The sequence below is a fragment of the Zonotrichia leucophrys genome, chromosome 4, assembly GCF_028769735.1.
Source record: "Zonotrichia leucophrys gambelii isolate GWCS_2022_RI chromosome 4, RI_Zleu_2.0, whole genome shotgun sequence".
NCBI lineage: Eukaryota > Metazoa > Chordata > Aves > Passeriformes > Passerellidae > Zonotrichia > Zonotrichia leucophrys.
The window spans coordinates 11,176,885-11,227,643 of NC_088173.1; the positions used below are offsets into that span (position 1 = coordinate 11,176,885).

The 50,759-nt window shown below is 39.0% G+C and overlaps 2 protein-coding genes across 4 annotated transcripts; both read left to right on the forward strand.

Moving 5' to 3' along the window:
• The first annotated feature begins 284 nt into the window (after window positions 1–284).
• Window positions 285–22,644, forward strand: SLC7A2 (solute carrier family 7 member 2). Its single transcript, XM_064712223.1, has 12 exons — window positions 285–421; window positions 6,431–6,821; window positions 8,055–8,210; window positions 11,155–11,320; window positions 11,676–11,812; window positions 12,469–12,691; window positions 15,683–15,819; window positions 18,986–19,088; window positions 20,266–20,465; window positions 20,754–20,920; window positions 21,553–21,661; window positions 22,216–22,644. Exons 2-12 carry the CDS (start codon window positions 6,446–6,448, stop codon window positions 22,392–22,394), a joined length of 1,953 nt encoding a protein of 650 aa, XP_064568293.1. The 5' UTR covers window positions 285–421; window positions 6,431–6,445; the 3' UTR covers window positions 22,395–22,644.
• Window positions 22,645–29,339: 6,695 nt separating this feature from the next.
• On the forward strand, window positions 29,340–49,636 carry PDGFRL (platelet derived growth factor receptor like). Of its 3 annotated transcripts, none has more exons than XM_064712224.1 (6): window positions 29,340–29,442; window positions 36,321–36,615; window positions 43,837–43,988; window positions 45,249–45,542; window positions 45,834–45,973; window positions 48,998–49,636. In XM_064712224.1, exons 1-6 carry the CDS (start codon window positions 29,385–29,387, stop codon window positions 49,184–49,186), a joined length of 1,128 nt encoding a protein of 375 aa, XP_064568294.1. In that variant the 5' UTR covers window positions 29,340–29,384; the 3' UTR covers window positions 49,187–49,636. The 3 variants fall into 3 exon arrangements, with proteins under 3 accessions (XP_064568294.1, XP_064568296.1, XP_064568295.1); XM_064712226.1 differs by lacking the exon at window positions 29,340–29,442 and adding an exon at window positions 31,556–31,662 and having other exon boundaries at window positions 48,998–49,635; XM_064712225.1 differs by lacking the exon at window positions 29,340–29,442 and adding an exon at window positions 33,292–33,341 and having other exon boundaries at window positions 48,998–49,635.
• The last annotated feature ends 1,123 nt before the right edge of the window (window positions 49,637–50,759 follow it).

Genomic DNA, 50,759 nt, shown 5'->3' on the forward strand with positions numbered 1-50,759 from the left:
GTTTTTCACAAGGGCAATGGAAGGGTGTCATAGTGGGATTTCCCCATGCATTTCTTTCAGGATGTGTGACTGGTTTCCCTGACATAGGCATTTTAAATGCAGGGAATGGCATTCTAGTTGGGTTTTGTGCACTGAAAACATGACGAGTGGATAGGATTTATCTGAACACCAGTGACATTCCCTCCTTCCCTGCCTGCCTCTTGACTGGGCAAATAGCCTGCTTGCAGCCCTCCAATCACCTGGGCAGCCCAAGCCTCCCCACCCACCCCTCGGGGCTCAGGGCTCCCACACTGTCCGCAGCCGGCTTTCAAAGCAAGTCTTTTAATAAAATCACTTTAAGTCATTACTCTTCTGTTTTTGACAGCAGGAGTTCGGGACTAAGAGGAGCAGAAGTTTGCCCAGCAGAAGTTCTCTGAATCAGGTTAGTAATGACGTTTACTGCTGAAAGAAGTAACCTGAAAGCAGCCTAGGTTATCTTAGGAAACCTTGCCTTTAACATATGTGCTGTTTGAGTAGCAAGAGCTGTGGTATGCAGTTTGTTTACATTACAGCATTATTCTGTTTTTGGTAAAAATTCTGTGTTAATATATATAAGATGCAGTTATATTTTCCTTCCCAGTCTGCCAGAAGGTGTTTCTGCTTTTTGAATGATAAAACTTGCTTTGCTTTTACCTTTTATGCATCTTATACTTCTGTTACAGGTGCTGCTTTCCAATTTTATGGTTTATTATTGAAATATGATACTTTAAATATTTCAAGCTGTTAGGAGTTTTATCAAAGTCTTGAACACCACATGAATTTTCAGGACACTTGCAGTAACATAATGTATTGCCTGTGCATGTGTGTACACACACAAATCATAGATTATACCTAGTTTTGCTTCATCTCTGTGTTCTTTTACTTGCTTTATTTCACAAGACCTTGCTTTCATCTATTATTGCACAAGACCTAATAAATGTAGTACTGCAATTTTGAATAATGCTGCATGTACTTAATAGGAAAAAATGCATAAACTTTTACAGGTTTTTAAGGAAAAATGAGGCTGAAAAAATATGCTAAATTAATCTGTATTAACCAGTATATATTTATACTTTCACATTTTCTGTATGTTACAAACTCACTGGAGTATTTAATCCTCAATTAGTATGCTGTTTAACATGTTTAACTACTGCATCTAAAATTAATAGTATATTATATAATACTAGCTCAACAGAATAGTTTTGAGTAAAATATCTTTATTTTATTTTGGCTTCAAAAATCATTAAACATAAGTCTCAACAGTACTAAAACTTTCAGAGGTTTCATATTGCTTTATAACATTTGCTTTCCATATGTGATTTTTATGTTTTTTTATTAAAAATTTTAATGGAAAAATTTATGGGAAAAGTTGAATGGCAACTGCAGCAAAACTTTGGATTTTCCCATGTGTAGCTGGGGTTTAATGTGTACTAACTTAAACCATGTATGAGACAATCAAATTAAAATTTTATTTTAATGGAAATAAAATTATTGGCACATGATGGAAGTTACCTTTTTTTTGCTCCAATATCCACATATTTTTTAATTTTTGTGTGGAATAGGAGGTTAGATTGGATTTTTTTTTTTTACATGAAAAATACTTTGCAAAAATGTTAAATTTTGTATGACTTTGGAGCAGTCAAAGCAGGTTTAAATATTAATGTAATCTTTTCAGGTAGAGACTTTGTCCCTTGTGTTTTTAGTTACACATTTTTTGACACCAAACATTTCCTGACAGAAGAGGGCTGACAACAGATGATGATTAAATGTTCCTGATCATCCACCTGAACAAAGAGCTGATATGAATTGTAAGGCTGAATTCATCTTCTTGCACTGGCATTCAGATGTGTAGCAGACAAGCATTAAAATTACCTGGTTTACAATTGACCGGGAGAGGCTGAAATTAAGATGATTTTATCAGCAGATGCTATAGAGAAAAAAATAACCAAGACAATAAAGAACAAAAGGGTTTGGAGAAATACCTGCTTATTCAGGTACTCTAACAAATACTGTGGAAGTCCACTAGACATAAGGTTTTGTTTTGTTTTATCCTCTCCCTGTTAGATAAATCTGTCAAGTTCCTTTCCTGTCTAAATTATGTCTGACTCTCCTCCTTGCTGTATCTTTGCTGAGGGTGGTTGAAGGGGTCAAACTAATCTGTAGTGTGGATAGCTTAGCAGTTCTCTCTAGGAATTCCTTCAAGGAAGGAGGAGTTTCCATAAAGGCTGGTCATTGGTGCTCAAGGCTAAGGCACTTGAACTGAGCCTTGCCTTTTTTGAAGGGCTGTTGGAGGTGTATTCGGTGTTTACAGCGTAACCTGTAGCTAAATTAAAACTTGGTCCAAAGAGCCTTCAGGAGCTGGTGAGCCAGCAGATGGGAGCCAGAGAGCTGCCACCTCGGCTGTGTGCAGCAGCAGGAGCGTGCCAGCGTCAGGAACCAACAGACTTCACAGCTTTGTGAAGTGAAACAAAGCGAAACTTGCTGTGCTTGTGGTGCAGCGCTCTCTGTAAAGCAGACTTCAAAGAGGAGCCTAGCACAGTCTGGATTGCATGAGACACTAATCAGGCTGTCTCCACACTTTAATTAGAAGTAACTGCATACTGTTGGTGAGTTCAAGGGATTTTCCTTTGTGGTTTCTTATCACTCATTGCCTATTTTTAACCTTTTTATAAGGTAAGGATTCAATATTTTTTCTGTTTAAACTGCATGAACAGCCCAGCCCACCCTGACTGGTGGTCCTTGCAGCCTACATGCCTAACATTGCTGTTCAAAGGCAGGCAGGTATCCAACTCTGCTCCAAGAAATGTAGGACAGGTGCACCAGAGATGCCTCGGAAGCACTCACTTCCTCCTTGATTGATTATCCAGTGTAGTTATCAAAACCCCCTTTCCCAAGCTGTCAAATATGCCTTCCCAGGAAGGCTCAGAGCAGAGCCAGTGCTCTGAATGTGCAGCACATTTAGCAGGGGCCCAGGCCAGCGCTGGCAGAGCTCACAGCAGTGGAGGCCAAGATGAAGCAGAGCCCACAGTTGTGTGCTAGGATGAGGCACAGTGGGGCTGCAGCAGGGAAAGCAGGAAGAATAAAGGAGCAGATAGGAAAATACGGAAACCTGCTAGTCAAAAAGTAGGAGAAATAATTTTTAATATGCTCATTTACCCTACTTCATTTTTCTCTCTGCCATAAAGATCAGCAGAGAAGAAAAGTGCTATTTGTCCAACTCAGAAAGATCTGTAGGTCTGCAGGAATAAGACCCCATATAAGAAGAGTGTGTGGTGGCAGTCAGTATAACCTTGTCTAGGACAATGCTGCCACCAAAAGGCACATCCAGCTGTTACCTTCGTTGCTCCTGTAGGTTTATATTTTAGCATGAGGTGTCTCTGCCTCAGTGTTCTGATAAACTGCTTGTGAGTGAGCACACATCAGCAGTGAGCCATTGCCCAGGCTGTTCTCTTGCAGGGGTAATGCATTAAAGGATCTGCTTTACAAGAGACACCTCAGAAAAACATTATACTTGTCAGTTATTTCTAAGGACACTTGTCACCTTGTAGCTATGTCATTTGGTCCTGTGTGAAGCCAAATATCTTTGTAACATATTCATCAGTTCTTCCTGCTGCACTGTCTTATCAAGTATGAAGTCTTGGAATGTCTCAGCCAAACCTGAAAGGGGGCCATGCCTGAGGTACAGTGCTGGACTTGGCACACAGCAACAGAAGTTGTGAAGCAGGATTCAGGCATTTTTTGCTATGAATTTAGGCATACTAAATGTAGGAAGCTGTGGAAGATGTGCTGGATTCCACTGGTTGTTGTAAAAGGACATGTGTTTGTCAAGTCCGTGTTAGGATGGATATACTTAGAAAGAGAAGTTTGCCATGCACAAGGTGTTATTTTTTCCTTTACTGACACAAAGTTTGTATACTGAACTTTGTCTTTGTTTGTGCTCCAGTTTCTAAAGGCTGAAGAAGAAAGGCTGGGTTTCTGTCAGAAAAGGTGTCTTTACTGGCTTGTGACTAGCAAGAACTAGCCTCCTTCCTCTCCCCAAGAAGCAGAAAAACTCCTCCTATTTTGCCATAGAGATTCCTTCTCAGCAGAGAAAAGCATAATATCCAGAGATATTAGCATATAATAGCAGAGATAACCATAATATAATATCACTTACTGGCCACTGCAATAAATGGCTGTACAATTTTTGGACTTCTCATCCCAAATGGCAGAGAAGCAAAACAAGCTGAAATGCCATTTGAACAGCAACAAATTCCTTAGTGGTCTGAGAACAAGATCTGCCAGAATATTTTTTCATGTTAATGACTTATGAAATTAAATATTATGTGGTGGGGAGGGAGAAATAATTCCTTAAAAAATACTATGTTTCTGCAACATTGAAATTGCTAAGGTGAAGGGCATGGAGTCACAAGAGCGTTGCTGCCTCTCACATGGGCTGCTGACTAGTAAGCATATTAATATAACATCCTAAGTGGTTGCTACAGCTTCAGAACTGTAGGGCGAAAAAAGAGTGGCCTCAAAATATTTGTCCAAGTACAGCCCAGGAAAAGTAAACCTGGCTGTGTGGGAGTGGAGTGCCTCAGCCTCAGGCCCAAAGAAAGTCTGCTCTCCCTGAAGAGCTCAGGAGACACAGCAGGGAATTTTGCCTGAACAGTTCAATGCTAATTCCTTTAGGAGATGTGGATGTAGGCTGACATGAATATCATTGGAGTTCTGTAACTGGTGAGGTTTTCATAGTGGGTGAGTCTGCGTACCATGGGCAGATTCTTGTCTCTGGTGTGCTGAAAGGACTGCCTAATTGCAGCAGAGCTTTGGAAACTTGCCTGTCTGCCTCCTCCCACTGTCCTGGGCCACCTATCACTTTTCTAAGGGGATTAAGCATCACTATCCACAGCTATTCAATTCCATTCACTACCCTTTGTCAAATTCCCTTTACTTAAAAGGGAATCGAGACCTTTTTTCTCAAGGATGCTCTTTGAAGGCAGAAGTGGCATGTTTGAGTGTTCTTGGGGAGCTATTACATATATAGGGTGAAAATGTTCTTTCTCTTCTCTGGTGATTTTTTTTCCCCCAAGCAATCTTATATAGAGATGGCAGAGTTTCTGGTACTCTCTGCTTCTGACTCTCTGTTTTAGGATCAAGCACTGTTAATTGAGCTATCCATCTTCATACGGAGTCCTCGCTGTTAGTGGATTGAGCTAGTGTGAGTAGAAATGTCCTTTACTGTCTAGGAAGCTGATACAGACCAGGAAGAAATAAACCAGAAGAATATCTTTGTCTAAATTAAATAGATTTTCAGTTCCCAGGACGGTTCCACATAACAAATCAAGAGCAGAGGGTAGATATTTATGGTATGAGTTGCAAAGACAAACATCGGTTTGGGAAGATGACAGATGGTCATACCAAACTCTTAGCCGTCAATGACACAATTCAAACAAATACATGAAGATAGAACTTGTACATTAGTAGTGCCTCTTTAAAATATTATTTGCTATGGGATGCCCATGGCATCCCTCCCAAGCAAATGCTTTGGACCCTCAGTGACCATTTGTGTTAGTTGGGAAGCTGGATCACTGCTGCTCCTAGCAGGCACCCATGTCACAAGCCAGAGAGGCACTGCCCACCTGCTGGCCTCCAGGGCCGGGTTGGTCACAGAATTCGAGCTTGTGTCCTAGAGCTGATCACATCCCCCACTGTGACGGGCACTGAGACTATTGAAGAACTGCAGCTGGCATGGGATGAGGGGTTAGCCCATCAGGTTTTGTTAGATCATTGTTAGAAGTTCTAACAAAACCTGATGGGCTAATGTTGAAGATTTCTTGTAAGGATAATTAGATCTGAGAAACTTCACGGGTATGTGAGAGAGTAGAAACACTATTTTAATCTGCTTCCAAGCAGTTCTTACTGAAGCAAATTCTAAAGGCACAAGCTATGTATTTGAAGACAAAAGGATATTGAATTGGTGCTCTCAGAAGAATGTATTTTAAACTTTTGCTGTTTATAGTCTTAGTTTTAGATCCCCAAACCACTTATTTATGTTATTGATCCTTATCTTAAAAGGGTGTATGATATACAAGACAATAGTCTGTGTCTGTTTTAGAAGTGGTTAAGAAGTGGCCATTAGCAGATAATTATAAACAATTTGTTCTTTTTTACAGCAAAGTAATAAACCTAACGATAATGGATCTCTTTCCCAGGGGACATAAGTGTTACATATAAAATTAGGAAAAGTGTATCCCTAATTTGTTTTTGGGGGAAAAAGCACCTGCCATCTTATCTAATGTCACAAAACAGTGTGAATATATTAGTTAGTAGATGTGATTAATGTTCTTCATGCAAATACTTTTTCCCACTGTTTTTCATCAGAATCTGCACTACCTTTTGCATTCTGGAATAGTTTCCTTTATTTCAGAGCTCTACATCCACCATGTTGCCCTGTGGAACGGCTCTGTCCTTTATTCGGTGTCTGGTGCGGAAGAAGGACATCGGCGGCGAAAGTGTCGAGGACACCAAGCTGTGCCGATGCTTATCAACCCTGGACCTGATAGCCCTGGGAGTAGGGAGTACCCTTGGTGCTGGTGTTTATGTGCTTGCTGGAGAAGTGGCCAAATCTGATTCTGGACCTAGCATCATTGTTTCTTTCCTCATTGCTGCCGTTGCGTCTGTGATGGCCGGTCTCTGCTACGCCGAGTTTGGCGCTCGTGTCCCCAAGACTGGTTCTGCGTATTTGTACACTTACGTTACAGTAGGTGAACTGTGGGCCTTTATCACTGGCTGGAACCTCGTTTTGTCCTACATCATAGGTAAGCTAAACAGCAAACAACGCTCCCAGGGGTTTCTGAGACAGCAGATAAAAGATACAGACTTAGGGCTCTTTTTCTTTTCTGTCTCTACACTTAGCTGCTCTTTCTTTTTAGTCTTGCTGAGATGAAATAACCAAAATAATTTGATTAGGTTATTTCCTTCTGTGCATCACCATTGCAAGCAGTTTTTTTGCAAGATATTTTTGTAACAGTGTGACATATGAACCACATACTTTGTATGAAGATTGTGTCAGACAATGCTGTGATGATGCACAAGAATAAACAAGATTTATTTGCCATCTTTGGTCAGCAAAAATAATTTCACTAAAACCAATAAACTTTTTTTTTTAAGTATATACAGCAAGGACATTTACAGGGACTCCACTATAGTATCTTACAGGAAAGTCATGATGGTAAAGTTCTAACTTGCTACATTGTGGTAATTAATTGCTGTCCTATCAGGTAATCCATAAAACACAAAGTTGACTATAGTTGAATAAAATAAATACTTATGTGGCAGATAGTCAAACAGCTATTTCAGTGCTTCAGCAGAGATAGCATTTTTGGATTTAAGAATTATTTCTCCTGGAGGAATGTGTTCCAAACTTCCATTATATTGTGTATGAACATGCCTAGCTTTAGATGTGTACCTACAGGATGGTTATTCAAATCATTACAAAACTGATGTTCCCCAGTGTTGTATTAAAATGTATTTCCTGAGAGGAGAGTTATACAAATAAGACTGGCCAAATTGTATTTGGCCGTGCACTCTTTGCCACAGGATTGTATTAATTTTAAATACATACCCTAGTATCGTATGTCTTGCTAGTAATTTTTTTTTGCTTTACTTACAGGTGGGCAAACTTTCCTTTATGTTATTTCTTAAAGTGCTTTCTTATGTTACTTTTTATTGTTTAACAAATGTCATGAAAATTAGAAATAACTTGAAAGCTTCATCCAGGATCAGGCATAAATGACAAAGAAATTATTTCTGTCATTTTATCAATCTTTTGGGAATAAACAAGGCAAAAATAAATTGTATATTTTGGTTCTAGGAAAACTTTTTCCCATTTAACAAGCAAAATTCTTAAACATTAAAATTCTTCAGCAAAACAAACATCACAGGCTCTGCTTTTTAAAATACAAGTAGCAGCAGACTTAGTTTTGTTTCCTTTTCAGTAGAAGTAGCTGTATCCCACTGTAAAAGCCTAAACATGCATATGTTTTATGAAGGTACATCAAGTGTAGCAAGAGCCTGGAGTGGCACCTTTGATGAACTTCTTGGAAAAAGGATTGGTCATTTCTTCAGTGCCTACTTCAAAATGAATTACTCTGGGCTAGCAGAGTATCCTGACTTCTTTGCCGTACTCCTTATATTACTTTTATCAGGTAAGAAAATATATGGCCTAATTTATGGTGATATTTTACAGTTAAAAGTGCTAAATTGTAGGGTTTTGCACCGGAAATACCTTAAGGAAGTTCAGAGCCACATTTTGTGCTGGCACAATGGCTCTGTGAATTACATGTATATAACCAAATTTTCACATACCCTCTTCTCTTGAAACTGAGGTATGAACTAATCACTTGTTCGTACTTTTTTTCAATAAAACCCATTCTAGAGGTTTATGCTAACAGGAAAATTACACAGTTCTCAGTGTTTTCATGGCTCTGTCACCAGTAAATGCCTCTGGAGTGGCCTGGAGGTTAAGCTCTGTAGTTTGGTGATGTGGTCTCCTTAAATTATATATCGTGCATGTAGTGAGCATTGGTAAAGGGGTTTTTTCAACCTAAATTGTTCACTTTTTTGGTATAAAATAAAGTTGCCCTTTTTAAGTGTCCAGTTGTTTATCCTAGAGTTTGTTGACCTAAAGGGCACCCTGAGGTACTTATATGGACCAACAGACCAGTTTGAAACCTGAGTAAACCTTTCCTGTCTACTCTTCTAAGAGCTATTTTTGTCTTTACTCATGTATCATGCTTTTAAATCACAAACCCTGACACTAGCTACCTCCTATTTGAGGGATCAGAAAGCTCAAAAATACTGCAACTTATTTCCATGTTTGTGTTTTGCAATTATTTACCATATAGAAATGTTCCTACTGGCTCTGGGAGTGAAGGAAGCAGGAAGTGTATTCTAAAACGTGCAGTTTGTTTTCAGGCAATACTAGAAGCACTTCAATATTCAGTAGAGGTCTTACCCATATCTCATATACTTGTCATGTTCAGTCTCTCTTTGGATTAAGCCAAAGCAGAAGCTTTTCTTCTCTGGAAAGTGAAAATAAGTTATATACATATAACCTGTTCTCTTGTTCTGAGTGGGATTTTCTGACACAGGGAAACATTTCTGTTCGACCTACTGCTAGAATGAATGACTAGTGCATGTGAAGATTTATTAGGTCTCTGTACATAAAAGAATGTCCCTATACAAAGATATACAAATATCCCTAAAAGAATCTTCCTATACTTAGGAAGATCTGGGAGTTGACTTGGTTTAGTCCAGCATCCTGCCACATTTGTGGCTAAGGATTGCCTGCAGGACCAGTTCAGACCCTTATGTCCTCAGGAGGGTTGGGAATGAATGTGGAATACAACTGGAGCAGACCTTTCAGTTCTACCTCTTCCAAATAAAGGAGACAAAAATTAACACCCCGAAAAGCAGAGCACTGAAACTCACAAACCAAACTATACAGTCCTAGTTTAGATGCTGACATCTTTCATGTTTTCTCCATTGCCATTGCTGCTTCAGAACACAAGAATTAGAGGTTCTTGAAAAAAGGGGAAATGTTTCCCCTGCTGTTCATCACTGCTACTGAGTTTTCATTTGCATCCTGTCTTTTCATCCCTACCATCATTCTTTCTTCACTCCTTTCCTATTTTTGCTGCAAATTGCCTCTCCAGGTGTCTGTGATCAGAAGCCAAACCCTCAGTGACTGAACTGGGTGGAATTCCCCACTGCTGAAAGGAGGGAAGTGGGGATGGCTCAGGACTGTGTAGGCTGAGCATGATACAGTAATTAGATTGTGAGCTGTGTAAAGCTGAGTCATAGGAGTAGCAGGTGATGTTTTACAGGAAAGGTTATGTGCTAAGCAGGAGGAAAAATACACAGAAATCTCTGGGGTTTGCGTTGTTTTGGGTTTTTTTTTTTTTTTTTTTTTTTTGTGTGTTTTTTTGGGTTTTGTTTGTTTAATTTTGGGGAGTTTGGGGTTTATTTTTTGTGTGGAGTTTGGGTTTTTTTGTTCTGTTTTGGTTTGTTTTTTTGATAATGAAAGGACTTTAAAAATGCACAAACTATGATTCACACTGCATTAGGCTGATTGAGACACTGCCTTTTTGGGAAAAACTGAGCTGAAGAAAGCATACACCTGTTTCAATTAAAATGTCATTGATTAAGAAAACCTGAGCAGCTCATAATTTCTGTGTTCTGATAAGAAAGCAAATATCTCATTAGAGGAGTCAGAAACCTTTTAGACATTATTTTGAGAGGCTTAAAATTTTTAGACTTAATCTCTAAATAATGAGGGAAAGTATGTATGTGATATTAGCGGAAATGCTTAGAGTGCAAAGGATCTGTGAAAACTTTCCAATTGTATTTAATTTTCCCTGATCTGCTTACTGCCTGTTCCATTAAATTGCTAACACTCTAGCACTTAAAATTGTTTGAAATCTAATGATAAAGTAGAATCCTGATGGAATAACTTTCAGATTGTTTAAATGTCCTACTCTGTAATCTAAAGCTATGTGTATGTTGTATCTGACTCTTTCCTAGAATCTCTGTGATCAGTGTTACAAACATGAAGTGTGCAATTCTTTTAAAGCTGCTATTAATGAACTAGGAAGCACACTCTGATGGGTGTGCCCTGAAAAATGTAGAGTCAATCAGTCATATTGTTAATTTAATAATTCTGCTTCTTTTCTTAATCTAACAGATAATTCTTCTGAAATGAATATATTCTACCAATCTGTTTTTACAAAGTATAGTATTCTTGTAGCTACTTTTACTCCATGGCATAAAACAGAGATATGGATTGGCATCTCTGAGAAGTTAAAATTATCCATTGCTAAAAATACTTTTAAATACTTAAAGAAGAAGCTTTCTCTTTTGTGGTTTCCAATATATTTGCCTATTTCCATGCTGTTAAAGAGTCTAGCAAGTTTGTGATAATGCTTTTTTTAAAATCTGGTGGGTGATTTTTTTTAGTATTATTCACAGTACTTGCATATACATATACACGCACACACATGCACACACTTCTTTCACATGTATCCCTTCTTTAAATGCCATTTTATTAGTTTAATGGGCCATTCACATCTACAAAATATTTTTATTTTACAGGTCTTTTATCTTTTGGAGTAAAAGAGTCTGCATGGGTGAATAGAATTTTCACTGCTATTAACATCTTGGTCTTGGTCTTCGTTATTATTTCTGGTTTTGTGAAAGGTGAAGTTGACAACTGGAAGAAAAGTGAAGAATATCTCAGAAACTTTACTGCAGTAACAGAGTAATTTTTAAAAATCTATTTACTTTCTCATATTCCAAGCAGTTTCCTCTTACACATGCTTTATTATAATAAACACTATTAGTGTTTGAATATGTTTTGTCACAAACTTCAAAGTAAGTAAGATGATAGTTACTTGATTCAGACATTCTTCCTCTTGCTGTTATTCTTCTCTTTCTTACAAGCTTGGACATAAAAATGTCATCTCATGCAGTTTTGTAAAGCAGACCTCTGTTATGATGAGAACATTTAAACTTTTTTTTTTTAGAGTTCTAGGGTAGGAGGGTGCATGTATTTATCCTACCAATAATGGAAAGGGGGAAAAATTATCTTTCTGCTGTATTTTTCTCCTTTATAGGAACCGCTCATCCTATGAAAATGTGACAAGTATGTATGGGAGTGGTGGCTTTATGCCTTATGGTTTCACAGGAACATTGGCTGGTGCTGCAACCTGTTTTTATGCTTTTGTTGGATTTGACTGCATTGCAACAACTGGTATAGTATTTATACGTGTGTGTATATATGTTTAATGTGGGGATATTTTTGCAAAAAAAACCAACCAAAGAACCACAAAAATATAATACTTAGTCTACTCTTCTTACTTTGCTTTCTTCAAAGCTCTTTCAGTCAATGTAGATTGAGTCTAAGTTCTTTCCTGAACGTGGCTGTCTTTCTGGTAAGAAGGAGGAGCTTCTTTTTATTTCATTCCTGTTCTACAGAAACGATTGCTGCTTTCTAAGTCTGAAAAGTGCTTAGTATATTTTTCTGCTCAAATAATGTTAATCACCTGCTCACTTTTACAGTTCTCTGATATAAGGTGTCTTTCCCAATGCCTGGTAGGGAATGAGTATATTGAGTACATTGAAAGTGTAGGTAAATAACTAAAAATTATGAACTTGGAATACTCTGCATATAAAATGTATTTTATGGCCTTTAATTTACCACTATTTTAACGCTGTTTCTGACAACAAAATACTGAGTTCTGTTCTGTATGTCTCAGTTCATTTTACTCAGGTTTTTAAAACTTCTATTACAGATCTGATTCCCATGACTTAGATTAACAAATGATTTGTCTTTGATGTTGTCTCTAAAAGCTGAAGGGGAAAAATAATGCAAATTTTTGGTGGGGCATTTTCTTTTCCTTTTTTCAGGAGAAGAGGTCAAGAATCCTCAGAAAGCCATACCCATAGGAATTGTGGTCTCCCTACTCATCTGCTTCATGGCCTATTGCTTGGTTTCAGCTGCACTGACGCTTATGATGCCATACTATCTCCTAGATGAGAAAAGTCCTCTGCCAGTAGCATTTGAATATGTTGGATGGGGTCCTGCTAAATACGTTGTAGCAGTGGGATCCCTCTGTGCTTTGTCTACAAGGTAAAGACATTGAAATATTAATTCTGTTGGGAAAAGCTGATTAATAATATGTTACATTTGTTCACTTTGAAGGCTCAGTCCGTTCAAAGAATTAACAATAAGTATAGTATTATAAGCAAGTATTAAACTTAAGGAGGTCTAGTTGACAGTAGCTGTGTTAATTTGGGCTCCTTTTTTTCTAAACTGTACTGTTATTGAACTCTACCTCTTTGGTAGAAGCTTATTACACCTAATTTTTTTAATGTATAAGTATTTTCAAACATATGACCTGCAAGTTATCTTTATTAACTGACAAAGTAAATGTCCCCCATTTTTCCTTTTTTTGCTGTCCATTCCCAGTGACTCAGCAACTTTATGGGCTCTGTGTATTTGCAGGCAAAATTGAAGACATGATTAACTAGCTCCACTCCTCATCTTCATTGCCTGTCTCTGTTTTCCTCCAGCAGCCAGTCTGTCTTCTGACATCATCCCTTCCTGTGGTTTCTGTGTGGGTATTTGAGATGTAGACTATAGCTGTGAAAATATTATAATTTAATCCCCTTTGTGAAATTGTGAATGTACCTTAGCATATTACTTTGATTAAAAATATCAGGGAAGGCACAATATATATTAGTATGTGTTCAAATATATTACACCCCAATTTTAATATGATACAAGCACTTTAATAGAATAGAAAATTGCTTGATAGTTGAATTTAGGGATAGAAAAATGCTGATGCCTATCTTTTACCTGAATTTATGTAGGAAAGGAGTAATTTCCATGAACTTCAATGGTAAGAGCACTGGCTGCCTTTCCACGAAGGAAAACAAGTTCCCTGTGGAAGCACCAACAGTAACAGCACTCCAACATAACCCTGCAGGCATTAGCCTGAATATGAGTTTGTTGACTGTGGGCATTGGTTTAAGGAAAAGGAACATTTAGATGCAGGAGAGAATAAGAAACATGAAGTAGTTCCAGAAGGACACTAAAAGAAATGTAGGACTGACTGAGGAATGTCACAGTTACACAGTTCATAATTTTTGTTATTTTCTATATATTTGTCATGGTCCCCTCAGGTTGGAGGGTTTCATTGATTTTTTTCTTTACATTGATAAATAGTAGAAGTTATATACAAAAAACCAGAATAAAGAAATTAATACTGGAGAACAAAGTGAACTGAGATGGTAAGAAATTTTTAGAAATTTGAACTGTCAGTCTCTTTTTCCAATGTATTCTGAAGAATTATATGTACTCCTGTGGAGAGATTAATCTTTCAATCTGTTGACTGATGTTAGTCTAGAACAAAACAAAAGAAACTGTATTTCATGCTCCTCAGTTTAGGGGTACAATGAAGAAAAGACATTGGGATTAATTACTTTTGGTTTCCTGTTACTGTGCTATGTCATGAACTTGTTTGCCAGGTAAAGATGTTTGTTAATACTGCCATTATGTATGCAAATGTACATAAAGAAGGGTAGGATAAATGAACCTTACAAAGCTGAAACAACAAAAAACTTCAGGAATTTTTTGGAATGTACCTCCTTTGTGGAAGGTACAGTTATACATCAAAATCAGTTCATTTGCAATAAAACTTCTCTCCTGTCCACCCTTAATACTTATGTCCCACAAGGATTACTGGATGTACCTAGCACCTGTGGCATGTAAGAGCTGTGCCTTCTTTAAGTGATATAGTTGCTTCTCTAAAGTAAGAAAGCAAACCCTTAACCTGGTCAAAAACTTGTGTGCTTTCTGCAGAGGTTATACTGGCTATGATGTCGCCTCTTTTTTTTTTTTTCTTAATTAAAAGTATTTCTCTTTGAGGGAAAGAAACCACCTAATTTAAGAAGTATATTTAAGAGCTTCAAGTTATCAATAGTTTAAAAGCTTTGTGTGTTCTAATAACATCTAAATTAATTAGCTTTACTTCTTCCAAAAAAAAGTCTTAATGCAGCTTGCCTAGAGGTGCTTTAATTGAAAGAATTAATCTGCCCAAGTGCACTTGTATGGTGCTCACTTTGAATTACTTTAATCAGCAGGCTTACGTGGAAATATAGAGTGTAAGGGATGCTGCTTATGCCTATTTATTTGCTGCTGCTGACTGACAGACTTTCTCCAGGAATACTAAAGCTTAATTGCATAGTTAGTGTGATCTGGAACATGTTCCTGGTCCATTAATACCCCAGAACTATGGTGATGGGAAGAAAGTTATCTTGCTAATCTGGATTCTGTCTGATGAAGCAATTTTATTACCTAAATTAATATAATAATAATAAATCAACTTTGCAGTTAAAAAAACCTATTTGTGTCTGATCTGTAATACCTTGGGCTGTGGGGCTTTCTGGTTTTGTCTTACAACCATACATTTTGTTTCTATACATGCCATTAATTAACATTTTTTATCTTATCCATGAATACAACTCTGCATGAATTGTGTTTGCCATGTTGCATGTGTTTGCTTTTTACTCAGTCTTCTTGGATCCATTTTCCCAATACCACGTGTAATCTATGCTATGGCGAAGGATGGGTTGCTTTTCAAATGTCTAGCTCAAATCAATTCCAAAACGAAGACCCCACTAGTTGCTACTCTATCGTCTGGTGCAGTAGCAGGTGAGACTAAGAGCTGATCCTTGTAAAGAAAGGTGCACTGCTAAACTCATTGAATATATGGAAATAAACCACTGTTGTGCAGCTTTGACTTGCTTTGGACTGAAATGATCAAATCTGCTTGTGGCTAGGTAAAGTAGTCTATCAGTAAAATTTTTTTCTACCTCAGATTTTCACTTGTTGGTTTATTCAAGTGCTTTCAAAGCCTAGGGTCAAAATAAACAGTAACCCAAAACCAAAAACATCAGTCGACCAAACAAAATCCTAAGAGCAGCAACACAGAGCCTAAGCAAAGCTATACCTAAACCCATTAACTCCTCCAAACTTTCTTTTTGTGTAGTTGAGTTTACCAGGAAAGCATTGTGCTTTGAATAACCTGTACTTGAACTATACATTTTTCTGTTCTAGTCTTCTCGGCTCTATGTTCCCTTTGCCCCGAATTCTGTTTGCCATGGCACGTGATGGTTTACTCTTTAGTTTTCTTGCCAAAGTGAATAAGAGGCAGGCACCAGTTTCTGCCACCTTGACAGCAGGGGTCATCTCTGGTAAGCTCTCAAAGGCCGTTTTACTTCAAACTGAGATTTAAACCCTCTATGCACGTGCATGGTACTTCATATTTTTGAAAAGGGCTACTTGTTAACTTCCCTTGCATGTACAATGGGAAAAAAATTACTGAGTAATCAACGGGTGTAAGAACTCCAGATCAAGCCAATCATGGTGGTGGTGATGGCCATAATGCCACAGAATTCAATTTTAAATTTTTTTTTTAGTATTAACCCCCATATGGTGAATAAGCTTGTTACTTAATCTGAGTCCCTTGGGCTGATGCTGTACTGACAGGGCTTCCTTGTCTGATGTAGACCTAATTATTTATCCCATCTGTAATGGGGGGAAAATAACTCACTTTTTTTCTAAATGAGATATAAGAAAAAAATTGCATTTGCAGCAGGATCAACTTTTGTGTCAAGTACAAGGATTTTTTCAATTGTTTTCCAAAGAAAATTATTGTATAGGCTGACCAGGTTGTGGTTGAGAGGCATGTGTGTGTTGGGAGCTTATGTGTCTGCACATATATGTATAGACATATGTGCCTACATATATTTTACCAAAACAGTATTTTGGGAGCCATTGCCAACTCCTAAGGTAAATTCTTAACATACAACTCTTTCACTTAGGTTCATACCTCTTGCAGAGGTACATATAGCTTTGCCCAAATTTCATCATCATTTTAGTGGGATGTCTAATCACCCAGGAAAACTGGAAGCTTTAGAAGTATTTAGCTCAAAGGAAAATAAATACGTTTTTTAAGTAATTCAAATATCAAATGCATGCCTTTAGAACTTTTACAACTTTGGCTAAAATTTATCTTAAATAAGAAGTTCAGGAATGAGACAAAAATATTTTTATTTATAGTCAGAGTCATCCTCAGATGCCACAAGACTGGAACTGCTCAAACTGCATACTTGACAATAATGCAGAAAGGCACAGTCATTGTCCAGATAGTTCCCACATGAAGCATTATTATCAGTTCCCTTTTCTTTGGTCGGAGTACAAATAGATGGCATAGCATTACTTCTATTATTTCAACTTTATTTTATTTGAATTTATCTTATTGACATATTTTCCTCTAAGAATTTGAAAGTGCACTTTTGTGGGATGAAATCAAGATCTTTATGTGAAATCACAGGAATGATGAGAAGAAAGAATAGTGTATTACCCAGCTGGTAAAGTGATTGGTATAGTTACACAGCCCTGCCTGTAGCTCTGCAGCAGCTCACATTGGACTTCTAGACAATCTTTAGGAATTTGGTGCATCAACAGCTCACTGGAAAAGCAACTTTCTCTACTGCTGGAGCAACATTTCTTCTTCTATTTTTTTTAAATCCATATTTGGTAATTTGTGGTCATAAATAGTTTTGACAGAATAGTTGTGGATGTATGTGGCTGCTTATGTTATCTGACTTTGCTATGCATTTGTAGCATGAATAATTTTACAGCTGTAAGAAATGTTAAGATGAGGTGCCTAATTAAAGTTATCAAGTCAAGACCTCAGCTGAGGCAGCTGTCACGTGTTACTGCGTGACTGACCTTTTTACAGGTGCTAATCACCATGGCAGACCTCTGCACATGGCAAAATGTTTTGGTGTCAGTCCAGTTTCACCATTAGTGTACTGCTGTTGTCTCCTGGAGTAGAACTAAGAGAGGTGGAAAAGAAATACTCTGCCTTTTTTTCTCTTGGTATAGAAGAATTACTAAGAAGAAACTTGCAGGCATTTTTCACCTTGTTTCTAAAGTTTAAGAACATCTAGGCTACAGAGCGGCCTTTTGAAGCTGGGATTAAAAATTAAACATAGCTACTGTTCATGAGGTTTTAGTAGGTTCTGTTCTTTCTCAGCTTTGCTCTTTAGATCATGAAAAGCTTAGAGGTATTCAAAAATCTACACTGCAAATTACTTTTTGGATTTAGGAACATCCACTCTCATTGAGGAAATAAGGATGGTCTTAATTGGAAAAAGAGACTCCCAGATATATATAAAAGTTATGAAATCCAGCAGTCTTGTTTTCAGAAAATCACATTTTGCTTCCTCCTTTAGGATCAAATAACGGGAGTATGTGTCCATGTGTTCGTGCACTCATGCAGCTGTCTGCAAATACATTAACAAATCCATACAATAAATATTAAATACAAATATTTTGAATATAGAATAATTTGGGTGTGCATATACACACAGTGTATAAAGACTACATTCAATAGTTTCTGTTGATGTTGAGATTACTGATGATTCAAAAAATCTGCATCTCAAAAATATTAATAAAATACAAATACCTTAAGAGGCTCTTTGAACACATGTATTTCAAATCAATTGGAATTAGCCTTTCATTTACTGATAGCTTCTCATAATTTCTTTATAAATAATGTGCTTCTGTGTGCAAACAGCATAGACAAAAAAATATTCCAGAATCTCCAAATCAATATGGCATTAGCTTTTATAAACATAAGACTTCTAGAATAACTTCCACTGCCATGGAAGTTTCTGCCTCTGAGTTCAGTGGTCATAACAGTATTAATTCTTGAGAGATGTTACTGGTCGTTCCTGAAGGTGAAGTGAAAACTATTTTTAGTAGGATAACCATTAAAAAAAACCCCACAAAACTATTTTATTTGAGACAACTCCTGAAAGTCCTCTTCACATAGAGCTCTTTACCAGCTCAGCAGAAATTTTACATCTCAGTGACTTTTCCTCAGTTTGGCAGTGGGATCCATCCTTTCAGCTTTGGTGAGATTCTACTGCAGGATCTGAACTTCATTCTGTAAAAATGTATTTTTAATGTGGCTCAAATTCAACAATATGTGTGCAAACACATCCAATAAGTCTGACATAAGCATTTGATTATGCAGTATGACTGTAGGACTCATCAGGGCCTGTCTATATGAATGAGATTCCCAGCTGTAGGGAATCAGGTTTGGAATGATACCAGTTGCTTAAAAGATGTGGTTTTAAGGATTATCATGGTTTCACTCATATTGCTGTCAGTAAAACAATAAGTTAGGTTGCAGACAGATTTTAAAATCTTAGCTTAATATATTTTTAATATTAATCTTGGCGCTTATGCTTAGACTTGATGATCTTAAATTTCTTTCCCAGTGTAGATGATGCTACAATTCTATGTCAGTCTCCTGGAATTTTTTTCCATTTCTTTTCTTTTTAGCTGTAATGGCATTTCTGTTTGACCTAAAGGCTTTAGTGGACATGATGTCTATTGGCACACTTCTTGCTTATTCACTTGTGGCAACCTGTGTCCTCATTCTTAGGTGAGCTAACAACATCCTTTGTATTCTACTCTGGGGGTTTTTTGGGTTTGTCAGTAAATAAACAGAAGTCATATTTACAAGACATGTTTTTTTGTTAGATAGCCAGTAGCTGTGAGCATATAAATGGTTTCTAATAAGTAGTGACTCCTCTAAGTAAACAATGGTATATTACATGAGTATAGCAGTGAGTCGGGTTAAAGCTTCTGGTGAAGCCGAGACACCTTTTATTTTCCAGAAGTAGTACTGGTCCAAGCATTAGTCCCAAAGGTACTAAATATAAGCTTGAGAACAGTGACTGATACTTGTATATGAATACAATCTATGCTGTACATCAGGCATATTGCATTTTGGAGACCATATGTGAAAGGGGTTGACGTTCCAGGGGGTTCGCAGGATGAACAAGTTCTAATAGTTGCTTTGTATTATCCTAGTCAGAAATATATGACCAGACAAGTGTTTTAAGATGTGGTGGCCCTAGAAGAGAGTGCAATTATATGTGAGATGATAAATACTTCTCAGCAAAACTCTGGTATTGGTCATATTTGTAAAGCTATAGAATTATATATTCCTAGCTACAGATCACTTTATTATGTATTGCTCTTCTGATTTTAAAAAGTCAGCCTTTATTACTTAAGTCTAAATAATTAACTTTGAAAAGTATAACAGCTTAAATTCAGCTCAAATTCATTGTGCAATGATTTACACTTTAAAAGAGAAGCCTATTCTATTTAAAAAGAACTCATGGTAAGTGTTTTTTAAAATACATTTAAAAGCTAACAAAGCAGATGCCAGTTTTCAGTTAGTGCCAGTTAGAAGCCTCTTAGAGTATGGAAAGCAAGTCAGAAACAAGATCCCTTACGCTTTCCTTGCTGTTGACTACCAGACCCTGTCGTTTCTTTCTGTACGGGACTGTTCATTTATGTGAGCTATTGGTACATTCAGGTAGCTTAAAAAACTGCAAAAAAAAACCCAATCTCCAAACAAACCAATCCAAAAAGTGAACTGCCATAGTATTTTTATATATGACACTGACTAGTAATGCTGTTGTAATGCAGTTATAACTTGGAAAATTCCAAAGGTCTGCTGAAAATAATTTAGTGCTTCAGAACATTCCTAGATTCATATTGCTTCAAATTTAGAAGTGTGCTTTATGGTTATTACTCTGTTTTATGCATAGGTACCAACCCACCTATGAGGAACCAAAATACTCTCCAGAAAAAGCAGCTTTGGCTGCAGCTGAAAGAGCATCTGCAGTAAGTGAGTCACAGATAAACATGATTGAGGAAAATCACTTCCGTCTTCAGGCTTTGATTAATCCATCCAGTTTACCAACTGAGCGGACTGCAACTATAGTTAACTACTTAGTGGGCCTCTTAGGTAAGTATTTGGCTGTCCAAACTCATGTATGCATTAACATTTGCAGTGGGATTTTATTAAAGACAGAATTAAAAGTCCACTGATAACATGCCCTCTTTCAGTCATACATGTGTCATTCTATGCTTTTATCATTCATGAATCAATCTAATCTGTGGTCAATTTCATTTAATTAAACATATTCATAACAACAGTTCATGTTGAAGCTCTGCTATCACTCTACTTAAAAGTCACTTCCTCTTCAACACAGAGATTAAGTGACCTATTTCTGTAATTTTGTTTTTCATACAGCTTGCTTGATTTGTGGCTTCAGTGTCCTCATTACATACGGGATTCATTTCATTGCTAACTTGGAGCCCTGGAGTATTGGCCTTCTTGCTTTATTGGTGATATTCTTCATACTTACCATTCTGCTCATCCAAAGGCAGCCTCAGAACCAGCAGAAAGTAGCCTTTATGGTGAATAACTTATTCTCTGTTGTTCTCTGATGACAGCTTTGGATGGATTCTAAGGAGTGGGAGAGAGAACTTAAAGCTGGAAAACAACTTCATCAGAAGTTGATGAGTGTACAGTCACTTGTCTGTGTAATCTACAATCCTTTGGACTTAATACACAGTATAAATCCTTTCATTTTGCACTTTCACTTATGTTCTAAGATCAGTTATTTAATGGAAATCATGAAGTGTAGTGATGAAGGTAAAGGAATCTGGTGGAGGTGGGGGAGCATTTCAGAATAAGAGAGATAGATATACTGTTTTTCAGCTGTAAGTACAGAAATTCACTAGTATATGTAACAGATATACTATTTTTCAGCTGTAAGTACAGAAATTCACTAGTATATGTAACACACAAACTGGAAAGTTTTTTATAGCCTTAGAGAATATATATTAAACATAATGTATTTTAAAAGTTTAAGATCTGTAGAAACTGTTGGTTAAACACAGTAAAAATTTCACTACATTACAACGCCAAAAAAATTTCAATTCTTTATTACTGATTACACTGTACCTCTAGTTTGTGTTACATACCTGAAATGTGACATGCAAAAAAAATTATGTTTAATAGAAACATATTAAATATTTCCTTTTAGGTTCCACTATTGCCATTTTTGCCATCATTCAGTATACTGGTAAATATTTACTTGATGGTACAATTAAGTGGAGAGACTTGGATGAGATTTAGCTTCTGGATGTTACTTGGTATGTACTTCTGTTCATTTCAGTCACTTCATACACTATAGCTCATGATTCCCATCTTAAAACATTATTTTCCTTTAAATATTTGAAAAAAATCTCTGTGATTTAATAAAAATCAGCTAATGTTTCTGATAAAAAGGAAGAGCATGCTTCAGAAGTATCTGTATGCAGTCAAAATTACAAATATAGTCTTTAGGTAATAGGAAGATTTCCAATAAGCCTAGTAAGTGTAACCAAAATTACGTAGAAACCTGCTTATAACAGGTTTCTTCCCAGTATATCAGTCTGTCCTCTTTTAGATCTAGAAAATGGTATTAATTCCATCTAGACATGAATAACAGATAATATTTTCCATAACTTATTAGAGCATTTAATTATGCAAAAATGATGCACTGGAGTTTCATGTAGAAACAGGGAAGACTTGAAACATGAGCTCTGATTCAGATATCTGAAGAAAAGTCTTTAGCAAAAATCTGTTCAGCCAGAGAAAAATATATACTTTTTAATGCAGTGCTTGCCTGAAAACCCCATTAACTTTTTTTTTTTCCTTTTGGAAGGCTTCCTCATTTACTTTGCTTATGGCATCAGACACAGTGTTGAAGGTCATCGTGGCAATGGAGATGATGATTCTTGTTCAGAAAACAGTGGGAAGGAAGAAAAGAACCCAGTGGATGACCCTGAAAATGCAAATGAAAGGGATCAATTTCTTCCACCTGAAAGGACAAGTGAATGTTAAACTCTGAAAACACACAAATCTTTTAAACCTTCAATTGGCATTTTACTTGCAGACTGAAATTTCAGAAGCTTTCTGCCAACATGTGCCTCTTGAAAGTGTTTACTACAAGGCCTAACTGATATTTTGGACAAGCTGCTAATCCATCTTCATAATTTCAGAACTGACAGCATGGAGATAATTATTTAAATTTTTTTTAAAAGTACCCTTAAGCAAGCGAAAATTTGGAGACATTGTTTGAAGTGTCATCCAAAATCACTGGCAGTCATCAGATATGAAGACTTTTAGAACTGTCTGCAAGAAGTTCTGAGTATTTGACAATCTACTGTGAACATAAGTGCCTTTCATACCTTGTCCTTATCTTTGTTATGTGTTTTGGTAACAATCTAAATTGTCTTCTTTCTGTTGAAGTAACTCATGGAAGATAAATTTCATTCTTACAGGCCTGGAAAGTATTTGCAAAATGAATGGTAATTGTATGGATTAGATACTTGGTAAAAATTAGAGGAGCATTTATTTATGTAAAAAAAAGTAATTGCTTATCTTTGCTAATCATGACTATTAATCTGTGGTCATGGAGAACTTAAGCAGTGAAGATACTTAAGAGATTTTTAGTCCCTCTAAGTAGCATTCAAGATTTCTACTTAAGTGCATGCCTTTCTTTGAAGGATGCTTCTCACAACAGAAGCTCTTTTGTTTTCTGCAAAATCATCAGGGAAATAATCTGTTGGTTACAGTATTGACAGTGACAGTCAGATGTGATTTAGCAAATTTTGTGCTTTTGACTTCAGAAGGGCCAGAATTTCATCTGACTGGTACTTAATCTGGTACTTACACAATCTGGTACTTACCTTCAGCAGTCATCCAGTTTTCCTCCTTACTACTCACTTCTCCCCCTATATTTTCTCCTTTATACATGTCCCAGAATTGATATTGCTGAGATTAGTGTTACACATTACTTCTCCTAAAAAAAACTAATGCACAAATCCCAGCTTTCTTTTCAGATGGCAGGGAAGGCTAAAAAAACCAGAGGTCTGGATTTTGGAAAAAAACCCTTATCAAAATCATATTTAATTGCTTCATTAAGTCTTAAAATGTATGTTAGTGTAGGACTTTTTGTGAGCCAAGCCTACATCCACAAATCCATTCATGTGGGTATGATGTCTAAATGCTAATTCATGTAAAGAACCAGACTGGTCTGGCAGCACTGGGTAAATAATTATTTTAATGCTGGTAAAACCAGAAAATGTTCTTCTTTCAACATGTCATGTTATCTGTCAAAGGCACACAGATATTTTAACACTTTTTCTCAGCAAGGAGTCGGTTCAAGTCCCATGAAGAATTCTACAGTATGAAGTAATTTTGCAAGAATATATTGACAAAAAGTCCTTCCCTAAAGTAAGAACTGTCTTGGACTTTGTCATGGAGAGTTGCCATCTGTTGCTGGTACCAACCATTGGTATTAATCTCCATTGTTAGGTATAAGAACTTTTGATGCCATGAGAGATATGTTGGTTGACAGTGAAGAGCACCTTACTTTTTATAAGAGCTGGAATTTTATGAAAAAAGGAAAGAAAGAAAGGAAAAAAAAAAACCAAACTAGTTAGGCTGCTTCTGTCTCTCTCCTTTTTCAGAGCAATAAGTTGCTCTTTTTAATCTGAAAATGACTTCTTTCCCAGTAGTCTTAAATCCTCAGCTTCAAAGAAAACCATTGCCGTGGGAGCAAGTCAGCCGTGCCCATGTGAAGATTTTGCGTGATCTCTTTACAAGCCTACAGTGAAACAGAGCTCTTAAAATTCCTTCCACATCTCAGCATGTGGGAAGCACAGACTTACTTTTTGCTGTGGTTGTTGATGCCACAGAACAGGCCAGCCAGGCTCCCAAGGCACAAACTGCTGCTGTTCTGTGCTGTGCAAGGAAGACTCCATTCCCTCCCAAGGCCATCCTACAGAATGTATGTGTGCACACCTGTCCGTGCATTTGCATGTCTGAAATTAGCCCATAGCAAATTTGATGTACTGGTTAAAACAATTTCTGTATTGCACTCGACTTTTTCTTTCAAGGATACTGCCCATACAATTAGCTTCTGACTAAAGCAAGTGCTAGCTAAGGCCTCTGGAGAGAACTAAGGGAAGTAAATTTTCTAGCTTATTTACCTGATGGATGTGTCAGCACTTTGTGTATTGACAAATTCCTCTTTCACTTGTATGAATATTTTTCTCCACTTGTTAGCAAAATTAATTATTTTAAAATAATAGGATGTGCCTGTACAAGTGTTGCTAAGACAGATGGGAGGAGCTGCAGCACCAGAGCTATCCACATAACTAATGAGATACAAAATGAAATTAAAGGAAAGGCACTGGGTACTCTTAGTTGCTTCAACTGCACAAAGCTTATTTATATGTGTGTATAGTCATTTTGAGTCAGTGGCTGAGTGAAAACAGGCAAGGCAGAAGTAAGATATTTATGGTAAATTTGATGTGCATTTGTACATGCAGTCTTAAAATTCCAGATGCTTTAGCGGGACCCTGCAGAAGCAAAGGATGTGCCATGCTAGTCCTACACAGAAGTGATGGATGCAAGGGATCCTGATCCTTTCTTACATTTGCTGTATCTCTGCACTTGCTGAAAGATCAGCTGAAAGCACAAGTCCTTTGGAATTAAGTAATTGTTATTTTTTAACACAGTTGTTGGTATTGTAAATTGTTCTGTGCAAGTAATAACGGTACATATTATACAAAATATCTGCTTTTGAAGGTAGCTCATTGGGTTTTTATTTCCTTTGTAGAAAAAAAGTTCTTCTAAGCTTTTTTTTTTGGTACATTCAGGATATGCCATTAGATAAATTATTCTTCCCTGGTTGGCTTTAAGAAAGTAAGCCAAAGCATATTTAACAGAGAACAAATAAATCTGTTTGTTCTGATGTTAAGGAGTTATAAAGCATTTCTGAATATTTAATGTTAACTGAAGTGGTCCTCCTGTGGTATTCCAGTCCTCATTCTGCAATGGGTTTTTAATGAGGTAACCTAGATTTTATTGTCTGTTATCATGGATAAAACTATTCTGTTAATGGTACGCTTTTTCCTGCACAACAAATACTGGTCATATTCCTGAAATCTGTCATATTGGGCTTATGTTGCCAAGTGTTAAAGCCATTTCTATTACCTGCTGTTGGAGAATTAGCAGCAGTAAATGTCAGTTGTGGTGATACAGAGTTACTTAAGCAGGAATTGACTTGTGTTGTCCAGAAACTTAGAATGATACAATGAATTTAGAGGCAAAGCTTGGTAAAGCTTAAATATATATTCTGTATTTTATTACATGATAAATTTACAAGTCTAGTCACCTTTCCCCTAAAATTTATGAAAAAAGAGATATATTTAAGAAATATAAGGTACAGTGTATAATGTACAGAATTTTTAATAAGTGCCAATATCAATGTGCCATAAGCATCCTGAGGGGATGACAGTGCAGGAAACCTGTGTGGGACTGTGCAATTGGGTACGAGGCCTTTGACACTGAGACACATTTTTTACAGTAGGAATTTAATTCACAAGAAGTCTGGTGTGCCTTACTTGAGTGCATAAAGAGAAAATGAAAGCACCTTTTTAATGCTCTAATGCATTAAAGAAGCATTAATGCTCTAATTCTTCCTGGACACACTGGGAAGTCGGTACGAATCGCTGTGTGCTCACTGAAGGCACTGAGGTTACTCAGTGTTAAGCAAATACAATTGTTACAGAAAGAGTGGGTGGTATTTCATATAGTATAGGATCTTTGTGTTTGTTTTTAATTTCCTGTACCTTTAGTATTTCTTTCTAGTATGTTTTGAGGACCTCTGCATTTTTAATAGTTGGACCTTTCCAAAACTAAATATGATGCTTTACCCGGTGCTGATTTATTTTCTGTTTGATCTTAGAAATCAAACTCCTTACATGAGTTGAAGGATTTCTGTGCATAGACATGCATTACAAAGAACTGTATGTGTATATATATATATTTTTTATTGTCAGTTGGACAAATTCTGTTGTTTTTCTATGTTTTCATGAGCCTGGTACGAGGTCAACTCCAGCTTCACCAAGTTTAGTTGGAGTCAGAATATGAGGATTTGAATTTTTAGGAGAGCTTTTTTCTTTCATGGTACCAGAAAGCGAAGCATGAAATATGTGTTACGTATCTTTAAAATCAATTATGTGTGAATAATTTAAAAAAAATTAGCATTCATATCCATCATTTCTTTTTGTTTGTTTGTACATTTCAGTCATTATTTCTGTATTGTATGCTGCTGAGCATTCAAAGTGTAGATAATATGATTATGACTCAATTTAAACTACAGATTTGTATTTCTTTGAAGTGCTCTACCAGAATGAAAAGTCTTGAATTTTTATGAATGTAAATTTGCTTGTATTTAAGAATATGGTGCTTTTCCCCCCACTTTACAACAGAATTGTTACCAGTGACATTTTTAGATACCTTAGTTCCAGATTTTAATAGAAATTACATTGCTCCTCATTTACTGTAAAACATGCTTTGTGGGATAACAATAGTGCATATGTTCCATATTTTTAAATAAAGTTGAATATCACTTGTATGTCCTTCATACAGTAGCTGTAACTTTAACCACTACTATAGTTTTAATTAACACTAAAATAATATAGTAACTTAACATCATGAGTATGCCAGATATCTAATGTCATGACATTGCACAAATCATAGTACATTTAAAAGAAATAACATTATAACATTGTATGAACTGCATAGAGGGAACAGAGAATAACAGCCTTTGATTTGGGCATTTTGTGTTACCCTGCCAAACCAGAGATGATGTTAGGTTTGATTTCCAGAGGGGGTGAGTGGCCATCAGCTTCATGCTCAACTTTCTGAAGCACCAAGCCTTGTCCTGGTATTCACCCAACCACAGAGCTGGATGAATAAATTCATTGTTGTTTCCTTGTTCCCTATTTGTCAAAAAAATCCAAAACAAATCAACTAACCACAACACTAACAACAACCCCACCCAAATCCCAATCCTAAAAAAACCCTCCAAAACCCAAAAAGACCCCACAGAAACCAACTCCAAAACCTTCCTCAATTTTAATAGTACTGTGAGTATAGCAAGAGAATAAAAGCATGTATCTAGGCAATGGATGACAATAGTCTGGACACAGAACCCTACTGACAGAGCAAGATTATCATCTGGCTCTGTTTTCAAGGACATTTGAGTAGTGATCTTTGTTCACAGACTTAAAAGTGGCTATGACAGTATTTTTCCGGAGGTCTATTCTTTATAAGGAATTATATAATAGTATTCAAATTATTAATAATCGCCGTACTGTACATACAGATGTACTAAGACTGGTCTTGAAAATCTTGGTCCCATGAAGCAGTGCAATAGGGCCACTGATTTAAAGGAGGGCAAGTCATCTGCAAGCATCTCATCACATTTAAAATATTACCTGAAAAATGTATTTAATCTATCAGCTTACTCATGTGGAGGACGGGGTCCTCACATAAAGATTTACATTAGTTTTTCTGATGGCTATAAATGAAAATTCATGTATACCCTTTGTAAAGTAGGACATGTAAAATCCATGAAATAACTTTCTTCATTGTACACATTTTCATAGGAAAAAAGAATATGCCATTTTAAATATGTCTTAATGCAGTCTGAGTGTAATTTCCATGTGCTATTACCTTGTTTTCCACAGTACACTAATACTTGCAGCTCAGACGCCATAAGATCATTGACCTGCCCTGTGTGTGAAAGCAAAAGGGAAATTTCACTTAGGAAGGCAAATAAGGATTGTAACCAGTAGTTTTGCAGATGACAGGGAAAAAAAAAAAAACAACCACTTGTTATTCTAATTGTTTCAAGGGGGAAACACTGTAGCAACAATTTTTTTTTCTTAATTTGTTACAGGTAATGGATGACATGTTTATGATAACAGAATGAAAAAGAGATCATGAAATTTCATCAACCTACTCCACTCCACTCCTGGGCCCTACTGGTTTCTTTATGCTAACCAGGTGCCCCAGGGTGAAGTCTCAGAGCAGGGTTCGGCAAGCAAGTCTCCAAACTCTGCATGTGCTTATGAGGGTGGGGGAACATTATGCATGGACCTTCTAACTTTTTTTTTGTGTGGATACAGATGAAGTAAACCTTTAGGTAATCTGTAAATACTCTGCTCGGACATCTGCTGTGGCCCTGGAGCTGTGGTCAGGGACACAATTTGTACTTATTTTTATTCATCTTGGAGTGTGGTTGTGTCTACTACGGGGGCTGCCTTTGATCTCTGACAGTCATTATTTCTCCCCACCCCATGCAAGTCCAACCTTGCCTTGCATCTGCCTTTGTGGCCCCTCCAGTCATATTTTCCTCTCCCTTCTCCTCCAAGGAAACCCTCAAATTTCAAGGAATGGCTTTTTACAGCTCATTGGGAGCAGAACCACACACACGGCAGACATCAAGTTTACCATTTTCATCCCTTTGCTAGCAGCATAGAGAGACCCGCGCCTTCCCAATGTGCTTCACCTGTGTCCAGACAGAGACCGCCTCTCTTTTCCACAGCGAGATAACTTTCGGTGTGGCAGGCTGGTACAAGTGCAACAGGCTGACGTAAAAATATGTTTTTGCTGTCTCAGGCCAGCACCGTTCAGTGCCCCAGTGCAGCCCCGGGGTCACCTGCGGTACCGCCCGTGCTCCGCTCTGCCCACCCGGCTGTGGGCCCCAGGGCAGCCGCAAACAGCCGGACCTGTGCAGAGCCTCGTAGGGCGACGGGCAGCTGGCACCGAGGAGCTGCTTCGAGAACAGCCCTCCCCCGGTGTCCCCGAACGTCCTGCGGCTGCAGCCCCGCTCCGCACACCGAGTTTCCAGCGAGGAATGGAGTGTGGCGGTGGGAGCGGCCCGGCCCCGGCCCCGGCCCCTCCCCGCCGAGGCGCCCCAGGGCCGCCCCGCGCCCGCCCCGCCGCCGCCGCGCCCGGGCCGCTCCCGCCATGCGGCTCTGGGTGCTGCTCGGCGTGCTGCTGCTGCTGCAGGGAGCGCTGCCACACGGTGAGCCGCCGCCCGACGGGTCCCCCCGCTTTGCGAGGCGCCGCCGGCTTCCCTTTCCCCAGCCGTACCCGCCGGCCCGACCGTCCCGGGGACGGGAGCGGGAGCCATCACGGGAGGGGCGGCGGCGGGGCTCCCGTCCCGCTGGGCAGAGGCGGAGGGAATCCGGGTTGCTCGCGTCGTGTGAGGCCAGCAGGTCGCCGAAGCCTTCAGGCGAAAATGGGGGTTTGGGAATGGGGAGAGGCGTTGGCAGCAGCCCCGGCTGCTCCTGCCGCCCGCTGTCTTTGGGGTAGAGCGTTTCAGTCCGCGTCCTGTCCCGTGTGGCGCCTGAGGAGGGGACACGGCTGGACGTGGGACAGCGTTGGGTGTGATGCTTGGATTTAAAAAACAACAACAAAAAAATTTGGCTCTCTGCATCGTTGTTCGATTGAGAACATTGAACTTCACTCATAACTTGAGTATTATGAGAAAAGTTCTCATAACTTTTTTCTCACAGCCGCTTCAGGCTGTGAGAAAGTCTTGGTGGGGAAGGGACATCCGTAACTAATTTTTGATTTAGGTAGACTTTAATTAACATAAGGAAGACCCCCTTGCAAAATGTAAATGAACTTATCAATACTTATTGGGAAGAAACAACAAAAAAGTTATTCCATTGTTTTTCACTGTGGAAGGGCTTGGGGATCAAGGCCTGCATAACGCATGGAAGGGCTTGCAGAGAAATAGGAGGCAGGCTCTTGGGTGCATGGTGAAAGGCAATTACCACGAGTACTTTAGTAGGTCATAAGGAAAGCATTCTTATAAGAACAGAAAAAATCCTCCACCCTAAGATAAACATAGAGAGAATTTGTCAGAGGAGGCTGTAGAGTCTCCAGCCTCTGGCAAAGTCAGAGCTCAACTGGGCATCGCTCAGAGCAGCTGAGCAGAGATGGGAAGGGAATTCCAGAAGCCTTTTCCAGCCTAGTTTTTCGTATGACTACATGCAGAGGAATTGCACTGTGGATCAGATTGATGCAGGAGAGGATTTCTGCTGAAAGATCTGGTCTGTGTATACCACATCAAGAAAAGTGGTTTCTATTTGAGAAGTAGACAATAAAAACAGAGTAAGAAATGAGTTGTAACTTTTCACTTTTTCACTTCAAAGAAGAATTAATCAGTATAAGTTGAGAGAGTTCTCAGTCTCTGATGGTGCCAAGATGTAGCAAGGGCCTGCCTTGTGGGGTGGGTATGTCTGGTGGACAGGGAATGTGACTCCTTTGTACTTGTGGGACACCAGGCTCACACACTGCTTCTCAAGTTCTCTGGGCTGGCACTTGAAGATCAGGGGCCTTCTTGAGTTATAACCTGTTCATCTGTGAGACCAGTGGAATGTGCATGTGGATGTAGGAGATGTCTCAAAAAACAAATGCTTTTTAGGATTATATAACTAACACCCATTTTGATATTGTTGTGTGGGTAACATTTGTGAGAACAAGGGGCAGACATTAAAGAATAGGGTAAGACAAATACTGTCAACCAGGAGCAAAGGTGCTGCATGATACATTTCTGTGGCATATGGATGCACAGTCTCCTACTTTGGCATGATGAGTTATTGGGGATCCCGAATGTACTGTTGCAGCTGAAAATCAGTACAGTGCCTCTTTAGAGCCAACTTCAGGAGCTGATCAGTGGTAGAAATGAGGCATTTTCTCAATTAATATTTTTCTAAGTCTTAATTTTATTATATTTTATTATATAATAAGGAATGCTGTTGCACTAAAGCAGTGCACCATTAGGCAGTGCAGTGTTATTGAAACAGTGAGGGCTCAGTGCATACCTCTGGTGAGACAGTGAAATATCCCAAACGTGGCATATTCATGTGCTTGCATAAATGGCCTGGTTGACTTTGTTCCCTTTCTTGGGAAAATCTTGCAGATTGCATAAGGAATTGGAGGATTCTTGGTGATGGTTTCTGTGTTCCTGGAAGGATTTTATTGTGTATCCTCTTTACCTTGGGTGATACTGTAGCAGTTAATTTTGTTACCTGGCATAAAAAGACTTAATTCAGGTAAGACAGAAGATCGGATTGTGAGGTGCAAAAGAGGTGCTAGAAGTGGTGCTAGAAGTGGTCAGTAGATATCTGGAAAGACAAGGGGGTGTTGGGAAGGAGCATGGCCACAGCTTGCTTGGAAACTCACCTCTTTGGGAGGTGCAACAGAGGCAGAACCAGGTTTTCTGTGTAGGAAGGTAAGAGCTCATCGGGTGTGTTTCCTGAAATGCCCCTGCTGTCACCTGCAGGGAAGCACAAAGTCAGGCAGACAAGGCTCTCACTGAGCGGCTGGGAGTGTGGTGTAGGAGGAAACTGTGAACTCGCTGAACTGCAGAAACATGAAACAGAGGGAGCTTGTGTGGAGAGGAAAAACTTAATCTTGGGAAAATCAAAACCAGGCTTCTGGCACTTAAAATTGGAAAGCTTTCATAGGGGAGTCTTTAACAGTTTCTTAAAGGCAGAGTCTCAGGTGTGGCAGAGCACACAGTATGGGATGAAGCATTTCTTAGGGATGAGGTTGCAGGGTCCATGTGCCTTAGAAATAATGTCAGGATTGAGGTTGGCAAAAAGCAGTGGAAATGTCAAAGAGTAGTTGGAACAAATTTCAGTAGGGTTTGATGGGGGGGGGAAGAAAAAGGATGGCTGAACCAAAGCTTGTGTGCTGCTACAGAGTCATCTGGAAAGTTCAACAAGGAACTGGAATGGCCAATTTGAAATGGGAATGCTTATGCAAAAGGCTTGTGGGGCCTGTCAGTGGAACCTCCCAGTACTAATGCACAGTAGTGGGATGGAATTCCACTAAGATGGAATAGCTTACCCCAGGGAGAAGTGGCAGTATGTGTTGAAGAAAACTTTTGTGTTAAATCTGTCTCCTGGTGGGTTTTGGTGGTAAAAGTCACCGGGGCTGAAATGCCAGCCCTGTGGAGGAGAACCAACCTGGTAACTGACCACGCAATGTGTAGTGACTGCTCTGCTAAGGAAAACCAGAGGGGCAGCAAGATAGAAAAGCAAAAGGAAGAATAACTTCCCCTCACATGGGCTGGGTCACACACGTCGAGGTGTGGTGCAGAATGCAATTGTTTAGATGGCCACAAATAATGACTTAGAGCAGCTATTCAGAGAGCCCCTCAGAAGAGCAGCAATTCCTGACTTGCTCTGGAGCAGTGCTCAAGTAATTGGATTCAGATGTTGTTGTGGAAAGGCCTGACTGTAGTTCTAGTATTCTTTCAGGAATAATAAAAGACAAAGAAACCACTGATGTGTTTAATTTTGGAAAGGGGAATTACATAAGAGGAGGAGGCTCCTTAACTCACATGTGGGTTAAATATAAAAACCAGAATAAAGCAGACCAAAAGACCTTGAGAAACAGCTTACAAAAGGATAAAATCAGCCATAAATTCTTTTTCTTCTTCTGATGTACCATGATGGGGCAGGGAGACATGGCTGCAGAATTTTTATGACTGGTAAGAATGGGGGATAAGAAAGAGCATCTATAGAAAGTGAAATTTAAAAATTTATCTGTGTACACCCATGTTCCCTATGGAGCTGCTTGGAGACGTTTTAATGGCAAATGGTGACATGATAAACATAGAAGAAACTTAGAGTGCAGTATCCTATGAAGCACTGTAAGAGCAGGTTCTGAAATATAATTTTTCTCTATGGGGAGAATCATTAGAGTACATCTCATTAACATGCCAGAAGAATCAGTGATAGAGAAAATTAGGAACATCAACTGTTTAAGTGCCAAGATATTATGATATACACCTGAGTTGTAAAAGAAATTTGAATCTGAAATTGGTGAAGCCTTAGCCCAGATGCTTGTCATTACTTGTCTTTTTCCAGAGAAGGGCAGTGAAGCTGATGGAGGGTCTAGAGGGTAAGTTCTGTGAGGAGTGGCTGAGGGAGCTGGAGTTGCTTAGCCTGGAGAAAAGGAGGCTCAGTGATGACTTTATAACTCTCTACAGCTACCTGAAAGAAGGTGGCAGCAAGGTGGGGTTTGGCCTGTTCTCCCAGGCAGCAAATGACAGGATGAGAGTACAGAGCCTCAGGCTGGGCCAAGGGAGGTTTGGGTTGGACATTAGGAGGAATTTCTTCACAGTAGGTGTGCTTAGACATTGGGATGAGCTGCCAGTGGAGGTGGTGGAATCACTGTCCCTGAAGATGTTTAAGGAAAGACTGGATGGCCATGGCCTAATTGACATTGACATTGTGGGTTTTGATCAGAGGTTGGGCTCGATGATCTCAGAGCTCTTTTCCAACTGAATTGATTGTGTTATCACTGTATATCACATCAAAGAATTGTAGCTTTCCAGTGAAATGGAATATCCCAGTATTTTACAATATTTGGAGGAGGTAGAGGCACAAAGCCATATGTCTGTATTCTGTAAACTGAACTAATGAATTGCTGCAAAGTCAGTATGGCTTTGGCATGACTGCCTTTTTCTTTGTTTGTTTGTTTGTTTGTTTTGGGTTTTTTTTGTTTGTGTTTTTTTGGGGTTTTTTTCATTTAGAAGTTTTGTTCTTTGGATCTGCTGAGGTTCTCTAAGGACTTTTTGTAAGAGTGTGGCCACCATGGATGAATTAGTTGATGTAGCTGGATTCCCAAAAGCTTTTATTGTAAGCCTGTTGTAAAAGATTCCTTGGGAACCAATGTGCTGTGAGACAAGGGAAGACCTCTCATGGAATAATAACTAATAGGAAATAAAGATTAGGAATTAGTCTTTTTGCCATGTGGATAGAATTGCTTTTATCCAGCTGAATGTAACAGGGATCTTGTAAGGCACATGCTTTTCAGCATGTTTAAGTAGCTGTTAAAAGAAAAGAAAACTGTCAGTAAAGAGTTGTAGAATGATCTCTCAGTTTTGAAGAACTGGGCAGGGAAAATAGGACTTCACATTTCATGTTGGTGGATGCTAAATAACACAAACTGTTCTAACTTCATGTATGCCTTGATGGGTTTCTACTTATGAATTTTTAACCAATACTTCCTACGTAGGAAAGTGATCTTGGACTTACGCTTGATTATTTTAAAAAAAGTCAGTTCCTGATATTGCTATCTTGAAAAGTAATGAGCTGTTTAGACAGGAAAGAAGACACCATTAATATGTACAACTAGATCTGAGCATACCTTGAACCCGGCGTACAGTCTGCTTTTGTGTTCTTGCCATCAGCCCAATGTGGTGAAACTGAACTGTTGTAAGATGCATTTTCTTTACAGGAGCAATTGGAGTTGGACTTGTCAGTCTGGAAAGAAAATTAGTCAAAAACCCCAAGTTCTGTAAAAGTATTTGTGTTGGAGAGAATGTTATTGGAGAACCATGAATATTTATTTATTTAATACAAAAACTAGAAGGCATCTGGTATTTATGTGAAATTTGTGTAATTTTCAAAATTGACCAGACAAATCAATGAAGGAAAACATCAAAGGACAATATTAAAAAAAATACAAGAAAACCCCCAACCCCTAAACCAGCCAAGCACGATAAAATGATGACAACTGTGGTTCACAGACCCCTTGAGCTAAAGGCTCTTGGAAGCTCAGGAGAGTGGTATCAAAGGAGCAGAGTGGTTGCCCTGTTCCCTGATTGGCATCTGACATTAGGTGGTGAAAGTGCAAATAATTTTGGCCTGACCCACTGTAGCCTTTCTAGTGTAATGCAAAGAAAAATTGCTACAAACTCCTGGTTTTTACATTTGTGCTCACAAGGCACTGTGTTGTTTAAAAGAAATGTGTTGTGCATCAGCCTGGACTTGGAGAAGTCGAAGCTGACTCAGTGCAAGGTGTCCAGCTGGGGTTTGAGGAGTGTCACAGGAGCCATCAGTGGCAGCAGTCTGGAAGTGCTGCTGTTCATACTGGCAGCCTGTACCAGCTGTAATTATGCTGAGTATAGGAGTATGCTGAGTTTTTCATTGCAGAGGGAGCCTTTTGATTGATTTGTACAATGAAATACCTCAGTGTTTCCATGTGGAAAACAAGAATTAGCTGTCAGGTGCAGTTAGTGGTGTTTCTGGTGTCTGGCAAAAGCAGTTTTAGGCTTGTCTCACAGAAGGACTGTGCTTCCTGATGTCAGTTGAAGTTGGAATTTTTTGTTTGTTTTTATTTTTAAATATTTGAGACCCCTCACTTTTTCTTTCTGTTTCCTTTGTTTGTTAAGGCAACTGGGCATCCTTGTTGTCTCCAGGAGGTAATAAAATCTCTTATTATTTGTCTCTAAATAAGATTCTGTCTTCATCTGGACTGTCAAAATAAATGGCTCTTACGGAGAAGCGACAGCTTAAGTAAGTCACCTTCAAGTGACTGAAGTATCACTTGCATTTCAGTAATTACTGTAAACTAAGAAACCTGCATCACTCTTAGTATTTTATGAATTGCCATGAAGTTCTACACTTATGAGTTCTTCACGTGTCCCTTGTGGAAGTGTGGTGTGTGAAGAGGTTGTGCAGAAGTGATGGGCACACGACACCAGTGTGGAGAGCTGGTGTAGCATTGAGCGCTGCATGGCAACGCCAGGAGGTGGAAATGACAAAAGTGGCTGCAGATAGACGTGCTGTACTTCTTTCCCTTACCATTTGTAAAGTTTTCATAGCTTGCATATTTCTCTGTTTATGTAAGTGTATATTTTCCACATGTTCTTGAAAGCTCTCTTCTTTTTTTCCTTTTTCCCCAGGAAAATGGGTCATGGCAGACTTTAAAAACTTAAGGAAATTAACTCTTACTAAGTTCTATGCATCTTTTCTAGGAAGAACAAAACTTCAGTTATTCTCTGGGATAATAAAGAAGATTTTTTTTTTCCCAAAGGACTATATAAACATTTTTCTAATCAGTAACATTGCCTTCTTTTCTTTATTTTACCAGTCATTGGGCAGCCTGCGAAGAGTAAGCGTCCCAAAGAACCTGGAGAAAACAAAATTAGGCCTGTTAACAAGAAAGTAAAACCCAAGAATGCCAAAATGAAGGAGAGAGAGTCTGTGGACTCCTCTTTGAAGTCCCAGACCATACTGACACAGGTGATGGATAAAGGTCATTTCCAGAAACTAGCTGCCACCTTAAGCCTGGCTGCAGGACAAAGCATAGAGCTGCGATGTAAGGGGAGTAATGTCACTTGGAGCTATCCTTCTTATTTAGACACCTTTAAAGACTCCAGACTCAGGTAAGCTATTTTTCATTTTTTGCAGGAAAAATCCAGAACATTTTTTTCTCTTACTGTGTTCAGCACCATTGGTGTTTTAGTTTGTTTGTGTGTTCATCTCCATTTTTACAGTCACGATGTTCTATTTGATAGTTTCTAGTGTCCCCAAAAAGGATGAGCAATTTTTAGTCATCACCATTTGCACTGTGAGATAGTCTTACAGCATTTGAACTCTGTTTCCTTCAGATGAATCTAAAATGAAGATGTTGTTCACCATTTGCTCCAGCCACAAACAGGGAACCATGTTAGGGTTGGTCCAAAGTAAAACTCAAAATGTGTGTGTGGATGTCAGGTGCTCACTGTCAACTCTGTTGCTCTGCAGAGACCTGCTCGTGTTGGGCTCTACTGGTTGCTAATGTGGCTACCAGGTAAGGTAGTAAGGTTAATTTCCTGAAGAGACTCAAACCCACATCTCTTAACTAGCAAAAAATACACCAGCCTTCATGCTAAGGAGCACGTGAAAGCAGTGGTTCAGTCACAGTTGCCTTTGCATGCAAAATGAAATTGCAGGGCTTGTGTTGCATCTGAGTTTAATGCTAAGGGTTATTACTTTAAAGTGAGGAAAGCTTTTTCTTTCATCTTGTGACATCTTAATGAAAACCACAGAAAGATTTGTTAGAGCAGGAAGAGGAACTGACTGCCCCACCATCTGAGTGCCCTGTTGCTCTGAATATCTTTTCTGAGACTCTCCATACATTACCTTCCTGGTTTTTTCAGGGTAGTACACATAGCTAAATGTAGATTAAATGTAGTAATTTAGTTCTGTATTAGAAAGAGGAGGGGCATATAAGGAGCTTAAGGATGTCTTGCACAGGCATTTCATTGCTCTGAGAAGTGTTTGTTTTCAGTGGCTGCTTTATGGAGACTGTGAAGCACTGTGAGTGATACCCAAAGAAAGAACAGGAGCTTTTCTTGGATTATTAGGTGAGAGGGACACAGAGGTATGAGTCAAGATGTCAGCTGCTCTTGTCCTGTTGTTCCTAAATGAAGTACAAGTGAGTGTGCTTTCACTAAGTCACTCAGGTTATCTGAATCTCAGTGTTCATTACTAGTACATTATTTACAGGTGTGATGTTACCTTAAAATCACTCCCAGTTAATTAGTTTTTCAGATATATACTTCTTCTTTCCACTTCTGCTTCCCAAGGGGAGTGTTGATCTCTAGCACATCTTCCTGTAATTCATGAGCCAGTTCTCTGTGCCATTGTGTGCTTGTCCCTTGCTGGCTGAGGTGCTCAAGGACTGCCCTGGCTGAGTGCAAGGCTTCTGCCACAGTAAGTTACGGCAGCAGGCTGGTTCCTGCTGTGGGCTTATCACAGCCGTGTCTGTCCAAAGGCCTCTAACCTGCTGCTGCTTGTTCTTTTGCAAGGAATGCTGTTCTATCCCGGATTCTTTCAGCAGGTGGCGTTTATTAGCTGCAGCACAGGCCTGCCCTCCCAGCAAGCAGGGCTGGATGAGCACGCCAGCAGGGAGTGTGCGTGTAGTGGTGGTGGCGTCGTTCTTAATGTTTTGAGCATTTGCAAATAGGTTGCTGGCATGGTTTGGTCCTATAGACCTCCGGGCCATGCCATCTGTGTGTCAGAATCTGGCATTGAAGAAGGCAGGGTGAGTATTCAGGGTTTCTGGAGAGGAATCTGAATGCTTCCTAATTAGTTATTTGACTGTCTATTCCTTTCATTCAAAATTAAGTGTTCTCTGTGACCCAATAAATTGAGATAGTTTGGGAAAACAGAAAAAAGATTTTTATGTCATGATTGTGTAATTTTCTGGTTTTCAGTTTGAAGTAATTTGGGATCCTTCAGCAATTTACATTTTTGTACTCAGTCAAGTTAACAGTGGTAGTTTAACCATGCAACAAAAGTTAGTTGCGCCACGCAAAATAAGTGCTGTAAAACATTTGACAGTAACTTGCCTAAGTATTTATTTTCTTTTAGAAGTATGTAAGGCATGTACTTAAGGATCTGTATTGAAATATAATGGTCATTGCTTTTGAAATAAGTTGTTAAAGCAATGAGGCTGTGTTTGACTAAATAATCACTTTTGAATACAAGCAGAAGATCCTAAAATTAACTAGAAAAATTGAAAGCATAGATTAGAAGCAGATTTCAGAGTCACAGAAGAATAATAATTTATGGAGACATTGACCACAGAATCCTGTGCAATGTCTCCATTGTTACATTTTGATCACATTTTTAGCATGGCTTTGCTAATTATCACAAGGTCTTTGCTGTAATAGGTGCCTGTGAAACAAAGTCTGCTCTACAGAATGTGAAATTAGAAATTTATGTTCTGTGGTTTCAGAAAGGTTTGAGGGATTTTAACTGGAAGTACCATAAAGGTACCATGTTACTCAGCTCAGCTGGCAGTGTTCATAAGTGAGCTGGCAATAGAAAAGGTCAGCAAAGCTATGACCTTTCCAGAGGAGCTCAGATCTTCCTCATGAAATATGCACACCATGCACCAAGCATCAACTGCAATAGGCAAATTAAAAAGTTTTATTAATACATTACCTTCATTATTTTAAAACAAAATCATGAATATAGGGCAGAGGGGGCGGGGATTCAGAAAACTTATTAGCAAGTAATAACATACAGCAGAAATTGTTTAATCATCTAGGTAGATATATGTCCAGTATCTTCTAACATTTTTGAGTACCTAAAGATCAAGTATAAGATAATCCCCTCATTACCAGTTAGTGAGGTGTGGGGCAAAACCCAAGCTAATTAACTGGGCTGGGCCTTTTTTACCTCAGATTTCCATGTGGGTCTTGCTGGACTTGGGGCACTGGTGCAAACCAGAATTGATGGCAGCAGCAGGGGGATGTGATGGGGCCAAAAGGAGGTCATGGAAAATGAAGAAGGAGTGGGTTGGTGCGCCAGAGGAAAAGTGAAAAGGAGGAGAGACACTGGTGATGAGATCCCTGCAGTTGCTGGGGACTAATGACTACAGTTCTTCTGTTCATAGCAACAGATGCTCAGGCATCCAGTCACTACTTTCCCCTTAAATAATAGAAGGTATGTACAAATTCAACTACTCTGGCATTTTAGCTTGCAACTAGTTAAATTTAGCATAAATGTAATGTATTTTCTATGGGTGGTTGCAAAAAGAAGTAGGGATAAAACCCAGATGTTTTGCCTCCATTCTATGATTACCACATTTTAGAGTCTCCCATATATTAAGGAGAGTACAGCAATCTGGGGAACAATATGCCTTTTCTAGAGAGGAAGATTTTCGTTAAAAAAGCCATTTCTGTAGTATTAGTGGCTATGCTTTCATTGAACTTGTCCTTGTAGGCGTATTCTACAACCTGGTAAATGAAATATTTTACTTGCTGTACTAGAGAGTCTCGGTTTTTAATGGGTCTGGAGCTGTTACATGTGCTATAATTATCAGATCTGAGGGAGTGAGAGATGCTGAGTGAAAGGAGGAGGAGGACTCTTTGGCTGCTTCTTGCTGAGATGGAGCAGAAATTCAGCCTTTCCACTGCTCTAAGTGGAGTGCACAACAGAACACACTGAGACAATTTACTCAGCTTTAGAGACTAGTGTGCCATACAACTCTTGAGAGAAAGCTTGAATCATGCAGACATGGTTCCCAGCTTAAGGACACACATAAGCTTGCTGCAGAACTTCAGCATTATCTGTAATGCTCTCTTGCTTTGTGCAGCACTTAAATACTTTTTGTCTGAAAACTTTGGGTGCTGGCAGAACTGGTCAAAAACATTGATGGTGTTAACAGTCAGAGGCTGCTCTTGCACCCCTCGTATGGAAAGGCTGGAATGCTGTTTTGTAAGACTGTGAATAACAAATTAATGACTGGAGGCTCACCCAGAAACTGGATCTACAACATAAGAGAGGGATAAAAATAAGGGCTGGAGCATTTTCCCTTTAGTAAAGCTTTATAGCAGAAAGCTGCTCTGACTTCACACAGTGTCTGTGCTGCCTGGCTGGAGCATGGGTCTCCTCTGCTGAAGGCAAGCTGCTTTTGACTTTGTCTGATAAGTAAACTGACACAAAATGGAGCTGCTCTGATGGAAGAAGCTGGAGCAAACAGCTGGACGTGCATCACATGTACATTCCTGTGAGAGGAGATGTCTGGACAGGAGCACTCCCACAAATATTGAGGAAACTGGGTGTGGTGGGGGCCAGAATTAGACTGAAATTAGACTGCTTTCACTGAATGCAGTGAATGCATCCCACAGGCTTAGTGGGATGTCAGTTGTGCTCATGTGTATAACTGAATTTGATTTTGCTGCTTGTGCTTTGACGTTTTAAAGCTAAGGATTTTTTTCTTGTGTAAAACAGCAAGATGTTATGTTCCTGTCCTAGTGAGTGTGTACTTGACATAAGCTCTCTTGTCAGTATGAATGCAGCTACTTGAGAGTAGTTGGGTAGATGCTCTTTGAGTGATGCTATGTACACTGTCTTTATAGATATTTTTTATATAAATATATATTTTAGCTTCTAAATGTTGCATAGTTTTCTCGCAATAAGTCTTCTGAATTTTATTTAAAGTTTGATAAGATGAATGTATGGAATAAGATTTTGGGCTATGTTTCTAGTATCTTTAAACAGTCTGGTAAAGTTTGTATATACAACATTTTTCCTTTGTGACACCTGCAATGCAGCAAGGTTTTGGCTTCTGGGTCAGATTTCCCAGCATCTAAAATACTAATGAAATACTAATAAAATGATAATTTACCTTGGAAATATTGATTAGCTGCAGAATTTACCATTTTTACTTTATTTTATATGGCCTGTTTTGTCTGCTTAATATGGTCATGTCTCAAGTTTCAACACCTGCACTCTCAGATGCCAGGCTTTGTTATTGCATGTTTGAGGATGACTGCCTTGCTAGGTTATTACTGAATAGCTTGTTCACAGTTAAGAAGAACACACTGTACAATCATTAATTAACTCTGACCTTATTTTGCTATCTGTTGGGATTTCAAGCTATAGCTCAGTGTCTGCATTAATGATTGGAGGCAGAAGAGTTCTGGCATAATGGTTGCTCTGTATTGTAGACATTTATTTCTTGATCTTTGGAGAACATTTTATTCTGAGGTTGTCATATAGCCTGTGAAATGTGAATTGTGAAACTAAACAGTAATAATACAGACTAGGACATGTTTTGGGTTTATCTTTTCTTCCTTTTGGGTATGATACACAGCATGTTCTCTTGCAGATAGGAATCTCTCAAAAGTTACCCAAAAACTGAAGATATTTTATAATGTGAGGTAGTGCATATATTAAAAATGGAAAGGCTAATGCACCATAGTAACATGATTCTAAAAAACAGAATCAGACATGGTTGGGTAGAGCAAGTGCATTAGGGGATAGGAATTGTGATTTGCCTGTTTATTGAGGCAGGCCTCAAAACTGCCCTGTGGAGGATCCATGTGTGTCTGTATTGGTGTGGACCACCAACATAGCTATATCAGTGATTTCATTGTCTGATGGTGTCTGAGGGCTTACTGGAAAAGGCAGCTCTCAGTTATCTGTGTTTGAGGTGTGTATTTGGTGTATTTTAATCTCTGAGCTGCTGGCCTGGCTGAAGGCTGAGATTTGGGTTATGTGCACTGCTGCTTGTGTTTGTTAATTGTGCAAACTGCTGGCAGAGCACCTGGGGAGCCAGAACTCCTGGGAAGCACAGGCAGCTGAAGTGGTGGCCTCCGTTTGAACAGTTATTCTGCCTGCAATGGACAGTTAAACAAGACTCTTAAAAAAGAATAACATTTTCTTCAAAGATGCTAATCCTGGAAAGAAATTATTCAGTCAGGTATCTGCCTTACAGAAAAACTATCACAATAGTAAGGATTAGGAGGGCAATAAATATTCAAAAACCCCATAGTTGAATGAGTATGAGAGCTGTTCAGACTTAATGCAAGGTGTATATTTGTCCAAATCCCTTTTAAAACAGTAAAAAGAAGTTCATTATCAAATTCCTAGATTGGAAAAAATTATTCCTGACTTGATTAGAAAGAAATTACCTTATAACTCAATGTCTTGCAAAGGAAAGAGGGAACCCTTCATGACCTAGATCCACTACCATGAGAGGCAGCTGGTTGAAAAGAACATTTTTAAGGGTTGGAGCAGCAGCAGAGTGCATCAGTACTGCCACGAGGCTGTGCTGACAGCATTCCCTGAGAACTGGTACTTGTGGGCCATTGCTTTTGCAATCCATCAAAAGCCAACCCAGTAGACTGCCAACCACACCACCACCTGTCTGCTAGAAAGAGTCAGGAAGGTAAACTTTAAAATATATTAAAAAATAACAAGGTGAGACTGTAGCTGCTGTATTTCATAACACAGGACCTTTGCCTTTTGGAATAATTGTCAGTATCTATGTAAATGTCTGCATATTTATAAATGTTTGCACATTTACAAATGTCAATCCACTGAGAGATGTGCCTGGGAAATTCAGGAGAAGGAAAAAAAAAAAAGGCAACTCAAGTCTGAAATAATCACACAGGCTGAATTTTGTGTAGTTACGTGATGGCACTGCCAGTTCACTTCCAGCAGTTCTCAGGGTCATGCTCTAAAATAGCCAAGGGATGTGGAGGAAACTCCAGTGAGGTGGCTTAGACCACAGGAGTAGGTCTTGCAAAATGACTTAATTTGCAGGACAAATCCAGGCTGAGGTAGCAGCTCTTTGCAAGTGGGAACTTGGACTGGTATGTTAAAAATTGGGAAAGCATTAACACTGAAAGCAGGCAGAAATTATTAAACAAACTCTCAGTAGAATACCTGCTACTAGCTACTTGTCAATTATCTTTGTTAGATTTTATTGAAGCAGTGTTACAGTATTGAAACAGGACTGAGGTCCATGTGTGTAGAATGAAGGAACATTCTACAAGGCTATGCATGGACAAACTAGGCCAAAACATAGATGGACATATGGCCTAGAACAGTCACAGCCCAGTTTCAAAATGGAGACTTGAAGGAATCCAGAAATGAACTGTACAAGACTTTTGCAAGTTCTTGTATGCAGTTAAAATCAATAAAACTGCTCATGTAAGCAATCTCTGCTGGAGCAAATGGGGAAGTGGCAACAGAGCTCTGAAAGTGAAAAGTGCTCAGTTGCAGAGAAGGAGTAAAAGAATCAAGAGTGAAAATGAGCTGACAGAAATATACAAGGAAGTACCTCTGTGCTTGTCTTTCCTTTTGTTTTTATTTTTCCACAGCATAAAGCAGCTTGACAGGCACAGTCAGCTGATCCTTGCAAACTCCACTGCAGCAGACACAGGTGAATACAGCTGCTGGCTTCAGCTGTGCAATGGGAACAAATGCAGGAAGGATGAGACTAAAACAGGGTCAACATACATCTTTTTCACAGGTAATGAACTCACTGGGGGATTGTTAGAGGAAATATATTTGCTGGTAAGGCAGGAATAATGCTATATCAGTGATTTCATTGTCAAGATTTTACTGCCACAGTTTTCATCTATTTTTAGTGGATGTTAATGAAGACTCTGTTGGTGGGCAGAAAATTACTTGATTAGTGTGATTTTTTTTGAGTCCATTTTCCCTCAGATTATGCAAAATACCCAAAGTAATGGATAATGCAATGAAAAGCACATACTTTATAACAGACTTTCTGAGGATTTTCTACAAAACTAGTAAAAAATATTATAATTCTTGAAAATGTGTCTTGATAAAGAAAATAAATCTGTGCAGAAGATTCATTTTGTCATGGCATTCAGATGACCCCATGGACTCTCTCCCACTGTCACTTCATTCCAGTTACTTGCACTGCCTTAAAAAACTCAATAAGGCCACAATTTCTCTGAGGAGTCCTTATAGCATGTTGAGAGGTAACACACTCTTCAAGTGCTCATGATGTCCCTGTGCACAGTTTGCAGCTGCTTGGTACACCACAGCTGAAATCAAATGGTTCATTTTTTCTTCTGGAAAGCATTCTGAATAGTAAAACAACCTTTGATGCCTCATTAGAGCTAAAGTATTCGCGGCTAGAAAATGTTTTAGTACAAAATGGTAAGATAGGGTTGTTTGCAATACATTTTGGAGTTAAATTGGACCATGAGAAAGAAGAGCTTAATGTTTTTAGGATACATTCCTTAGAAGGGCTGGAATAAACTTTTCAGTCAAATTATTATATAAATGCTTGTGCTAGAAAGAGGAATTTCAGATTTAGGTTTCCAAGAAGCATGCCAATTACAGAAATACTCCTTAACTGTGATTCTGAGGGCACTAAATATTTCTTCTACTTAGTACAGTAAATCAAACATTTTGACTAAAAGTATAGGTATAAAAAGTTGTAGCTTCAAAAAGTATATTTTTCTAATAGTCTTTATCTTACCAGTGGTGATGGGATCCAGATAAGTACTTGGAAGCTTACTAGAAGATATTCCAAAGATTTTCTTAAGATTAAAAAAATACTTCATTTTTGTTTTTGATTTAATGTTTCTTTAATGCAAGCAATGCTCTTTTTTCTTTTGTGGGTGCATATTAAAATTAAGCCAAAGCTTTTTGTTTTAAATGTTGCTCACAGCTATTTTCTCTTGTTAAATGTACTTTTCTTTCTGTTTAACCAAGATGTAATTATTTCTGTAATTATCTTATCTCTTCTGCACAGACAAAGAGGAGCTTTTTGTACCTACTCCCAGTTATTTTGAGATTGTCTACCTGAACCCAGATAAGCCTGCAGTCATCCCGTGCCGTGTTACTACTCCTTCAGCAAAAGTGACTCTTCACAGGGAATTTCCAGCAGAAGAAATTGAAACAGATGGAACTGATATTTTTTATGATGCAAAGAAGGGTTTTGTCTTCCAGCACCCTTCTTCTGATCATAAAGGTATTGTCTACTGCAAAGCAGAGTCACAGGGAGCACCTCAGATTTCCATCAAATATCACCTACTATATGTGGAAGGTAAAGTGCAGTTTTCTCTGTGCTTAAATTGACTCTTCTGCTGACACTAAGAAAATAATTTTTAGAAAGTAAAATAAGTAATGTAATGAGAGTTTTAAAATCTTGATCAAAAGCATATTGTGATAAAACATTTATCAAGTTTAAATTCCAGCAAGTTTCCCAGTTTAAAGCCGAAAGTTGCAGGTGTAAAACACCTGTTGCATTAAGCAGACTGAGTTCAAAACTGATTCTCAATTTTATCAGTGTATTTAACTTTAGCAGCTGATTTTTTGTTTCTGAACACTGTCTCAGTTCCCAAGGGCCCACCCTCAGCCACCATCGCGGTGTCATCGGCTAGAGCCGGACTCGGTGACGGAGTTCGTGTCGTCTGCACCGTCCTTGGGGAGCCAGATGTGGATGTGAGCTTCAGGTGGCAGTATCCAGGGCAAGAGGTGAGAGGTGTATGCCCTGCCTGAAAGGGTTTGTTCTTCACAAAGGCAGCATTTTGAATGCTTTTGCCAGTTCAGGCATGCTGGCAGGAGGAGGCAGCATATCCCCTTTCAACTTCATCCTGTCTTTCCCTGAGAGTCTCCCTGGTAAGTCACACAGGGATGAAGCTGGAGCGCCCTGTTGGTAAAAATCAAATTCAGCAAAGCTCACTCCTCTGTCAGATTTCCATTCCAAAGATACTTTTCCTCTGGCAGGATTTCCTCAGACAGGGTCAAAGCCAAGCAGCATCAGGAGGCTGTTCTAGGGCAAGGCACAAGGCCACTGCTGCCTCTGTGTTTGATGTCCCTTCTTTCTCCATGGCTTGGGTGCATGAATTATCCCAGCACAGAATTTTTAAGCTTGCCAATATCCTGAAGCTGAATCTGCTTCTGTCCAGCCTCATCTGAAAGAATCCACAGGAAACACAGTGTGAATCTGTGGTCTCTTTTCTTGCACAAAATAAGATGTATCTGACTAACATTACTGAAGGTCCCTTCTCTTTTCCCTCTAACCACCCTCACCTGTTACAGCAGGAGCTCATTTCTTAATCGTTCTAGACCCAGCTTGGCCTTCCAAAACTCTGTATCTCATTAGTGTCCACCGTAGTTTTGCATCTTTCCCAGGCTGCCCCCAGCCTGGTTTGCTGGCTGTTGCTGGCCCAGCTGTTCCCAGTGGTTTTACTGCACCTGATGTATGCTGGCATGTGCATGTTTACACCTCTCTAGCACTGATAGAATATAAGCAGCTAAAGCATGCAGGTTATCTCCCTTGTTTGCTGTGGATACCAGAGCTGCAGTGCAGGGCACGTGGGCTATCAACAGAGGACTACACCCTCCCACTGCTCCCACCTACGGGGTGAGAGAGGCTTTGGCCTCTGGCCTGCCTCTGTGCTTATCCACTAGGGTAACCTATCCCAGCTCCAGCTGTGCCTGGGGATAGGGAGGGGAGAGTTGTGTTGGGGTTTCTGCCCCAACAAAAGGATCAAGTAAATGTCAGAGTAGAAGCACTGCATACTTGTTGAAGACGTAACATTTATTGAGAGTGTTCACATACTGCAAAGAAAAAAGGTGGGGTGGAAGGAGAAGAGACAGAACCATCAGTGATGCTGGTCATATAGACCTTTTATACAAGAAAAAGGACTGACATTGTTCTAAGATTCACTGGATGTTTCCATTGATGCTGCTTTCAGTGCTGGGAGCTCAGGGGTGGTTTTGTCCCAGCCCAGACCACCCAGCAGGTGGGCTCTCACCTACTGCCTGATTCCTGAGCAGAAGCAGCACATCAATCCCTGCTTGTCCCCAGGTATGGTGCATTGTGGAGACCCTGCTTTTACCTCTGTAGTCAGTAACCTCTCCTGGTTTTTTTCCACTCAGTTGGTTTTTTTCTCTTGTTTCCCCTTTGCCACTCCCTGACAATTGCTGTGAATGCATACAGATCCACCCTTAATCTGATTCCATGCAACAGGCTTCAAAGCAGGCAGTTAGTTTGAGGAAAAATGGACTATGAAGAGCCTAACCAGGTAAACAGGGTCCACTTTGTACAGTCTTTACCTTCACTTTTAGCAGGATTAAGGAAGTTCCACTTGCTATCTTTAAGAAGTAACTTAGACTTGAATTAAGTGTGCAGTATTACTTGATTGTAGATAGCACTTAATTTTCAGGCTTGGAAAGGAGGTAGACCTTTGCTAAGTGGCTTAATTACTTTTAAAGGTTTAAGAATTTTTATTGCATTTACAACTGCCAAGAGTTTTTATGGGGTTTTTTTTCTAAAGCTGGTAATGCCTGCCACTTCCTAGGCATTCACTGACTGCAATGTGACTCATCCCTAAGTTTCAGGGAGACTGAGAGCTGCCTTTGTACTGGTCATTTTGCAAATGTGAGATTGTAGTTTTGACTCTGCTTAAGTGTCTAACTTAACCTATTGCTTCATCTAGCTTAAGCCATGTAGCATTCATATTGGCAAGTGGTTAATCCATCTATGTCATGAGGCAAGGGAGGATGGTTTCCACACAGGAATTTCTCTTGCATTTTTATTCCAGTTATTGGTATAGCAGAAGCCAGAGTGCTTAAAGCTGCTGACTAGCAGCTGCTGGATTTTGGAAGAAAAGAAACTGCCTCAGTCTATGATTGGGCCAATTTCTCTTATCCAGCATTTTGTGACCTCCTGAGGTGCCAGGAAGTGTGACCTCATAACCAGCCCATAGAGAACTCCCTTACAGAATTTCTTAAAAAAGCAACTTTTATTTAATAACAAAAAACTCCAAACCAAAACAAAACCAAAAAAACCAAACAAAAAACCAAAACAACAACAACAAAAACCATGAAAAAGCATTTTCTAAGATAAATTGACAGGGGAGGGGGGTAGTGCTTTTGGCTTTGAAGTTACATATACACTTTGGAAAGCAGAATGTGAAGATTAACTCAGAAGTATTTGAGAATTATTACTGTTTGTTTCTATGTTATCTGATGTAGAATTTTCTAAAACTAGAGAACGGATTAGTTTTCAACATGTGACCTACAGCTATTCACTGTGCTAAAAGAGAATGAAAGCTCAGTCAGCTACCTCATGTCTTCTTTTTGAGACATGCTTGAAGTCTGAAAGTGAGCTCACACATCTATCTTGACACCTCCCCCAGGACACCCCACCTATTTCATCAGGTATCTAAATGCAACTTTAGTTAAGTGGCCTAAAACTGAGCTCATGCACAGGCTGCAGGCAGAGCTTTGGCAGGCCCAGTTCCTGTGCTTGGAGTGGAAGAGCCATTGCTTTATCCTCATTTGGCATAGCTTATTTAATCAATATTTAATGCAGCAATGTTGCTGCCACTGCCAGACACCTTCAGTTCCCTCACTTAGGGCTGACTTTTGGATATAGGCTCCTACTCTCCAGCCTCCTGCTTCAAGGTGCTGGGGTGGTGTCATTAAATACACTTTGTGAAATCACCTGGTTTATGTGGGTGGGTTGTTTTTGTTTTGTTTTGTTAACAGTCCGGGAGGCCTGTGATTATTCAAAACTTCTGGAGATTGATAAACAGAGGAATTGGCCATACTACAAGAATCTCAAAGAGTGTTCTTCTGGTGGAGGATTTTGAAGACACAGATGTGGGAAACTTTGTTTGTATAGCTCAGAACCTACAAGGAGAAACAACAGTAGCTACCAAAGTTGAACTGAAGTGATAGAAAAGACATCTGTATGTTATTTGACATTATAGCCATTAATTTTCTTTATTAATGTTTAAATGTAACTTCTCTCTCACTGTTTCTATGTCAGTGCATTTCATGTTGACTAGCTTGGCAGGCCACAACAGAGTTGACTCTGTCCAGCAGTAGTGAGTAGTGAGCTAATGAAACTACAGTGAAGCAGTAAAGTGTAAGTCTGAACATGCCTAGGGTGTGTGCATGTTTGCAAACAGGTGCTCTTTGGGCTTTCCTTTGCACATGGCCTTTCCCTCAGACTCTTGCAGGAGGTCAGCCCGCTCTGTGGAATGTGCAAGTTTAACATTAAGAGTACTGTACACGTTTAAAACAACAACAACAAAAAAGCAAACTAAAAAAGCCTTGTAACAAAGCCAGTAGCAGTTGTTTATTTTGCAAGAATAATTAAATTTCTGAATATTATGAAAACATAAATGTGTGTGTATTCATTTTCATATGTGTGTAAAGACAGACACAAAATTTTCTCTCCAGGTGAAGATGAATACCCTTTAGGACCTTAATATATATTTAGTATCTCCAGAGACTTGTAAGTAGTTGGGTATGCTCGATTTTCCTCATGTTGCTGCATTCTTACACACTTACAACATGTAGCTTACTTAATAGTTCACTCCTCTTTGGATGTCTGGCATTATGTTTAGTAAATTATGTAGCAAATTATGGTTGCTAAAGGTAAAACTTGCATTTATTTATATATTAGCATTTACAGAACAAAAAAAAAAAGAGGCAAAAAAAGCAAACATTAGAATAATGTTCAGTTTTACAGGAGAATTTCCTCTTAGGTTAATAACAAGTTCAACTTCATTGTATTAATTTACTTAGGAGAAAAGGAAAGATATTTTCATTTACACAGAACTATACCTGGATAAATAAGCCACTGTTTTTCTCACCCTGGGTTCAGTTACCGGTACAAAGAGGTTGCCAGAGGAGAAGAACTTGATAACAACATTGTTGGACATTTTGGCAATGTTTGGTTTTTTTTCTCAGTCTCAAGCACCATCTTTATGTGGGCTAGAACTTTAAATACAAATCCACTCCTTAGTAGTGAAATGACAAAACACATTTAATGCAAGCCATGTTACTTACAAGGCAAGTGAAAACCAACTTATTCTGAACAGACAAGGAAGCAAAGCAGGAGCTGGTCCCTTGGTCACACACTTCCCTCTGTTTCAGCCTGAGTTTGGAATTCCTGAAACTTCCTTCTGCTGAAGGCCTGAGGTAGCCCTGTGCTCCAGCTAATTCAGACCTTTGAGCAGAAGTGTGCAGCACTGTTTGGAACAGTGGCAGCTCTAAGTGCTAATGTAGCAATGGCAGCTTCCCAATAAAATCAATGGTCTGATTAGTAGAGTAGCTAATGAAAACATTGGGCAAGTTTGCTGAATGCCTTTTCTTCAGCATGCAGGAACCTAAACCAATTTAACTGATAAGAGAAATGCCCCCATGGTAAAGACTGAAATGGTTCCATGCAGGTCTCATGTGATAGCCTACATGGGGAACATTCCCCAGGAACTTTTTTTTATCTCTGGCCTCTGAAAAT

What these genes read in the sequence shown, in the direction of transcription:
- PDGFRL (XM_064712224.1), top strand. Translation starts at nt 29,385, where the DNA reads ATGCGGCTCTGGGTGCTGCTCGGCGTGCTGCTGCTGCTGCAGGGAGCG. An exon ending in TTTAAAGACTCCAGACTCAG is followed by an intron (nt 36,616 to 43,836) that starts GTAAGCTATTTT and finishes ATTTTTCCACAG; the next exon opens with CATAAAGCAGCTTGACAGGC. An exon ending in AACATACATCTTTTTCACAG is followed by an intron (nt 43,989 to 45,248) that starts GTAATGAACTCA and finishes TCTTCTGCACAG; the next exon opens with ACAAAGAGGAGCTTTTTGTA.
- SLC7A2 (XM_064712223.1), top strand. Translation starts at nt 6,446, where the DNA reads ATGTTGCCCTGTGGAACGGCTCTGTCCTTTATTCGGTGTCTGGTGCGG. An exon ending in CTACTTAGTGGGCCTCTTAG is followed by an intron (nt 20,466 to 20,753) that starts GTAAGTATTTGG and finishes TTTTTCATACAG; the next exon opens with CTTGCTTGATTTGTGGCTTC. An exon ending in AGCAGAAAGTAGCCTTTATG is followed by an intron (nt 20,921 to 21,552) that starts GTGAATAACTTA and finishes ATTTCCTTTTAG; the next exon opens with GTTCCACTATTGCCATTTTT.